Here is a 71780-nt window from a genome sequence, read left to right as displayed (position 1 = left end):
GCTGACTATTTAATACATGTCTAGTGGGGCCCCCACATTCTCAGAGAGAGTGGGAGAGAGAGAGAGAGAAAGTGGGAGAGAGAGAGGTCAGAAGGGGTAAGGAGTATGTGGGTGGGAGGTTAAAGAAGGTGGAGGGGGAGAGGCAAGAGAGGGAGGGAAAGGGACAGAGGGTCTGTCTTGTTTGTTGCTTGTCAGCAATTGCTTGAGACAAGCTTCCCCTCCATGTGTGAATGCTACTTGGCAGGAATGCGTGGACTGTACCAAGTGAAAGCCAGGAGGGGGTTCAACAGGGAAAACGGACTCCAACTGAGCAGCCAGTGTGTGGGGCTGAACTTATTCCTCTACTCTTTGATGCTGCCCTGGTGTGCATCTTTGTGTGTGTGTGTGTGTGTGTGTGTGTGTGTGTGTGTGTGTGTGTGTGTGTGTGTGTGTGTATGAGAGAGAGAGAGCGAGTTGTTGCCAGAGCGGAGTGTTCTGTATGGATATGTGCTCTCTTTCACAAACAGCAACGAAGAGAGGGAATGAGACACCCCTTTCTCCCCCTCCCTCCACACAGGAGAAATAGGGAAAAAAAACAAAGGGAAAAAAGATGATGAAACCCAAAGTGTACATGTAGACTGTGTGTGCATGTTTGCGTGTGTACGATACAGAGACATCTCTTCAGAAGAGTCCAGACACACACTGCCAGGTGTGCATCTTGCTTTGTGTGTTTGCAATATGTGTGTGTTTGTGTAAACACCAGCATGTCTCTCCCCTGTTCCCCAGTAGGGGTTGTAATAGTCTTGAGAATGTGTGTGGTTGTGCTGTGGCTGTGGCCTGTTGCCTTCCCCCCTATCCACTCCTCTCCTATCTGCATCAATAAGAAACCCAGACAGAGACATATTCCCACTTTCTCTCCCCATCCTTTTCACGGCGAGTAGGATCTTTCCTTTTCAGAGGGAGCACCCATGGCAGGATTTATCTGACATCAGAAAGTGAAAGACAAATTCCTAACAATCTAAATTAGTACTTTATTAATGAAGGAAAAAATGAGTTTGATTCAATTAAATTAACCACTTTAAAAGCCCACATTGAATGGAGTCTTCCCTAATCCACTCCGCTCTTCTTTCCTCCCCTCTCGCTCTCTTTCTATAAGGAACATTTTGTGTTCAGTCACGCACACACACACACAAAATAGAGGCTCCTGTTGGCAGTCACAGAGGTCTCATTTCCAGACTGAATCTTTTTTTGTGTGGAAAAGCAGTAAAGTTCCAGAATGTCCAGTCAGCAGTCTGTTTCTACTCTACAAGAATCAGAAACCCCTGGTCCCTTTTCATTTATTGCACTTGTGGTTTTAAAAGACTCTTAAAAAAAGGATGTGTAATTATAAGTTAATAACTGAATAATGTGTGGATGTGGAAACGTGTTTGGGTTAAGGTGTGTATACGACTGGGGTGCTGGATGGTTCACTGGAGGGGCTGGTAGAGAGGAGAAACAGTAATCACACACACACACACACCTACCTCTACAGCTGTAAGTTGGTGTGGAAGCTGTATTCAGGAGACTCAGTTCTGAGAGAGGTGTAAGAGAACATAGGTGAATGGATGAAAGGAGAGGGGAGGACTGATAGAGGAAGGATGATGGAGTAAGAGGAAAGGGGTAGGGAGGGATGCACAGAAGGGGAAAGGAGCAATAGAGGGAGTGGGGAAGGAGGGAAAGATGGAAAGGAAGAAATGGAGAGAGGGAGGGAAGAGCAGGAGGTAGGGATGGATGGAGGGAGGAGGGGTGATCTCAGGGGTTTGAAGCACATTAGTATTCATGGAGAAGAGGAGGCCTCAGACAGCACAGAAACAGAAGAGCCAGACGGAGAGCAGGACAATACCACACACACACACACTTTATTCTGCATGTACTGACATGTATGTGTGTTCAGCATGCATGGATGCATAAAATATGTACAGTCCCTTCAGAAAGTTCACAGCCCTTGACTCTTTCCACATTTATTGTGTTACAGACCGAATTTAAAATTGATAAAATTTAGATTTTGTGCCATAGATCTACATACAATAACCCATAATATAAAAGTGGAATTTTGTTAGAAATTTTTACAAATTATTTAAAAAAAAATGTAAAGTTCTGTGTGCAATAATAGTGGTCAACATGCTTTTTGAATGATTACCCCATCTCTGTACCCCACACATACAATTAAACACACATACAAGGTCCCTCATTCATGGAGTGAATTTCAAGCACAGATTCAACCACAAAGACCAGGGAGGTTTTCCAACGGCTTGCAAAGAAGGGCACGTATTGGTAGATAGGAAAAAAGCAGACATTGAATATTCCTTTGAGCATGGTGAAGTTATTAATTACGTTTTGGATGGCGTACATGTGTCTTTCCTAACTCAGTTTCCGGAGAGAAAGGAAACTGATCAGGGATTTCACCATAATGCCAATGGTGATTTTAAAACAGAGTTTAATGGTTGTGATATGAAAATATGCATCCTGTTTGCAATAAGGCACTAAAGTAATATTGCAAATAATACAAAGTGTTTTGTTTGGGGCAAATACACCACATCACTGAGTACCACTCTTCATATTTTCAAGCATGATGGTGGCTGCATCATGTTATGGATATACTCGTCATTGGCAAAGACTAAGGAGTTTTTGGGGGGTATTTTCTACATCATAGAGTAATAGTGAAGACATCAATACTATGAAATAACACATGGATTCATGTAGTAACCAAAAAAAGTGTTAAACAATCAAAATATATTTTATATTTGAGATTCTTGAAAGTAGCCAACTTTTGCCTTGATGACAGCTTTGCAGACTCTTGGCATTCTCTCAACCAGCTTCACCTGGAATGCTTTTCCAACAGTCTTGAAGGAGTTCCTACATATGCTGACCAATTGTTGGCTTCTTTTCCTTCTCTCTGCGGTCCAACTCAACCCAAACCATCTCAACTGGGTTGAAGTCGGGTGATTGTGGCGGTCCAGTCATCTGATGCAGCACTCCATCACTCTCATTTTTGGTCAAATAGCCCTTACACAGCCTGGAGGTGTGTTGGGTCATTGTCCTGTTGAAAAACAAATGATAGTCCCCACTAAGCCCAAACCAAATGGGATGGCATATCGCTGCAGAAGGCTGTGGTAGCCATGCTGGTCAAGTGTGCCTGGAATTCAAAAAAAATCACACACAGTGTCACCAGCAAAGCACCCCCACACCATCACACCTCCTCAATACTTCACGGTGGGAACCACACATGCATCTCACAAAGACATGGCTGTTGGAACCAAAAATCTCAAATTTGGACTCATCTGACAGATTTCCACCAGTCTATTGTCCACTGCTCGTTTTTCTTGGCCCAAACAAGTCTCTTCTTATTAGTGTCCTTTAGTAGTGGTTCCTTTGCCTAAATTTGACCAAGAAGGCCTGCTTCGCGCAGTCTCCTCTGAACACTTGATGTTGAGATGTGTCTGTTACTTGAACTCTGAAGAATTTAATTTGGGCTGCAATTTCTTTTCTTTTTTTGTTGTTGTTGAATTTCTACCCCGTTTTCTCCCCAATTTTGTGGTATCCAATTGTTTAGTAGCTACTATCTTGTCTCATCGCTACAACTCCCGTACGGGCTCGGGAGAGACGAAGGTTGAAAGTCACGCGTCCTCCGATACACAACCCAACCAAGCCGCACTGCTTCTTAACACAGCGCGCATCCAACCCGGAAGCCAGCCGCACCAATGTGTCGGAGGAAACACTGTGCACCTGGCAACCTTGGTTAGCGCGCACTGCGCCCGGCCCGCCACAGGAGTTGCTGGTGCGCGATGAGACAAGGATATCCCTACCGGCCAAGCCCTCCCTAACCCGGACGACGCTAGGCCAATTGTGCGTCGCCCCACAGACCTCCCGGTCGCGGTCGGTTACGACAGAGCCTGGGCGTGAACCCAGAGTCTCTGGCGGCACGGCTGGCGCTGCAGTACAGCGGCCTTAACCACTGCAATTTCTGAGGCTGGTAACTCTAATGAACTTCTTCTAACTCTGGGTCTTCCATTCCTGTGGCGGTTCTCATGAGAGCCAGTTTCATCATAACGCTTGATGGTTATTGCGACTGTACTTAAAGAAACTTTCCAGATTGACTGACCTTCTTGTCTTAAAGTAATGATGGACTGTCGTTTCTCTCTGCTTTTTTGAGCTGTTCATGCCATAATATGGACTTGGTCTTTTACCAAATAGGGCTATCTTCTGTATAACACCCATACTTTGTCACAACACAACTGATTGGCTCAAACACATTAAGGAAAAAATTCCCCAAATTAACTTTTAACAAGGTTAATTGAAATGCATTCCAGGTGACTACCTCATGAGGCTGGTTGAGATAATGCCAAGAGTGTGCAGATCTGTCAAGGCAAAGGGTGGCTACTTGAAGAATCTAAAATATATTTGAATTTGTATAACACTTTTTTGTTTACTACATGATTCCATGTGTTATTTCATAGTGTTGATGTCTTCACTATTATTCTACAATGTAGAAAATAGTAAAAAATAAATAAAAACCCTGGAATGAGTAGGTGTGTCCAAACCTGACTGGTACTCTAAATTGGCTTGAAAATCTATGGCAAGACTTGAAAATGGCTGTCTAGCAACGATCAACAACCAATTTGACAAGAGCTTGAAGAGTAAAAAAAAATGTATGGGCAAATATTGTACAATCCAGGTGTGCAACGCTCTTAGAGACTTACCTAAAAAGACTGTCAAAGGTGATTCTAACATGTATGTATTGACTCAGGGGATTAAATACTTAGATAATCAAGATATGTGTTTTATTTTTCATAAATGTTTTACAAATGTTATAATTTTTCTTCTACTTTGTGTCATGATGTGTATGAAGGCGAAGTCAGGTGCAGAGTATGATTAAATAAAGCACACTTTATTATAGTTCCAAACCGGGAGCACAACAAAACAAACGCGCAAAACAAACGCCCCCCCCCCCCCCCCCCCCTTGACGCGCGGCTCCAGTGGCGACGGTGAACCTCCCGCAGTAGTTCAGGATCCAAAATATCTGCAACCGGAACCCAGCCTCTCTCCTCTGGTCCGTACCCCTCCCACTCCATGAGGTACTGAAGGCCCCCCACCCGACGCCTCGAATCCAGGATGGAACGAACGATGTACGCCGGGGCCCCCTCGATGTCCAAAGGGGGCGGAGGGACCTCCCGCACCTCAGATTCCTGGAGCGGTATTGTACCCCAATACACCAAGAAATGGGGAGAAAGGTTAGTGGAGGAGTAGCGAAGCGAGTTCTGTGCCATCTTGGCCCAGGGCACAAACGCTGCCCACTCCCCCGGCCGGTCCTGGCAATAGGACCGCAGAAACCTGCCCACATCCTGGTTGACTCTCTCTACCTGCCCGTTACTCTCGGGGTGAAAACCTGAGGTAAGGCTGATCGAGACCCCCAGACGTTCCATGAACGCCCTACAAACTCTCAACGTGAACTGGGGACCCCGATCCGACACTATATCCTCAGGCACCCTGTAGTGCTGGAAGACATGTGTAAACAGGGCCTCCGCAGTCTGTAGGGCCATAGGGAAACCAGGCAGAGGGAGGAGACGACAGGATTTAGAAAAACGATCCACAACGACCAGGATCGTGGTATTTCCCTGTGAGAGAGGAAGATCTGTTGAGAAATCCACTGACAGATGTGACCAAGGTCGTTGTGGAAGGGGTAAGGGATGTAACTTACCTCTGGACAGGTGTCTCGGAGCCTTACACTGGGCACACACCGAGCAGGAGGAAACATAAACCCTCAAGTCCTTAGCCAAAGTGGGCCACCAGTACTTCCCAGTCAGACAGTGCACCATCCGACCAATCCCCGGATTACCAGAGGAGGGAGACGTTTGGGCCCAAGAGATCAACTGGTCACGGACAGCAGACGGAACGTACTTACGCCCAATGAGACACTGGAACGCCTGCTCAATGTCCGCATCCAGATAGATCCCACACGACCGGCACTACCAGGCAGGAGGCTTCAAGAAGAAAGCACAGGGGCGGAGTTTCGGTGGCATGCAAGAGCACTGTGAGAGCACAGCTCCTATCCCAGCCTTGGACGCGTCCACCTCCACTATGAATGCCAAAGAGGGATCCAGATGGACCAGCACTGGAGCCGAAGTAAGCAGAGCTCTTAGCTGCCCAAAGGCCCTGTCCGCCTCAGCTGACCACTGCAACCTTACAGGAACCCCCTTCAGCAATGAAGTAATGGGCGCAGCAACCTGGCAAAATCCCAGATAACTCACCGGTAGTAATTGGCAAACCCTAAAAATCGCTGCACCTCCTTTACCGTGGTGGGAGTCGGGCAATTACGCACGTCTGAAATGCGGTCTCTCTAAATCTCCACCCTTGATGTGGAAATTTGATACCCTAGGAAGGAGACGGCCTGCTGAAAGAACAGGCATTTCTCAGCCTTGACTTACAGGTCATGCTCCAACAGTCGTCCAAGTACTTTGCGCACCAAGGACACATGCTCGGCGCGTGTAGAAGAGTAAATCAGAATGTCATCGATATACACCACTACACCCTGCCCGTGCAGGTCCCTGAAAATCTTGTCTACAAAGGATTGGAAAACTGATGGAACATTCTTCAACCCGTACGGCATGACAAGGTACTCATGATGCCCTGTGGTGGTACTGAACGCTGTCTTCCACTCGTCTCCCTCCCGGATACGCACCAGGTTATACGCACTCCTGAGATCCAGTTTTGTGAAGCGCGCCCCATGCATTGACTCAATCGCCGTAGCGATAAGAGGTAGCGGGTAACTGTACCCCACCGTGATTTGATTGAGACCTCGATATAGTCAATGCACGGGCGTAAACCTCTATCCTTCTTCTTCACAAAAAAAGAAACTCGAGGAGGCGGGTGAAGTAGAGGGCCAAATGTTCTCCTGACGCAGGGATTCAGAGACATATGTATCCATAGCCACCATCTCTGCTTGCGACAGGGGATACACGTGACTCCTGGGAAGCACAGCGTCTGCCAGGAGATTTATCGCACAATCCCCCCGTCGATGAGGTGGTAACTGAGTCGCCTTATTTTTACAGAAGGCGAGAGCCAAATCAGCATATTCTGGGGGGATGTGCATGGTGGAGACCTGATCTGGACTTTCCACCGTAGTAGCACCAACAGAAACCCACACACACACCCCTGAGCACTCTCGCTACCACCCCGTGAGAGCCCTCTGTTGCTAGGAAATAGTGGGGTTATGCAGAGCCAATCAGGGATCAGACTTATTCTCTCCTCATGATTCCCCTGCATAAACATGGCCAAGGAGATGGTGGCCTCCTTGATTAGCCCGGACCCCAATGGTCGACTATCTAGAGCGTGTACCAGGAAGGGTTTAACGATAGGAAAAATGGGGATCCCTAACCTAATGGCTAATGCTCTGTCAATAAAATTCCCAGCTGCGCCTGAATCGACAAGCGCCTTATGCTGGGAATGTGGGGAAAACTCAGGGAAACAAACAGTTGCTCAACAGAGGAGTGTGGTGCAAACTCACCTGGGGTGATGCCAGAGTGCCCTGCCTGTTGCCTCGACTCCCAGAGGAACCAACACGGCACCGACCAGCAGTGTGTCCTCTGAGGCCACAGATGGCGCACGTGATGGCTCCTCCTCCAGTCTCCCTATGAGCAGCCCCCCCTAACTCCATGGGCACCGGAGCGGGGTTGCTGGATGATGGAACCAACAGAGCCCCCTCTGGATGTCCTCGGGTGACCAGAAGGTTATCCAACCGGATGGACAAATCCACCAGATGGTCAAAGTTAATGGTGGCATCCCTGCAGGCCAGCTCACGTCGGACGTCCTCTCGTAGGCTGCATCTATAGTGGTCGATGAGGGCTCTGTCGTTCCAGCCTGCTCCGGCGGCCAAGGTTCGGAATTCAAGGGTGAAGTCCTGAGTGCTCCTCGTCCCCTGCCTCAAATGGAAGAGCCTCTCCCCCACCTTTCTGCCCTCAGGTGGATGGTCGAAGACGGTCCTGAAGCGACGGGTGAAATCCTCGAAGTGGTCTGGAGCCGTGTCTCCTTCTCTCCAAACGGCATTTGCCCACTCCAGCACTCTTCCTGTGAGGCAGGAGACGAGAGCGGCCACTCTCTCCCCTCCTGAGGGAGCTGGGTGCACAGTGGCCAGGTAGAGGTCCAGTTGTAGCAAGAATCCCTGGCACTGTGCTGCTGTTCCATCATACTCCCAGGGAAGGGAGAGACGCATCCCCTGGAATCCCCTCCGGATGGAACGGGTGGAGACAACCCCGGTTGTGCTGGTCAAGGCACTGGAGAGACCTCCTGTCTCTTCCAGCGGTCCATGGTCTGGACAACGTGATCCATCATGGCACCAAGATGATGTAGCATGGCCGAATGTTCCTGGACGCTCTCCTCGACTCCTCTAACCGGGGTACCTGATCCTGCTGACTCCATTCAACTCCATGTAATTCTGTCATGATGTGTATGAAGGCGATGGCTAGAAAGCCGGTGACGTTTGAAAGCCGGAGCGCTATTGCTGGGCTAAGCTCAGGGAAGGAGATATAATCTAAAATGAATTGGGTGACTTACAACACACCACAAATTATGACAGCAGGAATGGAAGAAGGAAGGGAGGAGGAAAAGGAGAGGCAGAAGCCAAAAAGACAACACTTCCATGGTGGTCTATTCTTAGTCTCACTCCTCAGATTTGGGGGAGTGTGTGTGACTGTGTGTGTGACTGTGTGTGTGGGCGGTGTGCAGCTGATTTGCTTTGACCCCCCCCCCCCCCCCCCTCTCTCTCACACACACACACACACATAGAGAGGGAGATCACTTATGGTGTCCTCTAAACACTCTGAGGTGCTGCATAGAGATGGAGGAGGCATGGTTGCCATGGCGGCAGCGCTGCATCCTTTTGTTAAAGATGTCACTCAGGGGGAATCAGGGCTAATGAGGAGGGAGTGTGTGTGTTTGTGTGTTGTACGCTCAGTAGTCTATTCAGTTGGGTGTGTATTGAGAATGTGTGTGTGTTTGTGTCCTAGGGTCAAGGATAGCAGTACTAGAAACGAGAGAAGGAGAGGGAGAAGGTAAAGAGAGAGAGAGGGAGAGCTTAGGCAGGGATATACATGTAAAGGAATGTCTGTAGAAGCTGAAAACAAATCAGTTGTGAGTTTGTGTGTATGTGCACATTTATGTGTGTTTGTGCATGTTTGTGTGTGTTGGTGTGTATTTACTTTAGACAGAGGAGTGTATGAGAGAGTGTAGGTGATGTGTGTGTGTTGTCTTCATTGAGACTGTGAAAGGTAGAGTGTACAGGGCTGTGTAGGCAGTCTGTTCTCTCTGCTCTTCATCTCACTGTAAATTAGAGAAGAATCTGAAAAAATACCAGGACTCGTTTAATCACTCTCCCTTCCTCTTATTCTACTCCTATTTCTTCTCAACAGAAACAGCTTTGAGGTTGACACCTGTGCACCAGGGCTGTGTGAGCTCACACCCCCAAACACACCCAAACACACACACATACCCCCAAACACACACAAACAAACAGACATACATACAATCTCGCACACATATGCATACAAACACACAAGCACAGAAATATTGGACTGGCATCAAAGAGTGCGAGAGGCCCTCATTTCATTCTCTCCTCTTTTTCCCTTTACTTTTTTGTATTCTCTCTCTCTGTCCCTCTCTCTCTACTGACAGGGATAAATCATTTCATCTAGAAGGTTTTCAAATTCCACGACTCTGAGAAGCATGGCGTTCATCTTTCATTATCTGCTCTCTCAGTCTTCCCTTCTCTTTCTCTTCCATTTCTTATCTCTCTCGCAGACTCTCCCTCCCCCTCTCCAACCCTGTCCTGGCTCTAGTCTAATGATTCATATTTCACATCCAATACCTTTTCATTTAGTCTGTCTCTACTGCTTCAGCCACCACAGCTGATGATCTCAATTGGCTGATAGAATAGTGGCTTAGGCAGACAGGTACACGCACATCTGTCTGTGTGTATACAAACACACAGACACACACTCACACATACACTCAGTTAAGAGGGGATAGAGGGAAGGGGAGGAGAGCAAGGTAGAGAGAGAGGAGGAGAGGAGATGTAGTTGAGGAGGTGAGAGATGACACGCATACACACACACACACGCCTCTCTCTCTCTCTCTCTCTCTCTGTCGCTCCCTTTGATCTCCAGCTCTGCCCCACACTGCATATTAAGATGCCTGGGCCCTGTTTGGTATTCCAGAGTGGGCAGCAGCAATGCCAGTCTCCATATCCTCTCCCTGCATCCCTCTGAAAGAGAGCAGAAACCCTCTGTCCGTCTCAAGATGCTTATCCAACTAAATGGGTCTGAACAGATGGAAGGAGAGAGAAGGAGGAGGAGGGTGAAGGAGGAGGAGGGAGAGACTGAGGGAGGGATAGGAGGGAAAGGGGGAGGCAGAGGCATTAGGCCCAGGCAGCACAGACAGAGTGAGTGTGTGAGTGAGTGAGCAGGGAAAAAGAAGCAGAGAGATGGAGCTGATGTTAGCAGAGAGAGTATAATTAAACATTATTATCACAATGGGCCAGTAATACAGGCTGTCTGCCTCACTGAAGGAGGGAGGGATGAGAGAGAGAGAGAGAGAGAGAGGAATGGAGAGATTAAAGTGGAGGGAGAGTGAGAAAGAGGCAAACAGAATTAGAGAGAGAGAGAGTGAGGGAGTTTGGTGGTGGGTGACTGCTCAATGTTTGGGATTAGTATATGACTCGAAAGCTCTCTCTCGTTCACTCTCTTTCTCTAAGCCCTAGGGATGGCACATCTTTAGTTAAACTGCTCTATTAAATGGTGCCTGCTGAGAAAATCAAATTATAACTTCCTTTAATCAGCGAGTATCAGTGGCCCACACAGGAGTAGCCAGCTCTGACAGGAGAAAGAGAGGGAGAGAGAGAGAGAAATAGAGAGAATATAGTATAGAGGGGAGGGAAGCAGAGAGAAATGGAGGAAAGAGAGAGCGAGAGAAGGAGGGAGGGAAAAAGAGAGAATAGGGGAAAGAGTGAGGGGAAATAAGAGAGAGAGGGAGGAAAGGAGGGAGAGGAGGAGGGAGAGCGACTGGAGACCTGAGGGAGGACGATATGAACCTGTCTCCCTTCTGCTTTGGTTCCCATGGCAACAAGATAGTGGGGGGGGGGGGGTTGTGGAATGTGTGCATCCATCGCTTCCTCTCTAAACATTCATAGAGAGAATAGAGAGAGAGAGAGAGAGAAGTTGAGGGGAGATCAATACATACTCTGGGTGTTTTAAATTACATTAAATTAGATGATATTCAGTTGCGGCACAGCTAACTATGTCTACCAGCACAGTCACTCACTGTAACACTGTAACTACCAAGTTCTCTCTATCTTTATCGGTTGTCTACCAGCAGTTTCCCAGTGTTCGAGCTCTCTTATGGTATAAATATTATAGCCCTGTTCAATCATAAATCCAGCTCGTTAATACTGTACCTGTTCTAAACCAGCGTTTCCCAACTCCGGTCCTCAAGTGCTCCCAACAGTACATATTTTTGATGTGGCCCCGGACAGGCACACCTGATTCTACTTGTCAGCTAATCATCAAGCCCTTGACGAGTTGAATCAGGTGTTTTTGTCCGGGGCTACAACTGTGTGAGGTTGGGGGTACTGGAGGACCGGAGTTGGGAAACACTGTTCTCAACACTCCCTCCCTGATTAGTCATTAACAGGCCAGTTAGTGTACTGCTGAAACACAGGTGGGCGGAGGCTCAAATCTCTGGTGGCTGCCTCTGCTACAGATGTGTCGGATCTTAATTTGACCAGTATTGCCGCAGCAAAAATAATCCTGCAGCAACAGCTAGCAGCATACCAACCTGCATCCTAAATGCAGGCTTGCTTCTGAAGCTAAGCAGGGTCGGTCCCTGGATGGAAGACCAGGTGCTGCTGGAAGTAGTATTGGAGGGCCAGTAGGAGACACTCTTTCCTCTGGTCTAAAAAAATAAAAAATATATATCCCAGTGGCCCAGGGCAGTGGGGACATTGCCCTGTGTAGGGCACAACAGGCTGCTGAGGGGAGGACAGCTCATAATAATGGCCGGAGCAAATGGAATGGCATCAAACACATGGAAACCATGTAGGGGTGGTAACCCCGGTGTCCTGGTTAAATTCTCAATCTTGCCTTCATTCCATCATGGCCACCTAATCATCCCCAGCTTCCAATTGGCTCATTCATCTCCCCTCCTCTCACATGTAATTATTCCTCAGGTTGTTGCTGTAAATGAGAATGTGTTCTCAGTCACCTTACCTCACCTTACTAAGGTTTAAATAAAAATGCAATTGAACTTTTAGTCCATAATGTTGCTTGATCGGTGATTTGGCTATTAGGTGGCCAGAATTAGGCTACATGAAAAGTGCAATACTGTTAATATAACTGTGTGTTAGTGTGGGTTTTCCACATTTTGTTGTTAAAGCCTGAATTTAAAATTGATTAGCTTTAGATTTTTTTGATCACTGTCCTACCTACAATACCCCATAATGTCAAAGTGTAATTATGTTTTTCACATTTTCTTTTACAAATGAATTAAAATTGAATAGCTGAAATGTCTTGAGTCAATTAGTATTCAACCCCTTTGTTATGGCAACCCTAAATACGTTCAGGAGTAAACATTTGCTAAACATGTAACATAAGTTGCATGGACTCACTCTGTGTGCAATAATAGTGTTTTACATGATTTTTGAATGACTACATCATCTCTGTAGCCCACACATGTAGATAAAAGGTCCTCAGTTGAGCAGTGAATTTCAAACACAGACTCAACCACAAAGACCCAGGAGGTTTTCCAATGCCTCGCAAAGAAGGGCACTTATTGGTAGGATGGGTAAAAATAAAAAAGCAGACATTGAATATCCATTTGAGCATTATGAAGTTGTTAATTACACTTTGGATGGTATATCAATACACCCAGTCACGACAAAGATACAGGCATCCTTCCTAACTCAGTTGCCGGAGAAGAAGGAGATTTCACCATGAGGCCACTTTAAAACTGTTACAGAGTTGAATGGCTGTGATAGGAGAAAACTGATGATGGATCAACAACATTGTAGTTACTCCACAATACTAACCTAATTGACAGAGTGAAAAGGAGGACGCCTGTACAGATTAAAAATATTCCAAAACATGCATTCTGTTTGTAACAAGAGACTAAAATAATTCTGCAAAAAATGTGGCAAAGCAACTTTTTCTCCTGAATACAAAGTGTTATGTTTGGGGCAAATCCAATACAACACATTACTGAACACCACACTCCATATTTTCAAGCAGAGTGGTGACTGCATCATGTTTTTTATCTATTTGTATTTTTTAAATGTTACCTTCATTTAACTAGGCAAGTCAGTTAAAAACTCATTCTTATTTTCAATGACGGCCTAGGAACAGTGGCCACTGCCTTGTTCAGGGGCAGAACAACATATTTTTACCTTGTCAGCTCAGGGATTTGATCTTGCAACCTTTCGGTTAGTAGTCCAACGCTCTAACCGCTAGGCTACCCTAACCCAATTGTTAAGGACTGGGGAGTTTTTCAGGATACAAAAATAAATGGAATGGAGCTAAACACAGGTAAAATCCTATAGGAAAACCTGATTCAGTCTGCTTCCACCAGACACTGGGAGATTAATTCACCTTTCAACAGGACAATAACCTAAAAAGGCCAAATCTACACTGGAGTTGCTTACCAAGAAGACAGTGAATGTTCTGGAGGGGCCGAGTTACAGTTTGGACTTAAATCTTCTTGACAATCTATGTCAAGACCTGAAAATTTGACAGAGCTTGAAGAATTTTGAATAGAATAATGGGCAAACGTCGCCCAATCCAGGTGTAGAAAGCTCTTCAGAGACTTGCCCAGAAAGACAGCTGTAATCGCTGCTAAAGGTGCTTCTACAAAGTATTGACTCAGGGGTGTGAATACTTTGGTAAATTCAATATTTCTGTACTTCATTTTTAATAAATGTGCAACAATTTCAAAAAAATAAATGTTCACTTTTCATTATGGGGTATTGATTATATGTAGATCGGTGAGAAAACTATACATTTTAAATTTGGGCTATAATACAACAAAATGTGGATTAAGTCAGGGGGTATGAATACTTTCTGAAGGCACTGTACCTGCTGAGGGGAACAGAACAGACAAAAAAGACTGCTGGGAGAGACTCAACAAAGAGAGGGATGGGGAAGGAAAGCAGGATGGAGAGAAACTGTAAATGAGAGCAAAGGAATAAAATACATTTCAATTCATGTGACTGTTGGTGAAAAAGTGCTATGAGTATTTTCAGTTTGAAGAGACACATAACAGTGAAATGGATTCAAATTCAACAGTTTGAGAAAGAAAGTAGGGAGAAAGGTCAATAAAGCAGAATCTCCCCAGAGTGGATCTTATAGGCCTAGTGCTTGTAGAATCCAGGACAACTGTCAAATAGAATAGAAGATTCTGTATTAACCATCAGTGAGGATCTCTGTAGTGTTGCTTGACTGTTACTCATAGCAACACTGCAAACCATGATAATGGCTGCCTGATGATTGGTCTGACAGCGGAGCTCCAGTGTGTGACCTCATCGGTGTGTGAGTGAGCTCACTGTCTCAGTATTTTGATAACCCTGTTGAGTGAGGCTGCTCTCACCACTGCAGAATATGCTAATGAACTCACTAAACAAATCCAATACCTCCAGAACCAAAACATCAACAGCAGGGACTAGTCTGAGGATACAGGCATGGATATAGATGGGTTTCTGTTAGCAAAGATGAGGTGTTTTGGGCCTGTTATGTCTATTGTGTCTTTCTGTATTGAAGGGGCATTGAAATGAGAGTCATTGTGTTGGTTGGTGAGGAAAAATCCCTCTATTTTGACAATAAAGCCCCTTTTCATGTGTGTGGAGTAGCCAACCCGAGCTTCTTTAGGGAACAGCAGTGCAAGGACCGGGTACCGCCTCATCCCATCATGTATGGCGGATCCTTGAAGACCCCTCACTGGGCAGACTGGGGCGTGAATAGGTCATCGATTAGTATGTCCTCATCTGGTCTTGGAGAGCAGCAGCGTGAGTACTGTTCTCTATAGGTCCTTAATAAGAAGATCTCTCTCTCTCTCCTTTTCTCTTCCGCCGCCCCCTTTCCCTGTCAGTGTGTCTACAGCATGTCTCCCTGCATAGCAGAATTTACTAAAGCCTTAAATAATGCAGATGGTAATGTGATAAGAGTCAATGTTGGTGTCCTGCTTAAACACGTGCGTGCACACACACACACACACACACAGTACAAATATAGATAGTCAGACCGAGACAAAGACCGATCAGACACATATAACAGACCACAACACTCATGAACGTACACCTACACCAACAAATACACACACACTGAACCAGTCAAGGAATCACCGAAGTATTCCACCAATTTTTATGTACGTAGCCCAAATCTAAATATATGATACATATTTTGTTTGAGTTTAGGACAGGAGGTGGAGCCTGTTGTCCTGTTTCCTCAGTGTGTTCCAACTTCTCAGCCAATGAAGCAGCCAGATTGGGAACGCTGGAGAGTCAGAACAGCGGCCTGGAAAGCTCTGCTAGTGTGCATGTCTAATGCATCCCAGTCTGGGAATACTGCCAGTCTGCTGTTACTAAACAGTGGACTTATCACACAGACACACACACACAGTCTAGGCTTATATTGAGTGCACAAAACATTAAGAACACCTTCCTAATATTGAGTTGCACCCCACTCTTTTGCCCTCAGAATAGCCTCAATTCTTTGGAGCATGGACTCTAAATGGTTTTGAAAGCATTCCACAGGGATGCTGGCCGATGTTGACTCAAATGCTTCCTACAGTTGTGTCAAGTTGGCTGGATGTCCTTTGGGTGGTGGACAATTCTTGATACACATGGGAAAATATTGAGCATGAAAAACCCAGCAGTGTTGCAGTTCTTGACACAAACCTATGTGCCTGGCATCTACTCCCATACCCTGTTCAAAGGAACTTACATATTATGTATTGGCCATTCACTCTCTGAATGGCACTCACACACAATCCATGCCTCAATTGTCTCAAGGCTTAAATATCATTATTTACCCTGTCTTCTCCCCTTCACCTACACTGATTGAAGTGGATTTAACAAGTGGCATCAATACGGGATCATAGCTTTCCTCTGGATTCATCTGGTCAGTCTATGTCATGGAAAGAGCAATTGTTCCTAATGTTTTGTACACTCAGTGTAAATCCAGAGGGGGAGAAAGAGAGAGATCTGTATACAGTTTTATGCTCTGTCACAGATCGGCACTAACATGCACCAACATGTCTAATATAACCATGGCCTCAGTCAAAAGTCACAAATATGCAGCGCTAGTCTAAGAACCCAGGGGAGCTTCTGCTATTTAGCTTCTGTTGTTCACTTGTCTGTATCTGTGTGTAAAAGGACAGCGAGCAAATCTGAGAATGTCAGTCAAACACAGAATATCTCTGGATTTGTTTCTGAAATCCGTGTTTCACTTGGCTCTTCCCTCTCTTATATGACATCATTTCTGTGTTCATGACAAAGAAACCCAACCCTGACACAAGACACAACCCCTGTCCTGCAGTCTGTGTTCTCCTGTACAGATACCCTCTTCACTCATCCACTCACCATCCACTCCCATCTCTGTGATATTTTTTGGTGGATTATTTTATAGCACTATCCACAGGCTGCTTCAATAATTGAATCGGCTGTGTCCTATGTGCTGTTGTGGAGTTCTGAAGTCCCCTGGCATTTCTCTCAGCTCTGTTGTTTACTATACCTCCTCTAAAAGCATGCATTGTAAAAAATAAAATACTTCAACTGTTTACAAGTAAATGAGTTAGCTAGGTTCTCAATTGAAAATAGAATATGTGTTGAAACAAAATATATTATTCAATGCCACATGTTTTGTTTGATGATTACCAAACCTACACTGCTCAAAAAAATAAAGGGAACACTTAAACAACACAATGTAACTCCAAAGTCAATCACACTTCTGTGAAATCAAACTGTCCACTTAGGAAACAACACTGATTGACAATAAATTTCACATGCTGTTGTGCAAATGGAATAGACAACAGGTGGAAATTATAGGCAATTAGCAAGACACCCCCAATAAAGGAGGTGTTCTGCAGGTGGTGACCACAGACCACTTCTCAGTTCCTATGCTTCCTGGCTGATGTTTCGGTCACTTTTGAATGCTGGCGGTGCTTTCACTCTAGTGGTAGCATGAGACGGAGTCTACAACCCACACAAGTGGCTCAGGTAGTGCAGCTCATCCAGGATGGCACATCAATGCGAGATGTGGCAAGAAGGTTTGCTGTGTCTGTCAGCGTAGTGTCCAGAGCATGGAGGCGCTACCAGGAGACAGGCCAGTACATCAGGAGACGTGGAGGAGGCCGTAGGAGGGCAACAACCCAACAACAGGACCGCTACCTCCGCCTTTGTGCAAGGAGGAGCAGGAGGAGCCCTGCCAGAGCCCTGCAAAATGACCTCCAGCAGGCCACAAATGTGCATGTGTCTGCTCAAATGGTCAGAAACAGACTCCATGAAGGTGGTATGAGGGCCCGACGTCCACAGGTGGGGGTTGTGCTTACAGCCCAACACCGTGCAGGACGTTTGGCATTTGCCAGAGAACACCAAGATTGGCAAATTCGCCACTGTGCTCTTCACAGATGAAAGCAGGTTCACACTGAGCACGTGACAGATGTGACAGAGTCTGGAGACGCCGTGGAGAACGTTCTGCCTGCAACATCCTCCAGCATGACTGGTTTGGCGGTGGGTCAGTCATGGTGTGGGGTGGCATTTCTTTGGGAGGCCGCACAGCCCTCCATGTGCTCGCCAGAGGTAGCCTGACTGCCATTAGGTACCGAGATGAGATCCTCAGACCCCTTGTGAGACCATATGCTGGTGCGGTTGGCCCTGGGTTCCTCCTAATGCAAGACAATGCTAGACCTCATGTGGCTGGAGTGTGTCAGCAGTTCCTGCAAGAGGAAGGCATTGATGCTATGGACTGGCCCGCCCGTTCCCCAGACCTGAATCCAATTGAGCACATCTGGGACATCATGTCTCGCTCCATCCACCAACGCCACGTTGCACCACAGACTGTCCAGGAGTTGGCAGATGCTTTAGTCCAGGTCTGGGAGGAGATCCCTCAGGAGACCATCCGCCACCTCATCAGGAGCATGCCCAGGCGTTGTAGGGAGGTCATACAGGCACGTGGAGGCCACACACACTACTGAGCCTCATTTTGACTTGTTTTAAGGACATTACATCAAAGTTGGATCAGCCTGTAGTGTGGTTTTCCACTTTAATTTTGAGTGTGACTCCAAATCCAGACCTCCATGGGTTGATAAATTTGATTTCCATTGATAATTTGTGTGGTTTTGTTGTCAGCACATTCAACTATGTAAAGAAAAAAGTATTTAATAAGAATATTTCATTCATTCAGATCTAGGATGTGTTATTTTAGTGTTCCCTTTATTCTTTTGAGCAGTGTATATTTCAAGGTGCAGCCTATTTTTTTAACACTCAACTTACTTTTCCTCTTTGATTAAACCTAATAAATAACTAATACAAACTATATTTCATATAAATACAACCCAGTTTAAAAAAAATCTTGTTGCAAGATCACTTTTAAATTTGTAATGAATTTAGTTATTTAATTGAGTTACAAGCAATTAAATACATTCCCTGTAAATCAAGAAATCGAGTTATTTAATTAACCAACTTGAAATAATGTTTCCAAACATATTCTTTTCACAAGACTTTCACATTTAGTAGCCACACTATGGTAACCAAGCATTGACTACCTTAAAAGGGATACTTCAGGATTTTGGCAGTGAAGCCCTTTATCTACTTTCCCAGTCAGATGGTATCCAACTCGTGGATACCATTTTTATGTCCCTGCGTGCAGTTTGCTAACCAGCCCTAGCGCAATGACTGGAAGTCTATGGGTACTAGCAGATAACCATACACTTCTAGTCATCGTGCTAACAATAGTTAGCATTTGCTCATGAAACTTCCTTCATACTGGGCAAATTATTCATACTGGACAAAAGTATTCCTTTAACATAGAAACCTTATGGGCTCTTTAATATGACATGCACTTGTATCCTTACAGATGCTGACAGTGTACAAAATTAGTTTGAATAATGACTATAATAGACCACATTAATTGGAATAACATTCACTCTCATGATTGGGCAAAAAGAACAAACTGAAAGCCACGCCTCCAACTCTTCTAATAGGCTGTTGCTGCTACATTGCCCCCACTGCTATTCAATGTGCATGCCTTGAGGTGGTGAAAGTGATTTAGAAGCCGTCATTGCATTTTTTTAAATCACATTGATCTGTCAAATTTGTTATTTGATTTCATACAAATTTAATAGGTTGAACGAACCAAAGCATCATTTTTTATCGTTCCAATCAGTAAAAGCACTCCAGATGAACAAAAGCATTGTCCCACTTTTTATATTGTGGGATTGTCTTCTCGCTCTGTCTGTCAGATTGCTGGTAGAGAATAATGGGTATTAGGACAACTCTCCCCTGTCACTCTCACAGTACAACAGCTGTTGAATGGTTTGATGGATGTGGTTAGGTTGATGCATTGTTATTGCAATGGTATTATGTGATAAGGGTTTGTCTTGCACGTGACAAGTAATATGTTATGCACACACAGGATGATAATTAAGTGGAGATAGTCATTCAGGAATAATCTCTGCCATAGCCTCACGGGTAAAAAATGCAAGTATTATTACCTCACTTTTCTGCACAACAATCATCATCTGGTCCATCAGAACCCACACACACACACACTAAGAAAGAGAGGGGGCAGGGGGCTGTCAGGGGCCTCACAGGAGAAGAGAAACATTAAGCACAAGCAATCTGAGAGTGGTGCTCTTCAATATGTAATCAAGATACAGTACATTTCAAATGTAATCCAAATGTTTAATTATAACAACTGGGGTTTTAATAAATTGGTGTGTTTGTGGACAGTTGAGTGTATGTGTGTGTCATTCATCCATAAAATTTTACATTTAGAAGGGAAATGACATCTTGTTGGTGTGTGTGTGTGTGTGTGTGTGTGTGTGTGTGTGTGTGTGTCTGTGTGTGTGTGTGTCTGTGTGCAGGCTATGTATTATGGGGAAAGGTACCCTTATCTTCTTCTTCACTCTTTTGGTAAAAACATATCTTAGAAGTCACTCTTTTCTTAATATCACCTTCCCTCTCTGTGTCAGACTTTTTGACACTTTAATAATTGAATCAATGTGTCTACCAGATGTAGACACATTGAACTGTGTGTAGATTCTGTGAGTAGGATTCAACCGAGTGTAGGATTCAAATGAAAAGACATTGCAGGAAAGGAGAGGAGACGAGGGAGTTTGGTTGAAGTAGATTCTTAATGAGGATAGACTCAAAAGGCTACATACAGTCTGCGGTGAATGCTGTGTGTTTTATTGTGCAGATAATATCTGTGTAGCCTACGTACACACAGTTTAATGGGTTTCACGTCAAACCAGTTGAATATTCTAATTTTCAAAAGTCTACTTGCCCGTTTTCTGTCTTGAGACGGCATTTCTTGTCCCCTTCTCCGACAGTTACATTCTCACTGGCACATAGACCTGACCTAGAATTGCTACATAGAATTCGGACTAAACCAACACACTGGGACGGGCGGGGGAGACAGCAGGAAATCTTAGTTATGGATATAATGTAGTAGGACCGCTGGAAGCTACGGCGAAAGGGGGGGAGACATTTCTGTTTATAACATTGGTCGAATAATGTAGCTATTTCATCGCTACAATTAGGCTAGAGAACGTAGCCTACTAAGCGAAGCAAGCCGGATGAGTTATTCCAGGTGAGTTTTCGGGGAAAGTGTCGCTGTGGCCGCTCACCTCCTGGCAAGGCTACACGGGGGTCCTCCTCCCGGGGACATCTCAGTCCAGTATCCGCTCTACCTACCTCTGTCCCCGAAGGATGGCCACAAAACCCAGCGTACCCGGTCTGACAAGGAAAGATCGTTTCTTCTCATCAACGGTGATTTTTTTTCTTCTTCTCGTGATTACGGAGGATAATTCCACACAACGTTGACAGGATATGATATTACGCGCGGAGGAATATGGCTTTTTACGCTTTACTGGAGTACCAATCTTGCCTCTCGAAAATGAAAATAGCCTACGGTGCAGCATGCATGTGCCACATTCTTCAATACAATTCGGCGCAAGCAATATACAACACAATTTATATTTGCTTGAAAAAGGCGTAGGCTATTGTAGGTCCACTATAGGCCTAACAAACGTATAGCCTAGCCTATCCTTAGTAGCCTACCCTATTAGGCTATCCACACAGAGAACCTATCCTACGTGCTATTGAGATCAAGCGAATTCGGTGACGATAACATTCTACATTGTTACTGTACTGAAGTTGAAAATGTAACACTGCTTGTCGTGGGAGTGGCTCTATTTTTATATTAGACAAAGCTTATAATGTTTCCCCTTTTTAAGTATTGTCTGTCTGTGGGCGCTGATTTGGACAAGCAGGGTTGTGGCGAGTGGCAACCGCCGTGAGAGCCCCCCTCTCGGGGCCGACTTTGTTTGCGCTGGCCGGGGCTGTGTGAGAGAGCTGTAGTATTCCCTTCCCCCAGTTCTTGGGCGAAACAGGAACAACTTATTTTAGGAGGAAAAAGTTGGAGTTTGGAGCGCCCTGAAATACTGAGGACGCCAAACGTTAGCCAGTGAGACGCTGAGATTTCATGGGGTCACTTATTTCGTTTGTTTCAGGAGTTTTTCACTCGTTTGCAAACTAGGCCTACAATTTATATATATTTCACGGTGTATTTATGGCTATAACTGTATAGCTAGCTACATTACTCTATCTGGTTGTAGCCTCTTGTATAGTCTATTCTGCGATTGGGACATTTGAAATCAAGTGATGTCACTCAGGATGCCAGATATTTAAACTAACCAAGGCCAGATATATTATTAAGTGGCATTGCATGACTGTATGTGTGTCAAGGGTTGTGGTTTGTTTCTCCCAGGCACGTAATTGATCAATTCATATTATTGATTGGCTAGAGTCCACACAACTGCTTACCCTGAACCCTAATCTGTCTCTTCTGGGCTGAAGTCTTTTCTCTACTAATCCAGTATTCCCCACCAACCCTGGCCCTGGATGGTGCTTATTTTGTTTCAGCCCAACATTAACACATCTGAATCAACTAATACACTATTACTCATAAGTTGATTTGTGAAGTTGTAATCATTCTGGTCTGGAAGAAAATACAATTCTGAACACCTGTATCTCTCCAGGACTAAGGCTGGAGACCATTTAATCATTGAACTAGGCTAGTTCCAGAGAGGGATAACTAGTTCCTAGATATAATCTATTCTACTGAAGAGTGGTTGAACTAGTTTACATTTGAGTAATTGCTGCTGTTGTATCGCTCCTGGCAGTGTTACAAGTATTTTTGCAACAGAAGTCAAAATGATTGGATGTTGAGTAAAACTTTGTCTCTCTTAGGTGTGTGTTTGTCTGCAGTGACCTGTGAGGGTGTTGCCAGTGACAGAGCAAGGATCAACTCCTGCCTTCAGCCTGTCTTTGTCTGAGTGGGAGGAGTCAGGGTTCAAAGGTTGTGACTCTGAGGACCCGCGGGCTGTATTTCCATATGAGGCCCTGCTGAGGGGGCTGGGGACCAACCGAGGTAACCTATCAATCACTATACTCTGTCTGTATCTGTCTGTCTCTCACACACACACACACTACCTTTGCCTGCTTCAATGCCTGTTGAACATTCAAGGCCGTGAGTAGGGATGACTCAGGGCTGGATTGTTTTGGGCTGGCAGCACTATCTGTGATCTGTACATACTGAGGACACTGGAGGGTCAAAGCTTTCTGCCTGAGAAAACTATCCACACTGTCATCTAATCTACAGTGTTAACCAAAAACCACAGCAAGGAAGATGACAGGATGAAATGGATACGGATGTATTAAGGACAATTTTTTTTTTTTCTCCTGAGTGAATTGGCCTAATGTTTCCTATTTTGTTTACTTCGTGGCTTTTCAAGTAAAAATCTTGGGGTCAAACAGTAGGAGAGAAATGTGTGTTTAGAGAGAGGTAGAGATGCATCATGTGCTTCAGCTTGAAAGATGAGGTCTTCCTGGGGTCTTCAAGTCATGTCACATACATAAGTACAGTGAAATGGTTTTCTTGCAAGCGCTAAACCCAACAATGCAGTAATCAATAACAATGCAATTCTTCCTTGGGCTTACATCTACATGATATATTTTTTAAATCTGCCAAAACATCTCATAACAAGACATGGCATCAATAATAAGATACAACGAGCTGAAACAATCCACCTACGACTTCCCACAGGACTTCTTGTCACCACAAGGCCTTGTGCCGTTATAGCTAGCTATCTGACCGTTCAGAATCATAGCAACGCTTCTAGCCACATCCATGCGCATCATTTTGTGACGTTGTAGGCCAACCCGTCTCTTTCTCTCCCCTCTCTTCTCTCTCTCCCTTCTCTCTTCTCTCTTTCTTTCTCTCTTCTCTCTCTCTCTCTCTCTCTCTCCCCTCTTCTCTCTCCCTCCCTCCTCTCTCTCTCTCTCCCCTCTACCTCACTCCTCTCTCTCTCTCCCCTCTACCTCCCCTCCTCTCTCTCTCTCGCAGTGCATTCAGAAAATATTCAGACCCCTTGACGTTTTCCACATTTTGTTACATTACAGCCTTATTCTAAAATGAATTAAGACATTTTTCCCTCATCACTATACACGCACAATACCCCATAAAGACAAACATGAAAACAGGTGAAGACATTTTTGCAAATGTATTCAAAATAAAAAACAGAAATACCTTATTTACATAAGTATTCAGACCCTTTGCTATGAGACTCGAAATTGAGCCCAGGTCCATCCTTTTTCCATTGATCATCCTTGATGTTTCTACAACTTGATTGGTGTTCACCTGTGGTAAATGCAATTGATTGGACATGATTTGGAAAGGCACACACCTGTCTATATACGGTCCCACAGTTGACAGTGCATGTCAGAGCAAAAACCAAGCCATGAGGTTGAAGGAATTGTCCGTAGAGCTCCGAGACAGGATTGTTTCAAGGCACAGATCTGGGGAAGGGTACCAAAATATTTCTGCAGCATTGAAGGGCCCCAAGAAAATGGTGGCCTCCATCATTCTTAAATGAAAGAAGTTTGGAACCCCTAAGACTTCCTATAGCTGGCCGCCCGGCCAAACTGAGCAATCGGGGGAAGAAGGGCCTTGGTCAGGGATGTGACCAAGAACCCGATGGTCACTCTGACAGAGCTCCAGTGTTCCTCTGTGGAGATGGGAGAACCTTCCAGAAGGACAACCATCTCTGCAGCACTACACCAATCAGGCCTTTATGGTAGAGTTGCCAGAAGAAAGCCACTCCTCAGTAAAAGGCACATGACAGCCTGCTTGAAGTTTGCCAAAAGGGACCTAAAGGACTTTCAGACCATGAGAAACAAGATTCTTTGGTCTGATGAAACCAAGGTTGAACTCTTTGTCCTTAATGCCAAGCTTCACATCTGGAGGAACTTGGCACCATCCCTATGGTGTGAAGCATGGTGGTGGCAGCATCATGCTTTGGGGATGTTATTCAGCGGCAGGAACTGAGAGACTTGTCAGCATCGATAGGAAAGATGAAGGGAGCAAAGTACAGAGAGATCTTTGATCAAAACCTGCTCCAGAGTGCCCAGGACCTCAGAATGGTGTGAAGGTTCACCTTCCAACAGGACAATGACCCTAAGGCTTCGAGACAAGTCTCTGAATGTCCTTAAGTGGCCCAGCCAGAGCCAGGACTTGAACTCCATCGAACATCTCTGGAGAGACCTGAAAGTAGCTGTGCAGCAACGCTCCCCTTCCAACCTGACAGCTCTTGAGGGGATATGCAGAGAAGAATGGGATAAACTCCCCAAATACAGGTGTGCCAAGCTTATAGCGTAATACCCAAGAAGACTCGAGGCTGTAATCGCTGCCAAAGGTGCTTCAACAAAGTGCTGAGTAAAGGGTCTGAATACTTATATAAATGTGATGTTTCAGTATTTTATTAATAATACATTTGCAAACATTTCTAAAAACCTGTTTTTGCTTTGTCATTATGGGTATTGTGTAGATTGATGAGGGGGGAAAAAAAACAATTTAATACATTTTAGAATGAGGCTGAAACGGGGTCTGAATACTTTCTGAATGCTGTGTGTGTAGTTCTGTGTCTACCTGCGCATTTAATTGGACAGGTCTTTGCCAGTATTTTTAAAATCCCATGGGAATGAAACACCAGGTTAAAGTGGGTTAATTCAGGGACAGACCCTGACTCATGTTCTCTCCACAGTGCTAATGTTGGGCTAGAGAAGAAAAGGTTGTGTGTGTGAATTTGTGATCATCATAGATATTACTTGCACAAATATGACCTCTACACCATTTATTGTACACGTTTGGTCAGTAGGACCTTATTGGAGATGTGTATGTGCAGTATGTAATGTGTGTGAGACACAAAACAGGCCACATTGCATGTTCTGTTTCTGAGTTTAACTAAATCTGCTCTCTGTCCCCATGCGCCTCCCATTCCCCAGGATCACTAATCAATTACATGGTCTCTCTTTCAGGCATTACTACTTGCTCCTCCTGCTCACCAGTAAAGGATTGGGTGGAGGGGAGGTGTACAGTATAGAAGTAGACCACATAAATGTAACATCACTATATCCAGCTGTACGACAAACCATCGTAAATGTTTACGTGATAGACTGGAATGTTTATATGTGTGTAACGCACCAACACATTTTATTTAGTTGGTTTTGCACATCAAATGGCAATTTTTTTTTATATTTGCATTGCGCTATTTCAATGTCCCCAACATTTAGCCGGGCCTACCCAGTTCCTTGGGAGTAGAGAGGACTGTGTGTTCCCTCTGTCTGTCTCTGTGGGGCACAGGGCCTCCGAAGGCTCCCATCGACTGTTGGGATTTCCCACAATGCTTTGAGCCACAGGGAGTCCTCACGGCATGAGCTATGGAGGAATGTGGCCGGAGTGTGGGAGCGAACTGCGGGATGGAAGGAGAACATGGCTGAGGGAGGGGAAAGGGGGGAGGAGACAGGAGCTAGTGTGTTGAAAGCACTGGAGTTGCAGTCAGAAACCATCAAATCAATATCTCTCCACCTATAGTACCTACTCCATGAATAAACAAAGAATGTTAAGGATTATACTTCAGTCTGTTATCAACTTCTGTGCTGTTTGTGTGTGTGTGTGTGTGTGTGTGTGTGTACGTACAAGTATTTGAGATGGATATAACTGTGTGTTAAGGAAAGTGATAGTGTGTGCTTTGTATTATCATATGTTACTAATTATATTACACCCTCAAACAGAAACAGAGAGGGGTGTGAGTGAGGTAGAGAGGGATAATGTGTGATGAAGTGTGTGAGCCAGAGATCAGAGCAGCAGAAGAGCTGCTGAGTGCCAGTCCTGCTGCCCGCTTGGCTGACACACACACATGGCACCGTGCCCAGGCTCAGACAGCAGATGTGTCAGTCGTGAGTCAGCTGTGTGTCTCGTGTAACCTTTTCCGTCTCTTCTGCCTGCAGGTTTTGGAGTAACACACGTTTCTCTTCCCGCTGCAGGGATGGCCACATCTATATCATGACAATGATGGACATGGTGAGTGATGTGATCATAGTCATGTCCTAAACATGACATTACAGCGTAACAGTGGGGAGGAGAGTGAGGGCCCTGGATGCCGGTGTGCATCACCACAGCAAGTCTTTCTTTATAAGAGGCCATTACTAGCTAGATCTGTTGAGTTTAATATGGTTAGAGACAGGCACATTGATGGATAGAGAGAGAAAGACGTGTGTGTGTGCGCTAAAGCTGATATTTTTTTTTGGTACCTTTATTTAACTAGGCAAGTCAGTTAAGAACAAATTCTTATTTTCAATGACGGCCTAGGAACAGTGGGTTAAATGCCTGTTCAGGGGCAGAAGGACAGATTTGTACCTTGTCAGCTTGGGGATTTGAACTTGCAACCTTTCGGTTACTAGTCCAACTCTCTAACCACAAGGCTACCCTGCCGCCCCTACGCATACTTAATGTGTGAGTTAAGTATGCGGAACAGTCGAAGAGTTCACTGTAAACATTTGACATGGCTCACATTCACAAGGAACAAGAGCTCACTCATAAATGTGTGTGTGCGTATGAATGTGTTTGTCTATGTACAGGTAACAGCCAAAATAAAGGAAACACCAACATAAAGTGTCTTAATAGGGTGTTGAGCCAGAACAACTTCAATGCACCTCAGCATAGATTCTACAAGTGTCTGAAACTCTATTGGAGGGATGTGACACCATTCTTCCACAAGAAATTCCATCATTTGGTGCTTTGTTGATGGTGGTGGAAAAGGCTGTCTCAGAATCTCCCAAAAGTGTTCAATTGGGCTGAGATCTGGCTACTGAGACTGCCATGGCATATGGTTTACATTTGTTTGATGAGCATGATAACATTCAGTGACCACCCTTTCCCCTGTGGATGGGGGGCATTGTATTTATATGTGGGCAAATCCATGGTAGCTAAAATAATGGCCTACCCAGCATTTTTATTCGGTACGTGCTATTCGGGATCCTTGGGACATCCCCTACTCCATTGAAATGGTTATGGTTAGGGACTTCCCAATGATCTTGATAGCACTATTTTTATATTTGACCCTATGCATGATGGGATGTTAATTGCTTAATTAACCCAGGAACCACACCTGTGTGGAAGAACCTGCTTTCAATATACGTTGTATCCCTCATTTACTCAAGTGTTTCCATTATTTTGGCAGTTACCTGTATGTCACAAACCTCTCCCTTGGCGTCACAGCGCTATATTTAGCTGTTATCCTGAGTTCCAAGAATTCTGTGCGTTCCGTGTGTGTGTTATCTCCAGGGCGTGTTGTCTGTCTGGCACTGGGTACAGGAAGTCACCTGAACAGGTGAGATCCCAGGTGTCAGCTGTCAGCCAATCAGAGCAGGAAGAGGAAGGCATCCCCCTGTCTTAGACATGTTGGTTGGAAGGACTAGAACACTCAGTGAAATGAACTGGAAGCTAGTGTACAGATGAATGTTCCTTCTGCTATCGCCTGTGTTCTGTCTGTCAAAGGTATTTTCTGTCTTTATTGTCTTGTGTGTGTACCTACAGTTGAAATTGGAGTGTGTGGGGTGCTATTGCATTGTATAAAATCCAGGCTAGGTTGACACATGCTACATGTAAATATGTTTTCATTGTGCAAGACTAGTGTGTCTAATATGCCGTTCCAGTGGTTATCCAGGTTTAGCTGTGTGTGTGTGTGTGTGTGTGTGAGTGAATCATGGTCTTGCAGAGGATAGAAAAGCAAGGGACAGTGTTAACAAATAGTGTTTAAAATTATTTAGAGGGAGAGAGCGCGACTGCTCTCTTGGCTGAGCTGCGATATTGGATTTGCATAAATGAGGCTGAAACATCTGCAGGCCATTTACAGCCAGCGGGGCTAAGAGAGGGTAGTGTGTGTTTGTGTGCAAGCTGTGTAAAAAAGAAATAAACCTGCACTTCAAAACTTAATTAAGTTGCCTCTTTTTAAATGTGGAAATCACTCTTTATATCAGTGGCTCTTTACTGATGAAGCACATTTGTTGTTTAACTGATCAGTTAGTTTAATAGTGGGAGAGGATCCGTTACCGTATACGTGTTTGTTTTGCTGGGGCTGCTCTTTGTGTGTGTGTATGTGTGTATATAGATGTACTGTATCTAACTCTATATACTAAAATATAAACACAACATGTAAGGTGTTGGTCCCATGTTTCATGAGCTGAAATAAAATATCCTAGAAATGTTCTGTGCACACAAAAAGCTTATTTCTCTCAAATTGTTTACATCTCTGTTTGTGAGCATATCTCCTTTGCCAAGATAATCCATCCACCTGACAGGTGTGGCACATCAAGAAGCTGATTAAACAGCATGCTTATTACAAAGGTGCTTCCTTGTGCTGTGGACAATAAAAGGCCACTCTATGATGTGAAAGTTTGTCACACAACACAATGCCACAGATGTCTCAAGTTTTGAGGGAGCATGCAATTGGAACGCTGACTACATGAATGTCAACCAGAGCTGTTGCCAGAGAATTTAATGTTAATTTCACTACCATAAGCTGCCTCCAATGTCGTTTTAGAGAATTTTGCAGTACGTCTACCGGCACCACAACTGCAGACCACAAGTAACCACGCCAGCCCAGGACCTCCACATCCGGCTTCTTCACCTGCAGCCCAGGACCTCCGCATCCGGCTTCTTCACCTGCAGCCCAGGACCTCCGCATCCGGCTTCTTCACCTGCAGCCCAGGACCTCCGCAGCCGGCTTCTTCACCTGCAGCCCAGGACCTCCGCAGCCGGCTTCTTCACCTGCAGCCCAGGACCTCCGCAGCCGGCTTCTTCACCTGCAGCCCAGGACCTCCGCGTCCGGCTTCTTTACCTGCAGCCCAGGACCTCCGCGTCCGGCTTCTTCACCTGCAGCCCAGGACCTCCGCGTCCGGCTTCTTCACCTGCAGCCCAGGACCTCCGCGTCCGGCTTCTTCACCTGCAGCCCAGGACCTCCGCATCCGGCTTCTTCACCTGCGGGATCATCTGAGACCAGACAGTTGATGAATCAGTGGGTTTGCACAAATGAAGAATTTTTTGCAAAACTGCCAGAAACCTTCTCAGGGAAGCTCATCTGCGTGCTCGTCGTCAGGATCTTGATCTGACTGCAGTTCGACGTCGTAACCGACTTCAGTGGACAAATGCACATCTTCAATGGCCTCTGGCATGCTGGAGAAGTGTCGTCTTCACAGATTAATTCCGGTTTCAACTCTACCGGGCAGATGGCGTCGTGTGGGCGAGCGGTTTTCTGATGTCAACGTTGTGAACAAAGTGCCCCATGTTGCTGTGGGGTTATGGTATGGGCAGTCATAAGCTACAAACTATGAACACAATTGCATTTTATCTATGGCAATTTGAATGTACAGAGATACCGTGATGAGATCCTGAGGCCCATTGTCGTGCCATTCATCTGCCACCATCACCTCATGTTTCAGAATATATTGCACAGCCCCTTTTCGCAAGGATCTGTGCACAATTTCTGGAAGCTGAAAATGTCCCACTTCTTCCATGGCCTGCAAACTCACTAAACATGAAACACATTGTGTATGTTTTGGTCACTACATTTGAGAGAAATAAGCTATTTGTGTGTGTGAAATATTTCTGGGATCTTTTATTTCAGATCATAAAACATAGGACTAACACTTTACATGTATTGTTTATATTCTTGTTCTGTATGTACGTATGCTTGCTTATATTCAACAAAAATATAAACACAACAAAATATGCCAAATATCAGTCTAAAGAACAAATAAATCCGATTTGACCGTTTAGACACAAGCCGCATGGCCAATAATCAGATTTGTGGCTTGAAATATCCGATTACATGTGCTTTTTGGCAGGAAGAATAACAGATTCTAATCAGATATGCATATTTTTATTTGAGTCACTTCAAACTGCCAGTGTGAACAAGGCTTTAGTGGTTGCTTGTGTGTGTGGTGGGTGCTGCGTGTTTGTTCTGTGTGATAGGAATGTCAGCAAGCGGCCCAATTAGCGTCTCGTTAGTGTGTGATTGGAGGGAGAGGGTGATTGACAGTTCCTGCTGTGTGTGTGTGTGTGTGTGTGTAAGACTGAAGTGAGTATATCTAGCTACAACAGGAAAGACAGAGTGGTTTTGCTATTCTAAGGCTCAGGCAGAACGAGTTTCTTTGTAAATACACTAGGTTTTCCTCAGCATACAGTGCCTTGCAAAAGTATTTTCCTATTTTGTTGCATTATAACCTGTAATTGAAATGGATTTTTATTTGGAATTCATGTAATGGACATACAGAAAATAGTCCAAATTGGTGAAGTGAAATTTAAAAAAAATTACTTGTTTTAAAAAAAATATAAGAATGGGAAAGTGGTGCGTGTATTTGTATTCACTCCCTTTGCAATGAAGCCCCTAAATAAGATCTGGTGCAACCAATTACCTTCAGAAGTCACATAATTAGTTAGATTGCATACAGGTGGACTTTATTTAAGTGTCACATGGGGTGTGTGTGTGTGTGTGTGTGTGTGTGTGTGTGTGTGTGTGTGTGTGTGTGGAGGAGAAATGCTCACTAACAGGTGAAAACTAAACATTTGAGAGAAATGAACTCTTTGTGCATATGGAACAGTTCTGGGATCTTTTATTTCAGCTCATGAAACATGGGACCAACAATTTATATGTTGCATTTTATATATTTTTTCCAGTAGACTATATTTGCCCATTATTCTTTTAAAAAATTCTTCAAGCTCTGTCAAGTTGATCATTGCTAGACAGCCATTTTTAAGTCTTGTCATAGATTTTCAAGCCAATTTCAAAACTAACTAGGCCACTCTGGAACATTCAATGCCGTCTTGGTATGCGACTCCAGTGTAGATTTAGCCTTGTGTTTTAAGTTATTGTTTTTGTCCTGCTGAAACAGTGTCTGTTGGAAAGCAGAGTGAACCAGGGTTTCCTCTAGGATTTTGCCTGTGCTTATATTGACCGATGACAAGCATACCCATAACATGATGCAGACAGCACAATGTTTGAAAATATGAAGTGGTACTCAGTGATGGTTTGGATTTGCCCCAAACAATGCTTTGTATTCAGGACAAAAAGCAGGATGCATGTTGTGAAATATTTGTATTCTGTAAAGGTTTTCTTCTTTCAACTTTGTCATTTTACGTTAGTACTGTGAAGTAACTACAATGTTGATCCATCCTCAGTTTTTTTATTTATATATATAAATATAAATATCACAACCATTAAACTATGTTTTATAATCACCACTGGCCTCATGGTAAAATCCCTGATCAGTTTCCTTCCTCTCTGGCAACTGAGTTAGGAAGGATGCCTGTAGTGACTGGGTGTATTGATACACCATTCGTAGTGTAATTAATAATTTCACCATGCTCAAAAGTGTATATCTTTTTTTACACATCTACAAATTGGTGCCCATCTTTGCTAGGCATTGAAAAACTTCCCTGGTCTTTGTGGTTGAATTTTTGCTTGAAATTCACTACTCGATTGAGGGACCGCACAATTATCTGTATGTGTGAGGTAGTCATTCAAAAATCATGTTAACTACTATTACCACAATTTGTTTTGCAATATGTTAAGCACATGTTTACTCTTGAACATATTTAGGCTTGCCATAACACATGGATTGAATACTTATAGACTCAAGACATTTCAAAGAAAGAAAAAAAAAGTTTTTCAAAACATTTCTGCAAACAAAATGCCCATTTTGACTTTATGGGTAGATCAGTGACACAAAATCTCAATTGAATTCAAGCTGTAACAACTAAATGTGGAAAAGTGAAATGGTGTGAATACTTTCTGAAAGCACTGTCGGTCTCTCTGTCCCTATGGAGTTCTCTCTCGCTGTACACACACACAACCCTGTACAGTAGTGTATAGTTAGCCCATGTAGGAGCAGCTAACAGTGTGAGATTGTCTGTTAATTCCAGTCCCAGGAGCCCCCCCCCCCCCGTGGATCTCTGGAGCCGGTTACAGTATGAGTGTTTTGGAGGAGTTCCTAAATATTTGCGGGATGACAGTGTGATCTGACTGTGCTGCTCACTGTGGATTCTCATGTCATTACCAGAGGGGGATAAAACACACACTGCTGCAACAGAATACATATGCACTCACAGGCAAACACACACACTGCTGCAACAGAATGCATATGCACTCACAGGCAAACACACACACACTGCTGCATCATAGAATGCATACGCAAACACGCATGCACACACACACACACGCACACAGTGCAATTACCGGTGTGGGCTCTGTGGTCAATAAGAATCCAGGCAGTCATAATTGAGAGCTTAGTCAGTGGAGCTTCCATTAGTATTCTGTGTTTCCCCCAGTCAACCACATTCAGGGACTCCCATCACTTCTACCAGAAAGGATGATACACAACATAATTATTTTCAAATGTGATAACCAATGACCATGTAACTGCAATGACAATTGTTGTAAAGGTGTCCTTACATTTGTATTCTGTCTTCTCTCCACAGAGTGCCCAAGGGCTGTGAGAGCCTCTTGGGGAAACTTCATGCACGAACCCACTCTCTTCCTCACACAGAAACACACACTCTCTCTGACACACACACAGTCTTATTGAGACACACTCACTCACACACACACACACACACAGAGCATGTTGGAGGTCCAGGAGGAAAGGCCTGCCACAGCAGGAGGGACGGCAGCAACACACTTCAGCAAGAAAGAGCGAGGGAAGAAGGAACGAGAGGAGGCCAAGGACAGCCGGGGGAATCTTGGGAATATCGGGAACAGTATTCCAGGTTCGGGTGGCCGAGGGAACGGCAGAGGGAAAGCCCCTCACACACACACAGGCAGCCCCCACCAGCTCATCACCCCACCCTGCTCTGTGGTGCTGGGAGCCCCCTCCATTCATCACAACAGACTGAAGAACTCCCCATCCACCAACACACAGAGGTGAGGGAGAGCGAGTGTACGTGTGTCTGTCTGTGTAAAGTAGTAGTAGTAAAAGTGGTGTGTGTCCTGGGGTCAGGGAGTACACTGTGTTTGGATCTTCTCTCTGCTGACTCATGTTTCTGGAGCCACTGAAAATCAGCATCTGCCCTGCCAAATGCCTGCCATCCCTCTCTCTCTCTCTCAGCTGTGTGTGTCAATAGGGTGTGGTATGGGGCTGTCTCTGCCAGTTGGAAGTGTCCTGTTCTCCTGAGCTGTACTTTTCTCATGGCCACTGAGAAGCAGCCGCCCTGATCCTCCTCTCCGCCAGATTATTATGGTCTGTGTCTCTGGCCTATGGTTGTGAAGAACTGCCCCTGTCAGTTGTACATGGTTGTGATCCGAGCCAAATATAATACTCTGGCAGACATTATTCCTACCTCACTATTGACCAGTGAGAAAATGGTGTGTGTGTTTCCCGTCCCTCGGTCTGTCTGTACTGTGCCTATACTTGCCTATACCAACTGTGATCTACAAGGCATTCCTAGTCGATCACCAAATATTTCTCTCAAACAATAAAGCCTTGCATTCCTATTTTTCATCTCGTGCTGTTGGCAGTAGGTGTACCCGATTCAGCTGCCCTGCGCGCCGGGTTGGCGACGTGTTCAAATTTTGAACCATTTCATGTGTCTGAAGCTACAAACTCTGCCTTCCCAGGGGGGCCCGGAGAACAAATCAAGTGCATTATAGGCCTACCGCTGGCCAATCGGATGGCTCAGATTGCTGGGTCTGCAGTAACGTAGCAGACTTAAAAGAAAGTTACAGCAAGGTTGATACTGTGAGCTTTTAAAACCCTGACTAGAGAGACGGTCAACAAATACAGCAAAATGGTGGTTTTATGAGGGAGAACTGTGAGTTCTTACTCAGCATTGTCAACACTTTGTATTCCACACTTTTATAAGCCATACAATGCGGGTTCTTCCTGCTTGCGCTACAACAAGCACTGCAGCTGTACAGCCTACCTCAAATGTTGAAAATAAAATGATATATATATTTCTTTTTTTAATAAGGTCAACAACAATGTATTGACAATTCAAGCAAAGCCAATATGCAGTGATAATGTATTGGGCCTATAGCTTACTGCACATACCTCATTGCTACAGTACTGTTTTTAATTGGCTAATGTTGCATAGGATTACTCTGACTCAGAAAAGGTTGGTGACCACTGGTCTAACTGTAGGTATTGGCTGATGATGTATGTACAGCACAGTGGTTAGTAGCTATAATGATGATGTATGTACAGCACAGTGGTTAGTAGCTATAATGATGGATCATGGTAGGTTGGGGGATTTCCCACAGCGTAAGTCTTGAACACAGTAGGCCTACTGTTTTTAGTCTGTTTTTCAATTAGGGTGCCTCCATACAAATAGAGCTGCTGAAGGAGTGTGTGTGTGTGTTTATGTATTAGTCTGCACACGTTAGGTTTTGTGTGTGTGTGATTCACTACTCTGGCAGTCTCTCCTCCCAGCAATGGAAAGAGCGGAGTGAGGAAAGAGGTAGGGGGAGATGGGGAGGGGTTGATGGGACAAGAGGTCAGTTTGGTCCACTCCCAGCCAGCCGTCTGACTCTCTGGCCTCTTTTCCAACTGAGACTCCTCAGTCAGGAGTCTGTTCACTGGGCATTAACTCTAGCTCCAGACTCTGGCCTGTTTCCCCTCTGTGTCCCTGGTTGTGTCAAGTGTTTTCCCTGTACTCACTAAATTGATGCCGCCACACAACAACAAAAAAGGAACATAAAAATATTTCTGCCAAGATTCACTTTGAAGATGCTAGAATTGTCCACATTTACTTTTCCTCTGTCAACAAGACTAGTAAAGAACAGCAAAATCAGACAACCCCATAGTAAAATGGCTTTAACGGGAGGTGCATTCAAGTTGCGGGTGCCACAGGGAGAGAAACATGCATTCTGATAATCAGTCAATGTCCAACATTTCTTAATGTAATTGCACGCATGGCACCATTAAAAAAGGCAATTACAACTAGAGTTTGTAGCATGGTTTAGGAACAACTGCACAACAAAACTCTTCACAGGGCAATGGTGTCTTGAAAGGGAAATTACATACTTTGTAATTGAAAGTTTTTCTCGGTTGAATAATTCATGCTTATTCAAAATCATTTAAAATATTAATAACAATTAGGATGTTGTGTCAAATGTAAAGTTGTTCTCTAAAAGTCTGACTTTAAAAACTCAAAATAAAATAATTTGGAATCGTTTGAGTAGAATGTCCTTTTTAAGAAGTCACCAGAACTGTACTTCTATCTCCCCACCTTTTTCCTGCGACCTTTGCCACCACTGCTTTTCTAGGGGAAACAAGTCGTGGTGGGGAAGTAAGAGAACTAACAGAGACTGTGGGAGAATCTTAATTGCATACTCCTCTCGTTGCCTCCTTCTCAAAACCCATCGGAGGAGAAAATCAGAGGGGAGGGACCTTTGATCTGTGTTTTGAGAAGGAGGAGAGAGGATTGCCTGGCTACACACACACTCCTTGCTCCGGCCGAAACCCTATGCCACGCCCACAGACGTTAGTTTCTTCTCTGCAATGAGTCTGGACCGGAGTACCTGTCCGACCCTTCAGCGACTGCTAACACATTCGGGGCCTTCTAATTGGTTCAGAAACCAATAGGTTGAGCCAGAGCTAGAACACACATGGGTTAAGCGGCTGTTTGACAATTTGTCATTGGCTTTGATGCTCAGATTGGTTAGACTAGTGGTCACCAATCTTTTTGAGCCAAGATGACTTTCTGAGTCAAAATGCAAGCCGAGATCTACAGCCAAGATTTTTAGAATTAACATGACTTAAAAAACATAAGCATATGTAACATTAGCCAATTAAAAACAGTACTGTAGCAATGAGGTTTGTGCAGTAGGTTTACTAGGCTATAGGCCCAATACATTATCACCGCATATTAGCTTTGCTTGAATTGCCCTGCCAAATCATTGTTGTTCAGGCAATTATTTTCAATGATATTTCAACATTTGAGGTAGGCTGTATTATCGCACCGGTAATAGATCAGTTGTTGTATTACTTGTGAGGCACAGCTGAGTGACCATACATTTAAATAATGTGCTTTTTATTCTAATTGTACTGGGCTGATGGTGCCTGCATCTGATAGTGAGTCTCAGTGGAGGAAGAGAGCAGCAGACTGAGGGTCCGCCTCTCAATGTCCCTCCGCTCTCCCTTTCCTCCGCTGACATTGACCAAAAAGGGACACCGGTTTCCAGCTGATGGCGAAACTGAAGTCGCACTGCATTATTTCTGCCTCGTGCACAAATTCATGTTGTTACTCCTATGAACAGAGAAAGTGAAATATAGACCCAAGCTGCAAATAACAACGCAAGCCTATCGATACGTTCCTACTCTTTCATTACAGCTACAATGCTGGTTGTAGCGCGAGTGGAAGTTGGAAGAATTGAGCATTTTATGGCTTATAAAAAGTGTTGACAGTGCTGAGTAAGAACTTAAAACATGAACTCACTCATAAAAACAGCAGCTCTTTGCTGTATTTGTTGACAGTCGCTCTAGTCATTGTTTTTAAAAGCTTTGAAATCTCACGGTATCAACTTCGCTGTAGCTTTCTTTTATGTCCGCTACGTTACACTGAGCCATCCGATTGGCCAGCGGTAGACTGTGGCCAATATAGTGCACTTGATTTGCTCTCCGGGCCCGCCGGGATGTCAGTTTGTACCTTTAGACACATAAAATGGGAACACTTCGCCTACTCGACGCGCAGGTGAGTTGAATCGAGTGCATCTACCGTAAACAGTACAAGACGAATTAAAAAACATGATCGCAAATCTTAATCGTGTTTTTTTGAGAAATGTTTGGTGATCGACTAGGAATGCCTTTCGGTGACCACTGGGTTAGAAGATCCAATCGCGGATGACTTTGTTTTGTAAAACTCTTCTCCGCCCCTCCTCACCACAAACAACTTCAATGATGGAAGTTTCAGACTAGAGGTGAGGAGTGATTGCAGTCTGACTAGAGACAGGAGAAGGGATGTGAGGAGGGATTGCAGTCTGACTAGAGATAGGAGAAGGGACGTGAGGAGTATGCAATTGAGATTCTCCCTGAGTGTACTACTTGGGGAGCCATATCTGTTGCGGCATTCACACACAGGTACACACAGAGTGTGAGATATGCACTTGATTCTCCTGGAATGTCATAACCCAAGTCTCCAGTAATTCTTCCTCATCAGTCTAAGTAAAGTTGTCTTCCCTCTTGCCTAACCATGACCAGGTCAATAGATTTTTATATCAATGAGACTACCTGGATAAATAAAGGTTAAATAAAAATTATGCTGCCATTTTTTTTCACTGTCTGTCACTATGAAAGAGTGCATGAAGTACAATTTGCTTCAGTTTATTTCTGTACAGTTGATAAGCATTTCTCTCTCTCCCTCCTCCTCATCTCTCCCTCTCTCAGTCCTAAACCCAAGCCAGAAGTCATGGTGCGCTCCCCTCCTGTCATGTCTCCCTCCGGTGGTGCCGCCCAAATGGACTCCAAACTGCCCAATCAGAACAAACCAGGCAGCCAACTTCAGGCTTCGCCCTGCGACCTCAAGACAGTGGGTGTTAAGGGCTCCCAGCAGGGGGGTGTATTGGGGACGGGTCCAGGGGGCATGGGGGGGCTGAAGAACGGCCAGGGCCTGACCTCTGGGGGACAGGGGTCAAAGGTGAAGGTAAAAAGAGAGAGGAGCACCTCGGTGGAGTCCTACAACGAGCAGCAGCCAGACACAGTCACGCCCACCAGCGATGACAAGGGTGAGTATTACACTGCACTCCAAGTAGTATTCAGCTCAAATATGTCAAGTTGAGTACCGGTATACGTAGTGGTATGAAGTAGTGTACTATTTACTGATGACTTCCTACTTTCTAAGCTTGCATTTCCATGAAGCTAAAGCTTCATATGCTTATATATTTCTGTTTCTCTAACACAATAGCTGTTGATGTTAGTGGGCATGTTACGAATCCATTCTGTGTGAACATGTGTTGTGGCTGTGGAAACAGAAGCAGGCCCCTGAAAGCGTGTCATTATGGTCACGCACTCTGCCCTTGATCCACTGCTGTGTCGGTCTCTCCTCTGCTCCTGGGAGTCTGGTGCACAGGACTGCACTTAGAGAAGGGAGGGGAGAGGGGAAAGTGTGTTTGTGTGTGCTATTGACATGGGAGCTCAGCTCGAACTCTGGTCTGTAGAAACGCATGCACACACATGAAAACACAGCTACACACACACTGACTGTGTGTGTGTGTATACAGACAGTAACAGGGTGAAGAGGATGTGTGTGGCTGAGAGGAGGCAGCCCTACAGTGGAGCTGACTGGTGCTCTGGAGGAGAGAGTGATGAGGACGACAAAGGATTCTTCAGTGAGTGTGTGTGTGTGACTTTGTGTATGTGTTTGTGTGTCTGTCGGTCATCCCCATTTCCACCTGCTACTGAAAACTACAGTACCAATGATCCTCTCTGTCCTTCCCCAGACTGTAACTCCAGTGACGTGAAGCCCCAGGACTCCAACTCCCATCCTCCCTCCAACGCCGGACTCAGCCGCTCTTCCACGCCCTCCCAGAATCCACTAGGAGGCCAGGGCGCAGCGTCGGAGTCGGCGGGTGGTCAGAAGGCTGGGTCTAAAGTGGTTTATGTCTTCACTACAGAGATGGCCAACAAGTAAGGCAGATCACAGCGAATTAATGTATATTACACTGCAAAAATATATTTTTCAAGATATTTGATCTTAATCGCCGTATTAATTGTCATATGAAGGTAAAATATCTTGATATCTTTTTGCTAAATGTTCTCCACTCAATGGGCTTTATTCGGTGTGTGTTGTGAGTGTGACTGTGCTTTGCTGGTGACACTATCACACCTCCTCCTCCATGCTTCACGGTGGGAACCACACATGCAGAGGTCATCCGTTCACCTACTCTGCGTCTCACAAAGAAACTGTTGTTGGAACCAAAAATCTAAAATTTGTACTCCTCAGACCAAGGAACAGATTTCCACCGGTCTAATGTCCATTGTTTGTGTTTCTTGGCCTAAGCAAGTCTCTTCTTATTATTGGTGTCCTTTAGTAGTGGTTTCTTTGCAGCAATTCGACCATGAAGGCCTGATTCACGTGGTCTCCTCTGAACAGTTGATGTTGAGATGTGTCTGTTACTTGAACTCTGTTAAGTATTTATTTGGGCTGCAATTTCTGAGGCTGGTAACTAATGAATTTATCCTCTGCGGCAGAGTTAACTCTGGGTCTTTCTTTCCTGTGGCGGACCTCATGAGAGACATTTTCATCGTAGTGCTTGATGGTTTTTGAGACTGCACTTGAAGAAAGTTCTTGAAATGTTCCGTATTGACTGACCCTCATGTCTTAAAGTAATGATGGACTGCTGTTTCTCTTTGCTTATTTGAGCTGTTCTTGCCAAATAGGGCTGTCTTCTGTATACCACCTTCTCACAACACAACTGATTGGCTCCATCGCATTAAGGAAAGAAATTCCACAAATTAACTTTTAACAAGGCACACCTGTTAATTGAAATGCATTCCAGGTGACTACCCCATGATGATGGTTGAGAGAATGCCAAGAGTGTGCAAAACTGTCATTTAAAATATATATATATTTCACCTTTATTTAACCAGGTAGGCCAGTTGAGAACAACTTCTCATTTACAACTGCGACCTGGCCAAGATAAAGCAAAGCAGTGCAACACAAACAACAACACAGTTACACATGGAATAAACAAACATACAGTCAATAACACAATACAAAAAAAGCTATATACAGTGTTTGCAAATGAGGTAAGATTAGGGAGGTAAGGCAATAAATAGGCCATAGTGGCGAAGAAATTCCAATTTAGCAATTAAACACTGGAGTGATAGCTGTGCAGAAGATGAATGTGCAAGTAGAGATACTGGGGTGCAAAGGAGAGAAAAAAACAATATGGGGATGAGGTAGTTGGATGGGCTATTTACAGATGGGCTATGTACAGGTGCAATGATCTGTGACCTGCTCTGACAGCTGATGCTTAAAGTTAGTGAGGGAGATATGAGTCTTCAGCTTCAGTGATTTTTGCAATTCGTTCCAGTCATTGGCAGCAGAGAACTGGAAGGAAAGGCGGCCAATGGAGGAATTGGCTTTGGGGGTGACCAGTGAAATATACCTTCTGGAGCGCGCGGTACGGGTGGGTGCTGCTATGGTGACCAGTGAACTGAGATAAGGCGGGACTTTACCTAGCAAAGACTTCTATATGACCTGGAGCCAGTGGGTTTGGCGGTGAATATGAAGCGAGGGCCAGCCAACGAGATCATACAGGTCGCAGTGGTGGGTAGTATATGGGGCTTTGGTGACAAAACGGATGGCACTGTGATAGACTGCATCCAATTTGCTGAGTAGAGTGTTGGAAGCTATTTTGTAAATGACATTGCCGAAGTCAAGGATTGGTATGATAGTCAGTTTTACGAGGGTATGCGTGGCAGCATGAGTAAAGGATACTTTGTTGCGAAATAGGAAACCGATTCTAGATTTCATTTTGGGTTGGAGATGCTTAATGTGAGTCTGGAAGGAGAGTTTACAGTCTAACCAGACACCTAGGTTTTTGTAGTTGTCCACATATTCTAAGTCAGAATCGTCCAGAGTAGTGATGCTGGACGTGCGGGCAGGTACAGGCAGCGATCGGTTGAAGAGCATGCATTTAGTTTTACTTGTATTTAAGAGCAGTTGGAGGCCACGGAAGGAGAGTTGTATGGCATTGAAGCTCGTCTGGAGGTTAGTTAACACTGTGTCCAAAGAAGGGCCAGAAGTATACAGAATGGTATCGTCTGCGTAGAGGTGGATCAGGAGAATCACCAGCAGCAAGAGTGACATCATTGATGTATACAGAGAAAAGAGTCAGCCCGAGAATTGAACCCTCCGATTTGACACACTGAACTCTGTCTGAGAAGTAGTTGGTGAACCAGGCGAGGCAGTCATTTGAGAAACCAAGGCTGTTTAGTCTGCCGATAAGAATGTGGTGATTGACAGAGTCGAAAGCCTTGGCCACGTTGATGAATACGGCTGCACAGTATTGTCTTTTGTCGATGGCGGTTAGCCACGCTTAGGACCTTGGCTGAGGTGCACCCATGACCAGCTCTGAAACCAGATTGCATAGCGGAGAAGGTACGTTGGGATTCGAAATGGTCGGTAATCTGTTTGTTAACTTGGCTTTCGAAGACCTTAGAAAGGCAGGGTAGGATAGATATAGGTCTGTAACAGTTTGGGTCTAGAGTGTCTCCCCCTTTGAAGAGGGAGATGACCCTGGCAGCTTTCCAATCTTTAGGGATCTCAGACGAAAGGAAGGAGAGGTTGAACAGGCTAGTAATAGGGGTTGCAACAATTGCGGCGGATAATTTTAGAAAGATTGTCTAGCCCAGCTGATTTGTAGGGGTCCAGATTTTGCAACTCTTTTAGAACATCAGCTATCTAGATTTGGGTGAAGGAGAAATGAGGGAGGCATGGGCAAGTTGCTGTGGGGGGTGCAGGGCTGTTGACCGGGGTAGGGGTAGCCAGGTGGAAAGCATGGCTAGCTGTTGAGAAATGCTTATTGAAATTCTCAATTATTGTGGATGTGACAGTGTTTCCTAGCCTCAGTGCAGTGGGCAGCTGGGAGGAGGTGCTCTTATTCTCCATGGACTTTAGTGTCCCATAACTTTTTGTAGTTTGTGCTACAGGATGCACATTTCTGTTTGAAAAAGCTAGCCTTTGCTTTCCTAACTGCCTGTATTGGTTCCTAACTTCCCTGAAAAGTTACATATCGCGGGGGCTCTTCGATGCTTATGCAGTACGCCACAGGATGTTTTTGTGCTGGTCAAGGGCAGTCAGGTCTGGAGTGAACAAAGGGCTATATCTGTTCCTGGTTCTAAATTTTTTTGAACGGGGCATGCTTATTTAAGATTGTAAGGAAAGCACTTTTTAAGAACAACCAGACATCCTCTACTGACGGAATTAGGTCAATATCCTTCCAGGATACCCGGGCCAGGTCGATTAGAAAGGTGTTCTCGCTGAAGTGTTTTAGGGAGTGTTTGACAGTGAAGGGTGGTCGTTTGACCACAGACCCATTACGGATGTAGGCAATGAGGCAGTGATCGCTGAGATCCTAGTTTAAGACAGTAGAGGTGTATTTAGAGGGCAGGTTGGTCAGGATGATATCTATGAGGGTGCCCATGTTTATGGATTTGGGGTTGTACCTGGTAGGTTCATTGATAATTTGTGTGTGATTGAGGGCAACTAGCTTAGATTGTAGGATGGCCGCTGTGTTAAGCATGTCCCAGTTTAGGTCATCTAACAATACGAACTGTGAAGATAGATCGTGGGCAATCAATTCACAGTGTCCAGGGCACAGCTGGGGGCACAAGGTGGTCTATAACAAGCGGCAACGGTGAGAGACTTGTTTCTGGAAAGGTGGATTTTTAGAAGAAGCAGCTTGAATTGTTTGGGCACATACCTGGATAGTAAGACAGAACTCTGCAGGCTATCTCTGCAGTAGATTGCAACTCCGCCCCCTTTGGAAGTTATATCTTGTCGAAAAATGTTATAGTTAGGGATGGATTTTTGGTGGCCTTCTTAAGCCAGAGTTCAGACACGGCTAGGACATCAGGGTTGGCGGAGTGTGCTAAAGCAGTGAATAAAACAAACTTAGGGAGGAGGCTTCTAATGTTAACATGCATGAAACCAAGGCTTTTACGGTTACAGAAGTCAACAAAGGAGAGTGCCTGGGGAATGATGCCTGGGGAACCCTTTAATAATGGGAATTGATGGAAAATGATGTAAAATATATCACTAGCCACTTTAAACAATGCTACCTAATATAATGTTTACATACCCTACATCAGGGGTGTCAAAGTCAAATGGACGGAGGGCCAAATAAAAAAATCAGCTACAAGACGAGGGCCGGACTGTTCGAATGTTCATTGAAAAATGTTTAAATGACGCATATAGTCTAGTGAACCTAATTGAACCTACTGAAAACCTAACAAATATATTACAATATGATCAGATAAATAAAGCAATATTTTCTTATGGCTCTGTCAGTAATCTTTAATTTTCAACAGACACAAAAGACAAATTTCCTTTATATAAATATCCCCATAACATGAACATTAAATGAAAGAAACCGGTATTCAAGGCACCATCAGTAGACTATATTTTCTATTTTAGCAAAAGTGGGCTAAATTTACTTCAAAGAAAAAACAATAATAGCAATTTTCTATCATCCACTCAACTGAAATATTTTTAAAATATAATTGGATTGAAATACAAAAAAATAAAGTGCAAAAATCTATTAATCAAAAACAACACTTTGTTTAAGGAGAAGTAACATGCAGTGAAAACAAATATTAAATTTTAACTTTTAAACTTGAACTGAGTAAAAACTCTAAATATGTGATTGCACAGTAATGTTCACTTGTTTGAGGTTGAGGGTGATACTTGGTGGTGTCCCATCTTTTCCACAAGTTCATCAATGTTCGGGGTAAGGCTCTGAGCTGAAGAAATCCTCAGAATTGAGTGGAGGTGTTCAGCAGTAAGTCGACTTCTGTGTGATGTTTTGTTCAGGTTCATCAAAGAAAACAGTTGTTCACACAGGTATGTGCTGCCAAACATAGACAACGTTTGAGCAGCCTGGATGCGCAGCTGGGGCATTGTGCCGGGGAGGAAACGGGCGAACTCCGCAGCACCCACTGCCGCATATTTTGCCCTCAGTGCATCATTGCATTGGAGGTCAATCAACTCCATTTGGAGGTTTGGTGGTGAGCTTTCCACGTCAACAGCAAATGGGTTACCGAGCAGTTCCAACCTGCTTTTTTGTGCTTCAAAGTCAGCAAATCGGCGTCGAAAGTCAGCGGCAAGCATACCTATTTTATCAGCCAACTGTGTGCTCGGGAACGCACTGGTAGAGAGCTTCTCTTTCATGGTCTGGCAGCTGGGAAAGTGGCTCAAATTTTCTTTCCGCATCTGCGTCTCCCACAGAGTCAGTTTGGTTTTAAATGCCTTCACTGTACTGTACATATCAGAGATGACACGATCCCGACCCTGCAGCTGCAAGTTTATTGCATTCAGATGACTCGTAATGTCACACAGAAAAGCCATTTCACACAGAAACATTTCGTCTCGGAGTTGTGTTGTGTCTTTCCCTTTGCTGTCCAAGAACAGACAAATCTCCTCACGAAGCTCGAAACATCTTTGAAGCACCTTTCCCTGGCTTAGCCATCGCACCTCTGTGTGATAAGGCAAATCACCATGCTCCGTTTCTAACTCCGTCAGAAATGCCTTGAACTGGCGGTGATTCAAACCTTTGGCTCTGATAAAGTTAACTGTGCGCGTGATGATGCTCATTACATGCTCCATTTTCAAGGCTTTACGCACAACGCTTCCTGGTGTATGATACAATGATAAGCTGTCAGCTCACCTGTCGCGTTTTCCTCTTGCATCTTTTCCCGTATCTTCGCCACCAGTCCGCTCCTGTGTCCACACATCGCAGGTGCTCCGTCGGTTGTCAAACCCACGAGTTTTTCCCAAGGCAGCTCCATCTCATTTACACATCTTGACACCTCTTCATACAAATCATGCCCCGTAGTTGTGCCATGCATAGGACGTAAAGCCAAAAACTCCTCTGTCACGCTTAGGTTGGAGTCCACTCCGCGGATGAAAATTGACAACTGGGCAATGTCAGAAATGTCGGTGCTCTCATCCACAGCCAAGGAATATGCAATAAAATCTTTTCCCTTTTTCACAAGCTGCTCTTTTAGATTGATGGACAACTGGTCTACTCTCTCGGCAATGGTGTTTCTGCTCAGACTCACATTTAAAAAGAGTTGCCTTTTTTCTGGGCAAACTTCGTCACAAACTTTAATCATGCAGTTTTTGATGAAATCCCCCTCCGTAAATGGCCGGGCTGATTTAGCGATCTCTTCTGCCAAAATAAAACTGGCCTTGACAGTTGCGTCCGCGTGTGTGTCCGCGTGTTTCGTTTCATAATGTCGTCTCAGATTATACTCTTTCAGTACCGCCACACTTTCTCCACACAGAAGACACACAGGTTTTCCAGCTACCTTCGTGAACATATACTCCGACTCCCACCTTGTTTGAAACCCCCGGTTCTCAGTATCCACCTTCCGTTTTGCCATTTTTGATGGGTATCTGAAAGTTAATTTTACTGTGATGCTGACGACTGCTGTGCCAATAAATATTGAAATGAAGCAGCCTACTGCTCGGTGCGTCACCTTTGCATTGTGGGAAATGTAGTATTGGTGCGTGTAAAAGATCTGCGGGCTGCCGGCTTGCTGCGGGCCGGTTCTAATAATAAATCAAGATCATCCCAGGGGCCGTAAAAAACCTTCTTGCGGGCCGGATGTGGCCCGCGGGCCTTGACTCTGACATATGTGCCCTACATTATTCATCTCATTTGTATACGTATATACTGTACTCTATATCATCTACTGCATCTTTATGTAATACATGTATCACTAGCCACTAACTATGCCACTTTGTTTACATACTCATCTCATATGTATATACTGTACTCGATACCATCTACTGTATCTTGCCTATGCCGCTCTGTACCATCACTCATTCATATATCTTTATGTACATATTCTTTATCCCCTTACACTTGTGGATATAAGACAGTAGTTTTGGAATTGTTAGTTAGATTACTTGTTGGTTATTACTGCATTGTCGGAACTAGAAGCACAAGCATTTCGCTACACTCGCATTAACATCTGCTAACCATGTGTATGTGACAAATAAAATTAGATTTGATTTGAATGGGAGTGGAGCTAGGTGCTGCAGGGCCTGGTTTAACCACTACATCACCAGAGGAACTGACGAAGAGTAGGATAAGGGTACGGCTAAAGACTATAAGAACTAGCCGTCTAGTCTAGTGCGTTCGGAACAGAGAGTAAAAGGAGGTTTCTGGGCGTGGAAGAATAGATTCAAGGCATAATGTACAGACAAGGGTATGGTAGGATGTGAATACAGTGGAGGTAAACCTAGGCATTGAGTCACGATGAGAGAGGTTTGTTTCTAGAAATATCATAATCGAATATGTGAGGTTACCGCATGTGTGGGAGGTGGAACAAAGGGGCTAGTTAAGGCATATTGAGCAGGGCTGGAGGCTCTATAGTGAAATAAGACAATAATCACTAACCAGAACAGCAATGGACAAGGCATATTGACATTTGGGTATGAATAGCCGAGTGATCAAATGGACCAGTGGGTATTTAGGCGAGCTGGAGACACGGCGACTCAGACAGCTAGCGGGCCGGGGCTAGCAGAAGGGCCTTAGGGGGGGACGTCGCAACGGAAGAGTCTGTTGTAGCCCCCTTGGACGGTTACGTCGGCAGACCAGTCGTGTTGGATTGGCAGAGCTCCGTGTAGGCAATAAAAGGCCCCAGGCCAATTGGCAAATAGGTATTGTAGCCCAAGAAATTGGTTGATGGACAGTCCGATATGCTCTAGGCAAGGCAAATGGTGTCTACTTTGAAGAATCTCAAATAGAAAATATATTTTGATTTGTTTAACACTTTTGTTTACTTTTGATTCCATTTGTGTTATTTCATAGTTTTGATGTCTTCACTATTATTTTACAATGTAGAAAATAGTAAAAATAAAGGAACTTTTGACTAAGTGTGTCCAAACTTTTGACTGGTGCTTTATATAAACTGAACAAAAATATAAACGCAACAATTAATAAGGGATTGTGACATCAATAAGGGATCATAGCTTTCACCTGGTCAGTGGGTCATGGAAAGATATTCCTAATGTTTTGTACACTCAAGGCACACACACACACATACACACACACACACACTGTACACACGGAGGGGGCAGAGAATAATAACCAATGTGCATAAGCACATCATGCTGCACATTTCTCTGAGAAAGTAGAGGAGACATCAAATCCAGAAATATTGCTCTCCACCGAACATGTGAAAGCTTGCAGCTATGCTTTGTTTTCAGTGTGCTTGCCTGAAAGTGTGTGTGTGTTTCAGTTAGCTCAGATTAACACTGTCCTCTGTAGGGAATAGGAGATGAAAGATGTGGATGTTAATTGGAAAATGTGTGTAAAGTTGTTTGTTTAGTATGTCAACCTTGGCATTTCCTTCATGCCCTTGTCTAACACTGCCGTCATTCTGCTGGCACACGTGGACACACACCACGCATGCGCGCACACACACACACACATAGACTGCTGACTGATGTGTGACTGTCTGGTTTCTGATCCTCAGGGCAGCCGATGCTGTTTTGACAGGACACTCAGAAAACATAATCAACTTCCACATGAAAAACATATCCAACAGCAAGGACAAGACCCCCCTCCCACCCCTGGTAAGAACACGAACACACACACACACACACACACACACACACACACACACAGTCTTGTATAACTAACCTAGTGGGGACACACAATTCAGTCCCCTTAAATTACATTTTCCCTAAACCTAACCTTAACCTTAAAACCAAACCTCAACCCTAACCCAGCTCCTATCCCAAATTCTAAGCCTAACACTAACCTTAACCCTAAACCCTAAACCGCCTTGAAATAGCATTTGACCTTGTGGGGACTAACAAAATGTTCCCAGTTGGTCAAATTTTGGTTTGTTTACTATTCTTGTGGGGACTTAGTTAAACACGTCCAGTATAGTTAAACACACACACATACACACAATAAACAGTGACAAAGGTGATGACCGCAGGCCACTTGGCATACAGTCAGCTTTGATAAAGACTTACAAACCCTCACTTACTCAAGCCTCCTTGTTTTTAATTCCCTCTCTCTTTTTCCTTTCTTCATTTTAGAACAATCAGACAGGACCCCTCCGAGGTGACTCCAAGCCCTCTCAGCAGTCATCTCACCCCTCAGACCAGAACCACCAGACAGTGTCTAAACCTGGCATGACTGATCAAGCTCCACCCCAGCCCCCTCCCCAGGGGATTAAGCCTGGTTCACTCACCCAGGATGGGGCCTCCTCAGCAGGCATGGACCCCAAGAAAATCCCTGGTAATACCATGGGTCCAGGTGACCAGGCCCCTGGGTGCCAGCCTCAGTCCGAACAGGGCATGCCCCCTGTGAACCCCCCTCAGCCTGGGGAAGGAGGAGGTCCGGGATCAATGGGGATGGGTCACCCTGGTCTGACACCCCAGCAGCAGCAGCAGCAGCAACTGGCCCAGGAGCTTCTCAACATGGAGGCCAATACCGAGGGACTGTCCCAGGAACAGCTGGAGCACCGCCAACGCTCCCTCCAGACCCTCCGAGACATCCAGCGCATGCTCTTCCCTGACGACCGCGACGCCCCACCGCCACCCGGCCCCCATGGGGGACCCCCACAGCCCCACGACGGCATGCCTGATGTGGGACCCAGGAGGCCGGAGCAGGGCCCTCTCCAGGCCATGATGGCCCAGTCCCAGAGCCTAGGTCCACCAGTGGGACCAGGAGGGCCCCGACCCCAGGGACCCCCATTCGGCCCCCTGCATGGACACCCCAGAGACATGCCCCCCTTCCCAGATGAGCTGGGTCACATGATAGGTCCTGGGGGGTGTGGAGACGGAGATCACATGACCCCTGAGCAGGTGGCCTGGCTGAAGCTGCAGCAGGAGTTCTACGAGGAGAAGAAGAGGAAACAGGAAATGCATCACCGCCCACTTCCTCCCGACATGATGATGCATCCCCACGGGCCGCGCGGCATGATGAGAGGACCCCCACCTCCCTACCAGATGGGCCCCGGAGAGGTGTGGGGTCCAGGGGGGCCGGGAGGGCCGGGAGGGCCATCAGAGCACTACCAGGAGCGCATTGCCATGGGCCCCAGAGGGATGCCGCCTCACATGCAGAGGATGCCAGGGTTCCCCCAAGGCATGATGAATCCTGATATGGAGGGACCCCCCAGGCCCGGGATGGGCTGGCCTGAAGACATGCCCCCCAGAATGGGGGATGGCCGAGGGTTCCCAGGAGGGCCAGGGGGGATGTTCGGAGGTCCAGGGTTGCGGGGAGAGCGCTTCCCCAACCCCCAGTCAGTCCAGGAGGCTATGTTTCACCAGGGCATGGGGGGCGACAAGGGACCGGGCCTTCCTCCACAGATGTTGATGGAGATGCAGAGGATGATGGGACACCAAAGAGGCGGCATGGAGCCGGGCAACGGGGGCGGGATGATGTTTCCCAGGATGCCTGGCGAGGGCCCCATGAGCCCCTCCTCCAGACTGGCTGTGATGGGGGGCCGGGATATGGGCCCTGAGTTTGGCATGGGCCCCCATGGGAACCCCCAACTACGAGATGGGCAAATGAATATGAGCCCAGACGAGATAATGAGAATGAGAGGGCCTCCAATGGACAACATGGGGCCCCAGGGAAGGCAGATGCAGGGGTCCCACTTCCCTGACCATCCCCAGCCAGGGGACTTCCCCATGGGGCCCGGACGGCCCTTCCCTGGGGGTCCTGGAAGTATGAGGGGGCCTCATGGAGAGCAGCCCTACCGTGGCCCGGAGCACAGGACCACGCCTACGGCGGGCAACGGCCGACTCAACCACCTTCCCCCCGCCGCCGGAACACCCCAGGGCCAGAGGGGACGTAAGCCTGCAGAACTGAACATCCAGTCAGGAGGGGCCAGCTCGCCCAGTCTCAATCCCCTCAAGTCCCCTCCTTTGAGGCAGGTGCAATCCCCCATGATGGGCTCTCCCTCTGGGAACCTCAAGTCCCCCCAGACCCCCTCCCAGCTGGCTGGTATGCTCTCCGGCCCTCCGGGACCCAACGGCCCCCCTAACACTACCAACTCGGCCCCAATGAAGTCCCCTCATTCTATGATGGGGTCTGCTGGTGCCTCCCCAGTACATATGAGGTCCCCGTCCCTCCCCAACCCTTCTCCAGGGTGGGCATCCTCCCCCAAACCCCCCATGCCCAGCCCAGTACTCCCCCAGCAGCAGGGGGGAAAAACCCCCCTCAGTATGACCTCACCTAACATGATGGGTAACATGGAGCAAGGTACAGTACTTCTATGGCTTTATTCTTGTTAATGTTATTTCTCCCTCTACCGCTCTTTTTCTCTAGCTCGCTCGCTCTCTCGCTAATCAAATTTGATTTGTCACGTACTTCGTAAACAACAGGTGTGGACTAACAGTGAAATGCTTACTTACGAGCCCTTCCCAACAATGCAGAGAGAAATAATAGAAAAAACACAATAATAATAATAATAATAATAATAAATACACATTCAGTAATGAAAACTTGGTTATATACATGGGGTACCTGTACTGAGTTGATGTGCAGGGGTAAGAGGTGGATATGTACATATAGGTAGGAATAAAGTGACTAGGCAACAGGATAGATGATAAATGGTAACAGCAACGTAATGTAACAGCAATGTATGTAACAGCAACGTAATGTAACAGCAACGTAATGTAACAGCAACGTATGTAACAGCAACGTAATGTAACAGCAACGTAATGTAACAGCAACGTATGTAACAGCAACGTAATGTAACAGCAACGTAATGTAACAGCAACGTATGTAACAGCAACGTAATGTAACAGCAACGTAATGTAACAGCAACGTAATGTAACAGCAACGTATGTAACAGCAACATATGTAACAGCAACGTAATGCAACAGCAACGTATGTAACAGCAACGTATGTAACAGCAACGTATGTAACAGCAACGTAATGTAACAGCAACGTATGTAACAGCAACGTATGTAACAGCAACGTATGTAACAGCAACGTATGTAACAGCAACGTATGTAACAGCAACGTATGTAACAGCAACGTATGTAACAGCAACGTAATGTAACAGCAACGTAATGTAACAGCAACGTAATGTAACAGCAACGTAATGTAACAGCAACGTATGTAACAGCAACGTAATGTAACAGCAACGTAATGTAACAGCAACGTATGTAACAGCAACGTAATGTAACAGCAACGTATGTAACAGCAACGTAATGTAACAGCAACGTAATGTAACAGCAACGTATGTAACAGCAACGTATGTAACAGCAACGTAATGTAACAGCAACGTAATGTAACAGCAACGTATGTAACAGCAACGTATGTAACAGCAACGTATGTAACAGCAACGTATGTAACAGCAACGTATGTAACAGCAACGTAATGTAACAGCAACGTAATGTAACAGCAACGTATGTAACAGCAACGTAATGTAACAGCAACGTAATGTAACAGCAACGTAATGTAACAGCAACGTAATGTAACAGCAACGTATGTAACAGCAACGTATGTAACAGCAACGTAATGTAACAGCAACGTATGTGATGCGTAAATGCAGATAGTCCGGGTAGCTATTTGGTTAACTTTTTAACTAACTATTTAGCATTCTTGGGTGATTGGAGTCTTTGACCATTTTTAGGGCCTTCCTCTGACACCGCCTGGTATAGAGGTCCTGTATAACAGAGCACCCAGCCCTTGTGATGTACTGGGCCGTACGCACTACCCTGTGTAGTGCCTTGCAGTCAGATGCAAAGCAGTTGCCATATGAAGCTGTGATACAGCCAGTCAAGATGCTCTCAGTGGTGCGGCTGTAGAACTTTTTGAGGATCTGAGGGCCCATGCCAAATCGTTTCAGCCTCCTGAGGGGGACGAGGCGTTGTCGTGCCCTCTTCACGACTGTGTTGGTGTGTGTGTGTGGACCATGGTAGATCCAACTTGAAGCTCTCAACCCTCTTTAATACAGCCCCGTTGATGTGAATGGGCGAGTGCTCAACCCTCCTTTTCCGGTAGTCCACGGTTTGTCTTGCTGAGGTCTCTGACCTCCTCCCTATAGGCTGTCTCATCTCTCTCTCTCCCTCTTTCTCTCAACTGCTGTGATAAACAACATAAAACATGTGTATTTCAATTTCAAGACAGATAATATTCATTTTCAAAGAGATTTTAATACTTACTACCTTTCTCTTGAATGATGATTACCTCACGTCTTTAATAGAGGGCTGTTTTGTAATGTCTGTTGACCAAAGCAGTCTCTGTGTTGTGTATCAGGCAGGTTAGCATTTGTTTGTCATCTTTAAATCATGTAATTTATAAGTCAATTGAAAGAATCATTCTCATCCATCTAAACACATTTTCCCAAAGCAGAAACATTCTCCCTTTTCAGGGAAATCACACCCCCATCATTTTTTACAATTAAAACATTTTAAAGTTTAATTTAACCTTTATTTAACTAGGCAAGTCAGTTAAGAACAAATTCTTATTTACAATGACTGCCTACACCGGACAAACACCGGACGACACTGGGCCAATTGTGCGCCACCCGACGGGACTCCCAATCACGGCCGGTTGATGTCTGTATCTAAAATGTATTTGCCACAATGTCCCTTATATATCTATTTCAAACCAGGATATGTTTTGCTACCTAAGGTAAATAGTTATTATATTTCATCTCTCTCTTCTCTCTCTCTCCCCTCTCTCACCAGGTGGTAACGTCCCCCCCTCGTCAGGAGCCCAGTCTGGCCCCATGCCCCTCCAGGGGGGTCCAGGTGGCGCCCCGACCGGCAGCCCCTATTCCCTCCCCCCCGAACCCACGCTATCCCAGAACCCCCTCTCCATCATGATGTCACGCATGTCTAAGTTCGCCATGCCAAGCTCCACCCCCCTCTACCACGACGCCATCAAGACGGTGGCGAGCTCGGACGACGACTCGCCCCCCGCACGCTCCCCAAATCTACCCCCCATGAACAACAATGGTGAGTGGATGGAGACATGGCTAGAAGTCATGTTAAACCATTTTTGAGATGTATTTTGAACCGTTTTTCATAGAGGTGTGACTCTGTTTACGCCACTTGATGTAGGTTTGCTGTCTGTGTTGTATGGTGCACTAACATCCCTCTTGTCTCTCTCTGTGGCCCTCTGTAGGTATGGGAATGAACCAGCACCAAGGTCCTCCTCGTATGATGGGCCCCGGCTCCTCTAGCTCAATGCCTGCCCTCAGTCCTCTGGGTATGACCCCCATGGGCTCCCAGCCTCTCTCCCACGGCATGCCCCAGCAGATGCCTTCTCCCAACATTGGCCCGGGCATGATGCCCCATGGCATGATGATGCCCCCCAACCCCCAGGACCAAGGCATGGGCAACCCCCAGATGATGCCCCAGGGGCGCATGGGCTACTCCCACCGAGTGCAGGGCTACCCCCTGCCCCAATCCCCCTCCCAGCAGGGTCCCTTCTCCCCCCACAATGGCCCCGGGCCCCAGGGCTTCCCAGGACATCCCATGGGCTTCCAGGGAGAGGGGGGTCCTATGGGCGGTCGGATGGGGAACATGCCCCATGGAGGGGGAGGCGACGGGGGTAGGCCCAACAATCCTGGAGGACCGCAGTTCAACATGCAGGGAGAGTTTAGTGATGCAGATCTGCATGAAGTGATGCGAACAGGAGCATCCGGTATGCCAGAGTTTGACCTGTCCAGGATCATCCCATCAGAGAAGCCCAGCCAGACTCTGTCCTACTACCCCAGGGGAGGAGGAGATGGGCCTGGCCCAGGGGGGAAACCTCCACACATGCAGGGGATGATGCAGGGTATGATGGGGGAGGGCCCGCCCAGGATGGGTATGTCCATGCAAGGGATGGGGGGGATGGCTGGGGGGCCGGGAGGTGGTATGGCCCCCCAGGACATGCCCATGGGAAACCCTTCCCACAATCATATGCGGCCGCATGGACCCCCAGGGTTCATGGGTCAGGGAATGATGGGGCCCCAGCACCGGATGATGTCACCGGGGGGTCCGGGGGGCATGATGCAGGGGAAAGAGAGGGGGGTGCTCTACAACCACCCTGGGCCTGGGGGGTCGCCCAATATGATGATGTCACTACAAGGCATGGGTGCCCCCCCCCAGCAGACGATGATGATGGGGGGGCATATGAGGCAGCGTGGCAGGGACATGGACATGGGGTTCAGCCCAGGGCCCGGAATGTTCTAACACACAACTCATAGAATCTTGGACCTTGAATGTTCTGAGCCGATATACAGTATGAGGATGGAATAAGTCTCACAGCAGATAAGAGATGGATTAAAACGCAGGAAGTAAGGAATGAAAGACAGAGGTGGGTTCTCTGGATTGAAACATGTAGTGCAGAGGAATGGGTAGTTAATGGCTTGTGGGAGCTACATAGCCCAGTACTTGTCTTTTACCACAAGCATTTCATTTAGTCTCTTCAGAAATGTCTGAATGTATGGGATTGCTGTGCTTCAATGTCAATTTAAACTGTTCAAGTGTTTTTTTTCTTCTAAATCTCTGATTATAAGGGTGAGTTGAGCATCGGAGAGGAATGGAGTGAACCACCTTGGAGGACTGTACATCGACTTTTTCAAATCAGTTAAAAATCAACAATGGATTTGTCCGGTAATGGATAACAAACATAGAAAGACTTTGTGGAATAAAATCGTACTTTGAGAAGATTTCAATGGAACTCCCATCTTCTCTCTGGCTCCATCGTTTTGACTATTTCTGTCCAGTATGACTGTGTGTGTATGCGCCTGTGTGTGTGTTTTTGTTGTAAGTATGTATAGGGATTCTATCAATGACCTCTAAGCTCTCTTATCCACCTTTCATTGGGGGAGGGACGCCCCACTAAAGAACAGTACTGTTTTCCATTCATTTCCTTTGTAACTCCAGTGTATAACAAACCAAACTATGACCTCAAAGATACTAGTATTATTAAAAAAGCACAAACATGGATCAACTTAAGTGTCTTACTCACATATAAACATTTCTACTAGCAAGTCAGTGTGAATAGCGGTAGAACTGTTCTATGTGCTCTCTTACTCCTGTTTGTTCTTCTATTTACTCTGGAATATCATTCCCACAGCATTAATCTCATAAATGAACTGAGTGGGATCAGACTGTAGAACTGGTGAGCTCGTCATGTACTTTATAGTCGTCTCAGACATTAGTGGGACAGGCCTCGATGAGCTAGTCAGGTGCTGTATGTATGGTGGTCTCAGACATTAGTGGAACAGGGTATCAAGAAAGACAGAAATCTGACCATCAACATCTTTCCAGACCATATAACATGACTTTTCCTGCTCAAGTCACATGGTCAGGAAAAACCAAGATCCCTACTTCCTCACCCGTCTGTAAGCTTGTCATGTGTACCTCCATTGTCTTTGGTACAGAGACGTCTTCCAAGGCTGTGTCAATGGAAGACAACATATTGGCCGTGTTTGAGTGGATCAAAACTACAATGTATCAGACAGTGCCATTGTTCCACTCTAATCAGGGACTTATTTAGACCTGGGACAAAAGGTAGGTGCAATTTAATTAGGTAGAACAGAAAACAAGCAGGCTCCAGACCTTGTAGGGTAAGAGCGGAATACCCCTGAATTCTAATACATGACTGAAAGGTGATGTTCAGGTATCCTTATGAGGCCCACTGACTGACCATATATGACCACTGGTGTTGAGATTGGACCATTGCTATGCTGCACAGTAGTGAGAGACAAAGCCTTGACCAACTCTTTTATTACTCTCCACCACTCCAAAGCAAAGTCAAAGAATTTCAGGGCAACTCTCCATGATTTGGCATACAACTAACAAGCAAATTAAATCACTCCAGTGTGGGGGTGTATATTTGCTCATAGGTCCATGCATTTCATTTATACACAATACAATCCTAAAAGGCAGCACCTAGTGTTTCACTCACGACAAACTTTTAGCAGAGTAGTTCCCTTTTAACAGGTTCTAAAATGAATGATTTGGAGTGGGTAAACGTGCACACACACACACATTTGGTTCCCTTGGTTTATGAACACAACGTACATGATGTGCTTGGTTTTCCCCTGAGGAAAAGATTGCAGTTTGATATGAAGAAATTTAGTTCACTCTAAAAGCAACAAAGCCAGAACATATTTCAGCTAGTTAGAATCTGGTGCACTATAATTTACAGTGCATAAAGTAATCAGATATACAGTAAATACACATTGCTGTGTGCATAGTAGTCACAGAATGTAAACGTATGAATATAAATTGGTAACACACTTATTTTTTAGGCAGAATATATTACCAGATCATTTCAAAAATTAAGACCTCTAAGTAAAACTCTTCATCTTAACCAGTATGAGCAGTAACACACAGGATGCCCATTGCCCTGATATCAGCTGGATGTGGTTTCAAAGCCAGTTATACACTTTGACAGTGAAGCTATATTTGTGCGTTTAGACAGTGAGGTATCCTAACACACAGTTTGTACTGTAATACAGCCTGTTTTCAAAGTCTGAGACAGTGGGCCTCCCTTCAATGAGCATTAAGACAACCGCGTACTCACACTTTGAAAACCTCTGTTGTAATACAATGGCTAGTGATAGGCAAATGCTAGGCTAGGGCTGGAGAGTGGAAGTCTCTGGTGGGATGTAAACACGGTGGCTGGTAACAGTGAGTGCATGGGGTAGAGCTGGGGGTCGCAGAAGCCTCAGGGTTCAGCCACGCCCTTTGTGCGGTTGCAGAGTGACTCGTAGAGCTCAAAGGTCAGTGAGTAGTTGGAGAGGGCCTGCTTGAACTCCTGCAGGGGGCAGTAGACTCCACTACAGCCTGGAACCAACTGGTCCTACAGAGACGGATCAAAATAAAGAATGTAAGAAAGACACTAATCACGTTTCCATCCAGTTATACCGTATAAAAAAATGCAGATCATTTGTTCGTTCGACATGGAGGGACCTTTTTGTATTGGTAAAATGTATTATGTGAGAAATGGTGGTGAAAACTGACTCAGTAAACCATGCAGTTTATTAGGCTACAGATTAAATAAGTTGATGACCTTCACAGGGTGGTGAAAGTGCAAGGTGATGAGCTTGATGCTCCTTTCCAAATAAATATTGAGGATCTTATTTTGGTGACATGATGATCGATGCACCACTACCATTTGACAAATAAATAGTATCCACAATAATCTCATCAAGTAGACTACTAGCCTGCCGCATGTGCCAAGAGGAGAGTTGGCACATTTGCTATTTAACGCAACAGTTGTGACAAAACTATCAGTAGAGTTGAAAATGCATTGGAAACACAAAACTTTAGATTTCAACTTTAGAGAAAAAGTACATATACTGATTTTTTTTTTATATCCGCAACAAATCAGTTTGGTGGAAACATTTTCATTATGCGGATTTTAAACATTTTTAACATAAAGATGGCGGCCCCCCAAGTACTTAACACAAATGTCTCGTTTGCTCAGTTCGCCGTATTGTACAATGTTCTCCATTACTCTTTTTTTAAATTGGCATCAGCACAGTATACATGATCCCAATTCTAGCTCCAATACTGCGGCATTTTGGAAAAAATTATTGTGCTGATTTACTGGCACATTGGACCATGTTGCACACCGTAGTTTAAGAACTCTGTGGGAAGTGCTAAAAACAATGATGTCATATCTGAATTCCTCCACCTTTATGTACCTTCACCATTGGATGGAAACCTAGCTAGACAAACAGATCACTGACTCTCGGAGAGAAACAGTCTGGAAATTGTTTCAATATTGTGCGCACACTTCTGTGAGCCCTGCATCCTACCTGGCCAATGTAGGACACTTTGACGAAGGCCTCTTTGGTCTGCCGGTGCTGGTGCAGCTCCAGGGTGATGTCTGAAGCGTATGGTGGCCATCGCATGTCAAAAATCCCCAGAGCCATGAGACAGGGTATCAGAGTGGTGTCGTGGGCAGAGTACAGGAAGAGCTTCCTGAAAGAAACATGCATAAATACTCTCAGATTTCTGATGTTTAGCAACAACACGTTCTAAGAATGTGCCATTCGGAAAATGACATTTGCTACCATCAAGTGGTTGGGTTGAGAACTGCAAATCTCTGCTACTGGCTCTGTGTTCTAATGGACAGGTAAACGTTACAGTAGTTCACCTGTTGGGCTCTGAGGTTGTGTCCTGTAGTTTATCTTCTATGTTGCCCATTAGGACATGCAGGAGGGGACCCACACACAGCTGCAGGTTCTCCCTAGTCGCAACAAACCAACCACAGAGAAGATTAAGAAAACAACTGTATTGGGTGATTTTTTAAAACACCTCTAATGCACAGTGGACTGTAATTTCATAATGTGAAATAAGGAAGCATATGCTCATGGAACAGGGAACTGTATTTTCTGTGTGTTCTACTCCCCAACCCTCTACACATGCTGATCTGTATTTAAATCCCTCTGCCCTTTGACCTCTTGCTGGGTTCGTAGATGTGGTAGATCATCTCCACAGCTCTCCGCTCCACTGTGTTTCTCCAGGAGTCAAGGACTGGTGGGCAGGGTAGGCCGTGGGTCTGTTAGAACACACATATTGTTACGTTAAAATGTCAATGTAACGCAGTGATAGTATCACTCATATCCTTTGACCACATAATCAACTTTGGTAACAAAATGATATTTTTTAGTCATGGTATTGTATTTTTGTTGTTTTGTGTCACCTCTCTTGCCACCATGTCATCCCTGATGAGGATGAAGTCAACCCGTTGTTGGGCAGCGATGCCCAGAGCACTCTTGATGCTCCTCAGGTCCGCAGCAATGTCTGGCAGAGTGGATGACTCCGCCCAGCGATGACTACAGTACACACAGACACAGCCAATCACAAAAACCAACACGAGAGAAACATCCAATCACAAAAATCAACAAGTGAGGGATCCAGCCAATCACAAAAATCAACAAGAAAAGGGACCCAGACAGTCACTCACCCGCTGAGGAGTTTGAGCAGTCTGCATCCATGGTAGTTAGGGTACAGGATCTCTGACTCTGCCTCAGTCGTCAGAATGGGAACCATGTCTTCAGGAGAGGGGGAGCAACATTAGGAGATAGACCAGTATTTCCTATGACACACAAACACAAACTGACACCTACCTCTCTGGCTTTGATAGAACAGCCCTGCCACCAGGCACTTGGCAGACTCTATGGTTCTCACAATGTTAGTGGAACGCACACTGGGAGAGAGAGAAGAATATATCAATGTCTTGTGGCTACATGTACTCTGTCACAGATCTTACAATCGTGTTGTAGTAGGAGTGTACTTTACCGTTCAGGTTGATAACTGATTATGGTATGTTCTTGTTCTGTTACCTATTCATGTCCCCTTTATGGACCAAGCACCTACAGTCATGCATAGTGTATGAGCAATGTAATTATGCCATTGCTAATTACTTAAGTAAATGTAAAGCTCAAGTTTACATCCTTGTATTCAGTGTCTTTCTTTCTAGATCCATAAAGTAATAACAGTACATTATAGGTTACCTAACCTGGGGCCCAGATATTTCTGCTATACCCTTTAACATTGTCAAGCAAAAACAAAGAGGGAGTTGGCTACAGAACCAGATGCGACTACCAGGCTACTGGTCTGTACTTACTTGACCTCTGTAGGGCTGAAAGTGGGGCTGAGGATGGCTGTGGTACTTACTAAACCTCTGTAGGGCTGAAGGTGGGGTTGAGGAAGGCTGTGTCCTGGATGTATCTCTTCCTCAGCCTCTCTCCCAGCTCATACAGCTGTTGCATGCCCACCGTGGTCAGCTGACCTGGGTACGTACCCCCCTGCAGGGGAGAGGAACAGGGTCAGGAGTCAAAGGTTGCCAAGACAGTCAATCCAAAATGGCATCACCAGTGTCTATCTATTGTGTGCCCGCAGAGTAGTACTGTGGTATGCCAGGTGCACCGCGAAACAGACACAATCCTCCGAAGAGTCTCGCAGCAATCTCCCGCTGAGTGAAGGACAAACCTCTCAGTATATGCTCATTGGCTATCTGTTCGTTCCCTCAGTGCCAGGCCCAGACCATAACAGTCAGAGCTGGGTCAGAGTGAACCACAGATTGTTCTTGCACTTGAACAGGCCTTTAGCTGAGATACAGCCCCCGGTCTAAGCCTCAGGAGAAGGTCTCTCAGGGTGCAAAGTCCTTTATGATGACCCCTACCCTCAAAGACCACTAATAGATTAAATGGGCAACTAGAATTTCAATCCTGACACGTCGTGCCAGTGATGTTGTGTGATGTTACTGGTCTGGAGCGGGAAATCCTAATGGTTGACAGCTGGCTGTGAGTAACCCAGTAAGTGACAGTGACATATGTCTGTATGGAGTCAATGCCAGCACACCTACGTGACAACTTAAATCCATTAACCGTACTTATCCAAGCACTGCCTACTCCTTTCCTTATCTCTCTAGGCACTACTTCCTCTGCTCGTTAACAGACACAGGCATACTCACGGTCAGTATGTTGGCCCGGTAGCTGTCCTCCACCGGTGAGGAGGGCCGTGGACCTCCTTCCAGGTCTGTCACCACATAGTTGATCTGTGTGTGTGCTGGGGGTTCCAGGAGGTTAGGCACCCACTGGGCCTGATACAGACAGGACAAGGAAAAAGGTTAGACTTCCAGATGCTGGTGAACATAGCCTCATCTCCAAGACAAGGCATATGAAGGTAAGATAAATGGCTTTCCCTCAACTTCAAGTCCTGGGAAACAGAGCATCAGGTCTGTCAGATGTTCTTGTGTGACACAGGTGGTCTCACCTCCATGATGCCTGGTATAGACTTCAGCGGGGTTCGGGCTCCGTGGCGGAACAGGACTTGTACGAGTTTGAGCTCGTAAGGAAAATGTGGTTCCTTGCATGAGGGGGCCGAACCCGAATCCGTCTGGGTTGGTTCTGTCTTCTTATGAGACCAGAGCATGGATCCAAACGCCATGGACACCGAGCCCAAAACACCTGCTTTGGTCAAGAGGTTCCTCGTCCTCATGCTTACGTTACTATACTGCCGAGACAGACCACACAATACCAACATTGAACATAGCTTGCTAGCTAGCACACTGCCTATCATTTGCAGCTAACGTTAACCATGTTTAGTGATCTGCATAAGATTTTAGCTAACGGTAGCAAACGTTATTCCAATCTTTATTTTTGGTAGCTAACGTTATCTAGTTAACGTACTGTATACAACTACATTCTGGGTAAACCTGGCACTTGATATTTTGGTGTCGATGATAGCAAGTTATGAAGCAGGCGTTTGAAACAAGCTGGCTGTGTCGGTAATGTCAATATTGAGAATGTGCTGCAGACTGATGAGGTACAGTCGATATCTCAGCTAATGTCAAAGCCATTCAAGTAACGTAATCTAAATATGTAACGTTAACTAGCTAACCAGAAATTAATTCATTTTCGGGTTAGCTAGCTCTTTAGCTACTTCAACGGCACAATATGTTGCACTCAAATGTACAGTACTTACGTTTAATTATCACTGGAAGTTATTAACTAGTTTTAAAACAAAATAAAAGTCATCGACTAACTCCGTGTATTTTGAAAACACGTCACCCGGCTAGGGACAAAATGTTTTTTGGAATATGTAGTCATTTCTGGTGTGATCCAAGCTTTCAAAGTGAAACTGTTCTTCACGGAAAAGCTAACCACATGCGTCATTTCCCTCCCATGCCCCTCATTACCGTAAAAACAGCGTGGTGCGCATATGAACATAGCGCAATATTGTATGAAGTGGGAATTAAAACTAAACAGACAGTATGCAGGTAATTACCAAAATAAGGGAAACACTTGGGTAAATGAGTCATACAAGTATATTGAAAGCCGGTGCTTCCACACAAGTGTGGTTCCTGAGTTAATTAAGGGGCTCCGAGAAGGCGCAGCGGTCTAAGGCACTGCATCTCAGTGCCATAGGCATCACTACAGAACCTGGTATGATTACCGGCTGTTTCACAACCGGCTGTGATTGGGAGTCCCATAGGGTGGTGCACAATTGGCCCATTATCGTCCGGTTTAGTGTTTGGCTGGGGTAGGCCGCCATTGTAAATAATAATTGAGTGCGTATGTCCCAGAGGGTAGTGCGTAATGGCCCAGTACATCACTGGGGCCAAGCTTCCTGAAATCCAGGACCTAAATACTAGGCGGTGTCAGAGGAAGGCCCTAAAGACCCTAGTCAACTAGTCATAGACTGTTTTCTCTGCTACCTCACGGCAAGCGGTACCGGAGCGCCAAGTCTAGTACCAAAAGGCTTCTTAACAGCTTCTACCCCAAGCCATAAGAGGGCTGAACAATTAATCAAATGGCCACCAGACTATTTACATTGACATCCCCCATCTCCATTAGATTTTTACACTGCTGCTACTCGCTGTTTATTATCTATGTATAGTCACTTCACCCCTACCTACATGTACAAATTAGCTCTAACCTGTACCCCCGCATATTGACTCGATACCGGTACCCCCTGTATATAGCCTTGTTATTGTTATTTTATTGTGTTACTTTTTATTTTTATTTTCGTTTATTTGGTAAATATTTTCTTAACTCTTTCTTGATCTGCACTGTTGGTTAAGGTCTTGTAAGTAAGCATTTCACGGTAAGGTTGTATTTGGCGCACCTGATAAATACAATTTGATTTGATTTGAAATAAAGGTTACAAAAATAAATGGGGAAAAAAGCAATGAACATCCCATCATGCTTAGGGTCATCTAACATGGCTATGCCCTAGGATGACAATGCCCCATCCACAGGGCATGAGTGGTCACTGAATGGTTTGATCAGCATGAAAACGATGTATACCATATGCCATGGCCATCTCAGTCACCAGATCTCAACCCAAGTGAACTATTTTGGAGATTCTGGAGTGACGCCTGAGGCATCTACCACCATCAACAAAACACCAAATGATGGAATTTCTTGCGGAAGAATGGTGTCGCACTCCCCAAGAAGAGCAGACACTTGCCAAGGTGCATTGAAGCTGTTCTGGCTCATGGTGGCCCAACGCCCTATTGAGACACTTTTTGTTGGTGTTTCCTTTCTTTGGTGTTTTATGCATATTATAAATATAGGCATATGGTCTATGGTTTTATGTGTGGAGATTTACTTGTGAACTAAATCTTTTAATCTTTCTACCTACTGGAATTGAAATTGCCCCAGTGCCTTGTCTGCGACTTGAACTTTAGACCCATCTTGTGTACTTTAGTGTGTAAGTCATAAAGTAGATATACACATTGGATGTTATGATGTATTCATATTATCTAATGATGAAGCCGATAGTCATCACTACGTGTTCAGACAGGCAATATGATAAAAAATGAATATCCAATGATGATAATGATAGCCTATTCATTTTATTGTAGACAATGAGTAGTGTGAATGAAGGCTATCTGCAACTAGTAGGATTGCGTGTATGCAGACCTACAGTAGACAGGGTAGAGGGTAGGAAACTTAGTTTTGATCAGTGTTTCCCAGAGTACCCTAATTGAGGAAGGACCTGACATACAGTATAAAATCATTCCTTGGATGACCAGATGAGAGCTTCTATAGAGGGAAGGTCTTGTGTAGAGTTAGCCATAGTGTGGCGTTTCAATGTCAATTAATTTGTTTGAGGGCAACCATATCGAGGACAAATGTTTGGGCTGTGGTCGACTTTACTGAGAAAGTTTGTGTCACATTCATTTCTGGCGGACAAATTCATTTGACAGATTAGTTTTATTTTATTGCAGGCTTTACAGGAACAGAATGACAACATGACATTGAAATGTGCACAGAGAAACGGCAACCAGTCTGTTGGCATCCCAAAAGAGGTTCCTCTACTCTATAGAAAAATAAAATATGATTCATGATATTATAAAGGGGGCTGTATATTCCAAAACCCCAAAAGCCTAGTGCAAAATCAGTTTAGAACTTCACAGGTTGTGGCTATGCCTTCTTTAGTAGCCTCCAGGCCTAGACATGTTATTTTCTGACTAGCCTCACATTTAAACAAAAATAAATCACATTTAAACAAATATGAAAATACATGTACTGCCAAGAGATAGATAGCTACCAATGTGACAATCAATCAACTGTTTCACACAGTCACATTAAAGTATAGATAACTGACAAAATAATGTAAATGTAAATGATTGATACAAAGTATATTGAAAGCAGGTGTTTCCACACAGGTGTTGTTCCTGAGTTTAAGCAATTAACATCCCATCATCCTTATGGTCAAGTATAAAAATGCTGGGCAGGGAATTATTTTGGCTACCATGGCTATGCCTCCTGACAATGACCCCATCCAGAAGTCACAAATGGTTTGATGAGCATGAAAATTATGTAAACCATTTGCCATGGCGTCTTCGTCACCAGATCTCAACCCAATTGAACACTTATGGGAGATTCTGGAGCAGTGCCTGAAACAGTGTTTTCTACCACCATCAACAAAACACCAAATCATGGAATTTCTTGTGAAAGAAGGGTGTAGCATCCCTCCAACAGAGTTCCAGACACTTGTAGAATCTATGATGAGGTGCATTGAAGCTGTTCTGGCTCGTGGTGGCCCCACACATTTTGGAAGATACCTGTAATTTTGTTGTAAGAAAGGAATTACACTGTATTTTAAAGGCTCAAGGGGAAATGTCTCCACCTCGTGGGTAAAAAAAAAAAAAATGAAACATGCAGATATACTGAAGGACAATCAACTTTTCAAGCTTGTGCCTTGCCTTGATTCAAGCTAAATGATTTGTTTTCATATATGGCTTTTGAACACACTGTTCTTTCACATCAGGACATTTTCTCAAATCTAACATGGAGCTGAACGTTTGGGACTTTGATCCTTTTGTGAATTCACTTTTCATAGGCACTTGATTACTTTTGCATAGTTCCTCACTATCTGATCCTGAGCGCATAAAACCCTCTGTAATGATTGGAGTCTGTTGAATGGACAAAACACTTTTTTTTGCACAGCTGTCCCTTGTTCTGATTTCTGACGGGAAGATAATGCTTGTGCTATGTTACTGTATACGGTGCATTCGGAAAGTATTCAGACTTCTTGACTTTTTCCACATTTTGATACGTTTCAGCCTTATTCTAAAATGCATTACATATTTTCTTTCCCTCATCAATCTACATACAATACCCCATAATGACAATGCGAAAACAGGTTTTTAGAAATTCTGGCAAATTTCTAAATAATAAAACACTCATTTACATAAGTATTCAGACCCTTTGCTATGCTATGACAAAATTTAGCTCAGGTGCATCCTGTTTCCATTGATCATCCTTGAGATGATTCTACAACTTGATTGGAGTCCACCTATGATAAATTAAATTGATTGGACATGATTTGGAAAGGCACACACCTGTTTATATAATGTCCCACAGTTGACAGTGCATGTCAGAGCAAAAACCAAGCCATGAGGTCGAAGGAATTGTCCCTAGAGCTCCAAGACAGGATTGTGTCGAGGCACAGATCTGGGGAAGGGTACCAAAACATTTCTGCAGCATTAAAGGTCCCCAAAAACACAGTGGCCTCCATCATTCTTAAATGGAAGAAGTTTGGAACCACCAAGACTCTTCCTAGAGCTTGCTGCCAGGCCAAACTGAGGAATCGGGGAAGAAGGGCCTTGGTCAGGGAGGTGACCAAGAACCCGATGGTCACTCTGACAGAGCTCCAGAGTTCCTCTGTGGATATGGGAGAACCTTTCAGAAGGGCAACCATCTCTGCAGCACTCCACCAATCAGGCCTTTATGGTAGAGCCAGATGGAGGCCACTCCTCAGTAAAAGGCACATGACAGCCCGCTTAGAGTTTGCCAAAAGCCACCTAAAAGACTCTAAGACCATGAGATTCTCTTTGGCCTGAAGTGTCACTGGAGGTAACCTGGCACCATCACTACAGTGAAGCATGGTGGTGGCCACATCATGCTGTGGGGATGTTTTTCAGTGACAGGGACGACTGGGAGACTAGTCAGGGTCGAGGGATAGATGAACGGAACAAAGTACAGACAGATCCTTGAAGAAAAGCTGCTCCAGAGCGCTCAGAACCTCAGACTGCGGTGAAGGTTCTCCTTCCAACAGGACAAAGACCCTAAACACAAAGCCAAGATAACGCAGGATTGGTTTCGGGACAAGTCTCTAAATGTCCTTGAGTGGCCCAGCCAGAGCCCAGACTTGAACCCGATCGAACATCTCTGAAGAGTCCTGAAAATAGCTGTGCAGCGATGTTCCCCATCCAACCTGCCAGAGATTGAGAGTATCTGCAGAGAAGAATGAAAGAAGCTCCCCAAATACAAGTGTGCCAAGCTTTTAGCATCATATCCAAGAAGACTTGAAGCTGTAATCGCATCCAAAGGTGCTTCAACAAAGTACTGAGTAAAGGGCCTGAATAATAAAAAGGTCTGAAATGTAATATTTCATTAAATAAAATGGTTGCAAAAACTTTGAAAAACCTGTTTTTGCTTTGTCATTATGGGGTATTGTGCATAGATTGATGAGGGGGAAAAACAATTTAATCCATTTTAGAACAAGGCTGTAACGCAACAAAATGTGGAAGAAATGTAAGGGGTCTGAATACTTTCCGAATGCAGTGTCTGCAATCAGGATTAAACACAGAGAAAACAGTTGCTCCTGCTATATTTGAAGCTGATATAGTGCACAATGGATTGCATTGCAGAGATCTGTGTCCCAATTTCACTTTCCAAACTGCTGCAGATAGCCTCCGTCACTGGATCGCAGGGATCAGGGGACAACACTCTTTGGTCAGACCCCTGAATGTAGGGTTTTTACCTCCTCTGACAGCAGTGTGTGTGTGTGGGCGTGTGCGCGTCTCTGTGTGTTCCATTTGCAAGCATGTACATGTTTGTATTATTATAATCAGCAGCTGGGTATACAGTGGGACAGTTTTTGGCACACTGAATATGCAAGCTTAATGTACACTATTCTTAGACTTTAAAGAAAGATCTACTGTAATTCTCTGATCTATAAAACATCAAAACATACAATGTGCAATTATCTGTTATTTCAAGGCTTTCCCAAATTGTGATTTAAAAGGTGTATTTCTCTTTTGCATCAAGATCAATATTTGATCACAGTTATCATGTCCATGTTTCAAGCTTGGCCAGGCTCTTATTGCTCTAACAAAAAACATCAGTTCTCCCAACGGTCACAATCTTAAAGCTCAGTCCAATATGCGGAAGCTCTCAAGATCCACCTAACCCACTCCCAGTGAGCTTACACACCCCAAGGTCTCTCTTCCTGTGATGCTCTTGGAGCTGTACACCAGACAATCCTCCACAGTTTCCCCCATTTTGGGCTGCCGCTCCTGGGTTTGTACGGCCAGCCTGGTGCCTTCTGAATGGATCAACTTGGAGTTTGCCAACACATCCATCTTTAGCCCCAGTCTGTATTACACTACCGGTCAAAAGTTTTAGAACACCTACTAATTCAATGGTTTTTCTTAATTTTTTACTATTTTCTACATTGTAGAATAATAGTGAAGACATCAACACTATGAAATAGCACATATGGAATAATGTAGTAACCAAAAAAGTGTTAAACAAATCCAAATATATAATATTTGAGAGTCTGCAAATAGCTACCCTTTGCCTTGATAACAGCTTTGCACAGTCTTGGCATTCTCTCAACCAGCTTCATGAGCTACTCACCTGGAATGCATTTCAATTAACAAATGTGCCCTCTTAAAAGTACATTTGTGGAATTTATTTCCTTCTTAGTGTGTTTGTGCCAATCAGTTGTGTTGTGACAAGGTAGGGGAGGTATACAGAAGATATCCATATTTGGTAAAGACCAAGTCCATATTATGGCAAGAACAGCTCAAATAAGCAAAGAGAAACGACAGTCCATCATTACTTTAGGACATGAAGGTCAGTCAATATGGAAAATTTCAAGAACTTTGAAAGTCGCAAAAACCATCAAGTGCTATGATGAAACTGTCGTTTCTCTCATGAGGACTGCCACGGGAATGGAAGACCCAGAGTTACCTGTGCTGGAGAGGATACGTTCATTAGAGTTACCAGTCTCAGAAATTGCAGCCCAAATAAATGCTTCACAGAGTTCAAGTAACAGACGCATCTCAACATCAACTGTTGCGAGGAGACTGTGTGAATCAGGCCTTCATGGTCAAATTGCTACAAAGAAACCACTACTAAAGGACACCGATAAGAAGAAGAGACTTGCTTGGGACAAGATTGGGGCAATTGACATTAGACGGGTGGAAATCTGTACTTTGGTCATGAGTCCAAATTGGAGATTTTTGGTTCCAACCAATGTGTCTTTGCGAGACGCAGAATAGGTGAACGGATGATCTCCGTATGTGTATTTCCCACCGTGAAGCATGGAGGAGGTGTTATAGTGTGACGGTGCTTTGCTGGTGACACTGTCTGTGATTTATTTAGAATTCAAGGCACACTTGAATTCTAAAGGCACACTTGAATTCTCAAGGCATATGCCATCCCATCTGGTTTGGGCTTAATGGGACTATCATTTGTTTTTCAACAGGACAATGACCCAATTGCCAAGAAGGAGAGTGATGGAGTGCTGCATCAGATCACCTGGCCTCCACAATCCCCCGACCTCAACCAAATTGAAATGGTTTGGGATGAGTCGGACGGCAGAGTTAAGGAAACGCAGCCAACAAGTGCTCAGCATATGTGGGAACTCCTTCAAGATTGTTGGAAAAGCATTCCAGGTGAAGCTGGTTGAGAGAATGCCAAGAGTGTGCAAAGCTGTCATCAAGGTAAATGGTGGCTATTTGAATAATCTTAAATATAAAATATATTTGGATTTGTTTAACACTTTTTTGGTTACTACATGATTCCATATGTGTTATTTCATAGTTGTGAAGGCTTCACTATTATTCTATAATGTAGAAAATAGTAAAAATAAAGAAAAACCCTTGAATTAGTAGGTGTTCTAAAACTTTTGACCGGTAGAGTACCTGCTCCAGTTCAGTCTCTGGGTCTATAGACCCAGCCTGCTCCAATCTCCTCTAGGCAGGGCCTCTCTCCTGCTGTGTCTGAAAGTCCTGTCTGCTCCCTCCTCTCTTTCTCAGCCCCTCTCTCGTTCTATGTCTGTCTAGTTCTACACGGCCAAGTCATCTGGTCGGACCCGGCTGCTGGTACCGCTGGTCTTGCTGAAGCGGCGTTTGTCTTTCAGGTAGCTGGCGTGTAGCAGGGTTGGCGCGGAGCACCCGTTGGGCATCTCCCCTGGCATCTGGGTATAGCTCATTCTCAGGAATCCTCCCTCCCCTTCCAGGTCGTCATGGGAATGATGGCGCTCGGTGGCCATGTTGACGGAGTTCTGCTGGTGTGCCATCCTGTTGTTGAAGGGGTGAGAAGGCATGGAGGTCATGGGGTTCATGGGGTTCATCGTATCCGACGATGCCAGGCACTGGCTGAAGTCAGGGGGAGGGGTGCAGCCCGGGGAGTTGTGATGGGGCGGGGTGTCGGGGTCCCTGGTAACGGCAATGGCCACAGCATTATGGGTGCGGTTCTTGAGGGCGGCGTGGGTACGCTTGCACTTCCTGATACGCCTGTAGGCCAGGTGGTAGAGCTCAACCACAGAGAGGAGCAGGGAGACACCAGACACCACCAGCATGAAGACGATGAACACGTTCTTCTCTGTGGGCCTGGACATGTAGCAGTTGACTGGGTTGGGACAGGGCCAGGCCTTGCAATGGTACAGAGCCCCGAGGAAGACTCCATAGATCATGTATTGGACCACGATGAAGGTCACCTCCATCACTGTGCGGATCAGAATGCTCAGAATGTATGTAGATAACAGCGCTCCCCGCAGGCGAACCTGCCCTGACGCCTCCAGCACCTTCCCACAATCCCTCTGCTGGAGGTATGCCTTCTCCCCTGATACGCACCCCCCCTCTCCTCTCTCCTCCATCTCCTCCCTCTTCTCCTGCTCCCTCCTCCTTCGTTTCTCATCCCTCCGCACGATGTGCATGGCGTGGCCCATGTAGATCAGTGATGGCGTGGATACGAAGATGATCTGTAGGACCCAGTAGCGGATGTGTGCAATAGGAAACGCCTGGTCATAACAGACGTTGGTACAACCGGGCTGCTGGGTGTCGCACAGGAAGTCACTCTGCTCGTCTCCCCAGGAGGACTCTGCGGCCGTGCCCAGGACCAGGATCCTGAAGATGAAGAGGACGGTGAGCCACACCTTCCCCACTGACGTGGAATGTTCCTGAACCTCCTCCAGGAAGTTCCCCAGGAGACTCCAGTCCCCCATCACTACTGCTCACTGGTCACTGGCACACACCTGAGAGAGGAGAAGAGGGAGAGAGAAAGAAAGAGGGGCAGGGTGAGGGTAAAGGGAGAGAACGAAGAAGGGATAGCGAGTGAAGAAGAAAGAAAATAGGGGGAGAAAAGAAAGGAGATAAAATGACTAGTATGTGTGAGTGGCATGGTATGCATGTATAAATAGCCTGTGATTGGCCTGGAGACTGGACACGACACAAATGCCTGAGAAGGAATCTTTTCCCACGACACACACAAACATACTGTATATTTAAGGGCATTTCAAAGTAAATAGTGAGGTTGTTTCTGAGAAATGATATATAGTAGTTGGATGTTTGTGTTACTATTCCTGACACTGACACATTATAACTAGACAGAAAGGGTGAGGGGCCATAGGGCAGGACAAGGCTAGGAGCTAGTGGCCCCGAATGTTAGAAATGGAATGGAATTCTGTGCCCCTGACCTAACCCTACAATCTCCAACATCTCCTCCATATTGTCCAGAGCACAGCATCGGTCATTGGTCATCATGTTTGTACCGGTTAATTGAAGCCTTTGATGTTCCCTCGCTTGTCTCTCCGTTCCACTCCTCCTGTGATTTGTATCAGTGTGTGTGTGCCGTTGCCCCCTGACCGCAGTATGAGTGAGACTTTGCGTGTATCTACTGTCCCTATAAGGCATCTCAGCAGATCGTTTTATGAGTGTCATCAAACCCCCAATCATCGAAGTACACACTAAGTGAACTAATCTGAATTTTACTACAATTATTCAACAGGCGAAAATAAAGTAGGCACACACACACGCGCACGCGCACGCACACACACACACACACACACACACACACACACACACACACACACACACACACACACACACACACACACACACACACACACACACACACACACACACACACACACACACACATGCATCGTCCGGGTTTGGCTGGGGTAGGCCGTCATTGTAAAAAGTTCTTAACTGACTTGCCTAGTTAAATAAAGGTTAAATAAAATAAATACATATGACCATGAGAGGTTTGACAGTACATCTCTAGCTCTAGAGTTAGCCAAATTACAACCTTTAAGAGAGGTCCCTTTTGAGTGGCTTTGTTTAAGAAATCATATTGTTTGGGATTGGTTCCTCTGAGAATAAGAACAGGAAGTTGAGGAAAGGAGACATAGACT

At 45.1% G+C, this 71780-nt stretch overlaps 3 protein-coding genes across 9 annotated transcripts in view; 1 reads left to right on the top strand and 2 right to left on the bottom strand.

Moving 5' to 3' along the window:
- Positions 1-20698: 20698 nt before the first annotated feature.
- On the top strand, positions 20699-55318 carry LOC110501627 (B-cell CLL/lymphoma 9 protein). 6 transcript variants are annotated; one of them, XR_002470230.2, is made up of 12 exons: positions 20699-21040; positions 22523-22703; positions 26621-26693; positions 33150-33591; positions 38051-38388; positions 38884-38991; positions 39103-39289; positions 47876-47975; positions 48450-50622; positions 53064-53333; positions 53503-54681; positions 54884-55318. XR_002470230.2 is itself a non-coding variant. In XM_021579321.2 (11 exons), exons 4-11 carry the CDS (start codon positions 33293-33295, stop codon positions 54555-54557), a joined length of 4530 nt encoding a protein of 1509 aa, XP_021434996.2. In that variant the 5' UTR covers positions 20699-21040; positions 22523-22703; positions 26621-26693; positions 33150-33292; the 3' UTR covers positions 54558-55318. The 6 variants fall into 6 exon arrangements, 5 of the variants coding, with proteins under 5 accessions (XP_021434996.2, XP_021434997.2, XP_036814880.1 ...); XM_021579321.2 differs by having other exon boundaries at positions 53503-55318; XM_021579322.2 differs by having other exon boundaries at positions 20701-20861; positions 53503-55318.
- A 705-nt stretch (positions 55319-56023) lies between these two features.
- LOC110501629 (lysophosphatidic acid phosphatase type 6) lies at positions 56024-62021 on the bottom strand. Of its 2 annotated transcripts, none has more exons than XM_021579325.2 (11): positions 61821-62021; positions 61110-61349; positions 60808-60936; positions 60009-60139; positions 59459-59538; positions 59296-59383; positions 59032-59164; positions 58787-58887; positions 58483-58575; positions 58142-58307; positions 56024-57180 (listed from the first exon to the last, which is right to left on the bottom strand). In XM_021579325.2, the coding sequence occupies exons 2-11, from the start codon at positions 61332-61334 to the stop codon at positions 57046-57048; spliced, it is 1281 nt and encodes a 426-aa protein (XP_021435000.1). In that variant the 5' UTR covers positions 61335-61349; positions 61821-62021; the 3' UTR covers positions 56024-57045. The 2 variants fall into 2 exon arrangements, with proteins under 2 accessions (XP_021435000.1, XP_021435002.1); XM_021579327.2 differs by having other exon boundaries at positions 61110-61344; positions 61821-62014.
- Positions 62022-69185: 7164 nt separating this feature from the next.
- LOC110501626 (gap junction alpha-5 protein) overlaps positions 69186-71780 on the bottom strand; it is a 19695-nt gene continuing 17100 nt past the window's right edge. Inside the window, exon 2 of the mRNA XM_021579320.2 lies at positions 69186-70619. Within this exon, the coding sequence (XP_021434995.2) occupies positions 69429-70589 (1161 nt within the window). The 5' untranslated portion in view covers positions 70590-70619 and the 3' untranslated portion in view covers positions 69186-69428. The remainder of the gene's footprint in view (positions 70620-71780) is intronic.

Source organism: Oncorhynchus mykiss, chromosome 22 (assembly GCF_013265735.2).
Source record: "Oncorhynchus mykiss isolate Arlee chromosome 22, USDA_OmykA_1.1, whole genome shotgun sequence".
Classification (NCBI taxonomy): Eukaryota; Metazoa; Chordata; class Actinopteri; order Salmoniformes; family Salmonidae; genus Oncorhynchus; species Oncorhynchus mykiss.
This window is presented reverse-complemented; position numbering and strand designations above follow the sequence as displayed.

What these genes read in the sequence shown, in the direction of transcription:
- LOC110501627 (XM_021579321.2), top strand. Translation starts at nt 33,293, where the DNA reads ATGTTGGAGGTCCAGGAGGAAAGGCCTGCCACAGCAGGAGGGACGGCA. An exon ending in AGACCCCCCTCCCACCCCTG is followed by an intron (nt 47,976 to 48,449) that starts GTAAGAACACGA and finishes TCTTCATTTTAG; the next exon opens with AACAATCAGACAGGACCCCT. An exon ending in GATGGGTAACATGGAGCAAG is followed by an intron (nt 50,623 to 53,063) that starts GTACAGTACTTC and finishes CTCTCTCACCAG; the next exon opens with GTGGTAACGTCCCCCCCTCG.
- LOC110501629 (XM_021579325.2), bottom strand. Translation starts at nt 61,334, where the DNA reads ATGAGGACGAGGAACCTCTTGACCAAAGCAGGTGTTTTGGGCTCGGTG. An exon ending in CTATACCAGGCATCATGGAG is followed by an intron (nt 60,937 to 61,109) that starts GTGAGACCACCT and finishes TGTCTGTATCAG; the next exon opens with GCCCAGTGGGTGCCTAACCT. An exon ending in ACCGGGCCAACATACTGACC is followed by an intron (nt 60,140 to 60,807) that starts GTGAGTATGCCT and finishes TCTCCCCTGCAG; the next exon opens with GGGGGTACGTACCCAGGTCA.